The sequence below is a fragment of the Sorex araneus genome, chromosome 1 (genome assembly GCF_027595985.1).
Source record: "Sorex araneus isolate mSorAra2 chromosome 1, mSorAra2.pri, whole genome shotgun sequence".
NCBI classification, from domain to species: domain Eukaryota; kingdom Metazoa; phylum Chordata; class Mammalia; order Eulipotyphla; family Soricidae; genus Sorex; species Sorex araneus.
In genome coordinates, this window is record NC_073302.1 from 415040963 (window position 1) to 415113051 (window position 72089).

The following is a 72089-nucleotide window of genomic DNA, read 5'->3' on the forward strand; positions in this document are numbered from 1 at the left end:
GATACTGGCATAGGTTTTCTTGTTGCCAGTTCATTTGGAGAAATGACCAACCTCATAATAAATCAGGAGTTTAGCTTTTTTTTTTTTGGTGTTCTTTATAGTTTTGAAGAACTTTAAGTTTTTCTTCACAATAGTTATATGTGTGTCATTGATTTATTGATGAGATTCTTGAAAAACTTTGGAAATGGAATGAGGAGAACTGTGGATCTGGATTCATTTCTGCAGTGCCATTTGGTGGCGGGCAGCAAAGGGGGTGGGGGTGGAGGGAGGGGCACATCAGGCTGTACTCAGAGGTTTGGATCACTCCAGGTAAGCTCAGGGAACCATCTGGGGTGCCAGGGATCGAACCCAGGTCAGCCACATGCTACCCACTATATTATATCTCTAGCCCCCTTAAGCAGTGCCATTTTTGAAGCACTGTCAAATCCTCCCCTTATTTCTTTTTTCCTTTTTTCTTTTTGGGTCACACCCAACGTTGCTCAGAAGTTACTCCTGGCTCTGCACTCAGGAATTTCTCCTGGAGGTGCTTGGGGGACCATATGGGATGCCAGGGATTGGACCCAAGTTCAATGTGCAAGGCAAACGCCCTACCCTCTGTGCTATCACTCCGGCCCCAAATCCTCCCCTTATTTCACCTCTGCCTCTGATGTTTCATTGGCTTTAATCTTTAATGAAAGAATTGTGCTAAAGAATCTGGAACTTCCCATCTCATTCTCTTCTGTGAAGTCGAGAGTCTAAGGACTTGGTTGTATATCTACAAATCATTCTTGTGGTTAAGCCCAAGCATTTTTTTTTCTTTTCAGTGAAGCAAAATAGTTTTTATTGAAAGAAATTAACTTAGAAAGGTGTAAGAGTAGGGAAGAAATATAAATGCAAGAGATAACACAGGCTTCTCCAGAGTGGAAAAAAACAAGTTCAAGAATTTTTTTCTTTTTTGCTTTTTTGGGTTACACCTGGTGATGCACAGGGGTCATTCCTGGCTTTGCACTCAGGGATTATTCCTGGTGATGCTCAGGGAACCATATGGGATGCTGGGAATAAAACCTGGGTTGGCCGAGTGCAAGGCAAATGCCCTACCTGCTGTGCTATCGCTCTAGCCCCTCAAGAATTTTTTAAGTCATGAATTTTCTATCGATTAGAGGACTGCTGTTCTAGAAACACAGTGATTTAATGCATTCACTTTCACTCTTAAGTGAATGATCCCTTTGCCACCTTCGGTGATTGCCACCTACAGCCTTCTTTTAAGTGTCTCTGCTGCAGTTGGGTGTCTGGCTCTCTCGTGGCCTCTAACAGGAACATACTTCCCTCACAACATTTCTACACACTCATCCCAAAACTACACATATCAAATATTGTGCCAACCTCTCTTAGCAGTTAGCTCGTGGTCAGACCAAGCCTGATAATTAACTGCATTATATTGCTAGTCAGGTATCTGAGAACTAAAAACTTAACTTGTATCTGGCTTTCTGAAATTCTGAAATGGTGCCCAGCATTTTAAATTCAATCAATATCTTCTGAATGAATGATTAAACAAATGATTAATGAAATCTTGGGATGACTGTAGAGTGTAGTGGGAGACGTATTTAGACTTTATAATTTTCTTTGTTGAGCAGAGGGATTTGAAATACATTGATTTTCATCAAATTTTTCTCTTCACTGGATTCTCACACACAAATAATTTAGTTGGGAAGATTTAAATGTATGTAAAGCATATCAAGTACATGTTTTCCTTTGGGGTGAAACTTATCTGTATTCTCAATACTCTTACAAAACAATTCCCCATTTTGATCTTTATAATACTGACACCTTGGTATTTTTTTAAATAGCATTTTAAAAGAGTCCCAATACATTGTTTCCTTTGAATCCTAGGATAACATTAAATAGCATAGTAGAGAAATTGAATAAATAACTCCATTTCTTTAGCTTGCAACATGGTCGTTTTAGATTGTTTAAAACAGCATGAGTTTAATAATTTTTTGAGATGACACTTCTTTTTAAAGTAGATACAGTTTCAAAGAGAAATCATGGAAACTAATGTAATTTATCCAGATCAGGATTTAATATATTTTATTCAAGATATGTGTGTGTGTATTGTAACAGAATTGAAGGAGGGAGAAGACAGGAGTAAAAATAATTTGACCTTCCATAATCAAATCATTTCAGTGGCATCCTATTCTATTTAAAAATAAGTTTATGCCCACTGTTCAGCTCCTTTCTTTGGATAATATCTGAAATGCCACCAGTAAAACCTTACAATTTGATATTTAAGTGAAAAATACTCTAGGGGTAACATATCAGTCAATTAGCATTCACCTAATACTCCAATCTGGACAGAAGCTGAGAAGGGCAAACGGAAACTAAGTGAGAGAACCCAAGCATAAATCTCTTAAGCTAAGTCCCATATTAATTAAAATGTGTCACCAAAGTGGAAGTCAGGATAAAAAGAAGCTGCAATGACACCATCTTTACCCTTCACAACTTTACTTTTGGAAATGTAACCCAAGCCCCTAGAGAAGGAAGCAATGGCAAGGGTGGTTGGGAAGGGTAGCGGGCAATTTAAGTCAACCAAAGACTTTTCTTTTTTTCATAAAGACTTCAAAGTTTCTTGTACCTTATTAAATTAAAAAGCCCTTGGGGCTGGAGTGCTAGTCCAGTAGGTGGAGTGCTGCTTTGCATGAGTCTAACTCGGGTTCGATCCCCAGCATCCCATACAGGCCCAAGCACCCCTAGGAGTCATCTCTGAGCTCAGAGCCAGGAGTAAGCCCTGAGCACTGCTGGATGTGGCCCCAACCCCCACCTTTCTCACGCCCTTCCCTCCCCCCCCCCCACACACAGAGAAAATAGAAAAATCCCTGGAAGAGATCAATATGCCCCAAAGACCAAGCAGAAGAGCATATGTAAAAATAAAAACTTAGCTACAGTTTGTGACATCTGTGTCTTCCACCTTGCTTCACTGTTGCAATGCATCTGAGGCAAAGAAAGAAGACCAGGCAGCAGAGAAATCGGAGGACACCTCTCCAATCACTCCCAAAATAGGCCAGACACCTATCTGTCTGCACTCAGATGTGTTAGGTCACTCAGCCTGGCTGGGCAGCTGGAGAAGTCGTTTTGCCTTTATAGGAAAAGGTAGGGGTGGAGAGTGATGAGAAAAGGAAGCGACATGACTCAGAGTGGGAAACAGCACGTAACCAAGGGCAAATATTTCACCCAGATATAAATGGAGCAGGAAGAGATGGGAGCAACAGGTCATCTCTGGAGCATTCTTTCCTTACCCTGCCTCCGAAATGCTTGTCATCGAGCACCTGCCCGTAACAAAAGGGGAGAGAAGGGCAGTCAGCAGGACTTGCTTCTCTAGTGGAAAGGGACACCATTCCTAGCCAACTGCTGTCTCAGCTAACTGGGGCAGTGAAACAAGGAGTCTTTTTGGAAATCGATGGGGATAAACATACCACTTCCAAATGAGGCAAACTGCTTTCACTGGGGAAGAAACTGGACAAGTTTCTGCATTGTTTCAGTGGGAGAATTCTGCTCTTTAAAAACAACAGTAACACTGACATTTGTTGAGTATTTATTACCTGTGGGACACTTATTTTATCTGCCCAATAACCCGACAATGGGATCCTGTTATTATTTCCATTTTCAGAGGAGGAAACTGATGCCCTGCAAGGAAGAATTTTCCCAGGATCACACTAGGAGTCCAAACTTGAGTTAAGAGAATCTGCCATTTTGGGGCTGGAGCGATAGCACAGCGGGTAGGGTGTTTGCCTTGCACGTGGCCTACCCAGGTTCAATTCCCAGCATCCCATATGGTTCGCCAGGAGTAATTCCTAAGGGCATGAGCCAGGAGTAACCCCTGTGCATCACCGGGTGTGACCTGAAAGGTGAGATAGAGAGAGAGAGAGAGAGGGAGAGAGAGAGGGAGAGAGAGGGAGAGAGAGGAGAGAGAGAGGAGAGAGCGGGGAGAGAGAGAGAGGAGAAAGAGAGAGAGAGAGTGTGTGAGAGAGCGAGAGAGAAACAGACATTTAGCCCAGGCTCTTGATCACCCTAGAGATTATCCTCTACTTCTAGAACTTTTGATGGCTATTGTATTGACTTGTTCTATCTTGATGACAGACCTTTTTTTGAGTCATTTCTTATTCAGATATATTCCCCTTTCCACTGCTGTATACTTTCTCTGCTCTCCCATTCATGGAATCTGTTTCAAGTTCTCAGTGGTACGTGTTCCCAGGAAGCTGCATTCCACACTGCCTCTTATTTCAGATTCCCAGCTCCCCAAAATGCCCCCTCATCCAACACTACACCCCACTTCACTGGACACACAAGTTCCTTCTTTTCACAATCTGTTCTCTACACTCCAGTTTTCCTCTAAATATATTTCTCAAAGACCATTATTCCCATCTTTGATATATTTTGTGAAATTTCACTATATTTAAAAATATTTCCTCAATGTGAATTGAGGATTTAATGATGATATTTCTCTTTAGATAATACAGATTATGAAAATAAGCTTATAATTTATAGAAAATAATAATGAAAGTAATAATTTCTGTAGAGATTAATCATATTTTTAGGTACAGCCATATTTTGTATTTTATTTCCATTTACTTGGAAATTTGTTCCTTTATATATCATTTGCATATTCTCCAATCTGGCTGCCTTTTATTTTATCTTATAATTCCAGGGCAAGCTATATAAAATTTATTTCTTCTGGTAGAATAATTTGTTCTTAGTAAGTTTTCAAAGGAAGAAAAACTTACCTATACAATTATACCAGTAGCTTAGTTGTAGATTATCATACTGCTTTTCAATGAGTTTGTACAATCTATCATTACAAGAGACATATATGATCATTTCTCTACAAATTATAAGCATTTGCATATATGTTATTTTATTAAGGTGGTATTATGCAATCATTACAATACTACATTTTTCAGATATAAAAAATTTATTATGCATTAAAGGTTTATACATTGTGTTTTCCATGCTCATTTTTTTTCTGATTATTCATACATAGTGTAGTATAGTAATGCTATGCTTTGCAGAATTTGTATGCTGACCCAAAAGCACAGGAGACAGTTCCTTACTCTATTCCCTAGTATTGCCAATGACTCGAAGAGTCTTCTTTTCACTAGCACTCACTATTCTTTCTTTTGTCTTTGCCTCCTCCTTCATCCAGCCCCGTGAACTGAATATTTTAGATGACAAGGCAAGGAAAAGGTCTGCCAGGCCCTGTTATGAGACAAAGAAAACCTCAGTAGATAAAACAATGTGATCTTGATTTATTTAGAATGGTACTGAATGATCTCGTAAAATTTAATGTTCTTTTTGACTACTACAATGAACTAAAACAAAGTTATCAAATGACAATTTTTACAATTGAAAATATGTTTATATATCTTCTCACAAAGTGATGACAGTAAGCTAGTAAACTCAATATTATCAAAGTAGGTAGCATGTTGAAAATTAAAAGTCATAACAGGGGCCGAAGTGATAGTACAGTGGGTAAAGCATTTGTCTTACAGGCGGCCGACCAGGGTTTGAGTCTTGACATCCGGTATAGTTTTCCAAGCATAGCATGAGTTATTCCTGAGCATCACTGGGTGTGACCCAGAAAAAAGTAGCGCTTTCGTCCCATCGTTCATCAGTTTGCTTGAGTGGGCACCAGTAATATCTCCATTGTGAGATTTGTTACTGTTTCTGGCATATCAAATACACCACAGGTAGCTTGCCAGGCTCTGCCATGCGGGCGGGATACTCTCGGTAGCTTGCCGGGCTCTCCAAAAAAGAAAAAAAAAGTCATAACATAAGAATATGTTTTTAACAGCATGTTTTCAAAATGCCCTTTTTCTTTCCTTTCAGCTTAAATATTACCTTGATGAGACAAGTCTCGCATACATTCAGGGTTAGCTAATATCTAACACTTAGAAAGTCTCCCCAGAGTGTGTAGCATCTTCAATCAATTTTGGGGGCTCTATGCGAAAGAGTAGTGTGGGGAGGAATGAAGTGGGAGAGGGACATGATCAAATCACTGGAAATAAAACACCAATATGTCATTTGTTATGTGGGAGAAAGAAGTGAGCAATCAATTGAAATTGTTTATGTGTTTTACATTTAGCTTATGATGATTAAATATTTGAACACAGACCCTTGAAGAGTCAGATATGTGGGTTTGTATTCTAGAGGTGATAGTATATAATGAAATATGAAAAATACTGTAGAGAGAAGAATTCTATAAAGGCCATTTTGTTGTTATGTTAAGAGAAATTCTACGGGGCTGGAGAGATAGCACATCGGGTAGGGCGTCTGCTTTGCACGTGGCCAACCCGAGTTCAATTCCCAGCATCCCATATTGTCCCCCAAGCACCACCAGGACTAATTCTTGAGTGCATGAGCCAGGAGTAACCCCTGTGCATTGCTGTGTGTGATGTAAATAAATAAATAAATAAATAAGAAATTCTAAGTAGAATATTTTTCTGGGTACAGTGGGATAAATTTGGAGCCATGCCAGGTAGTGATCAGTGGTTATACCTGGTGGTGCCCCCTGGGATTGACAGCATTCAAGGCAAATGCCTTATCCCCTGTACTAGCTCTCTGGCCCCCATAAATGGAATCTCTAAAGTGACCATTTCATTACAATAGGCTCATGCAAGAAGAACAGTGATCACTAATATGCTCAAACTAGAGAATTGGCAGAAAGATTACAAAGTAATTTTCCTGATGAACTCTGGGAATGATGAACACTCATCAAAGCAGATACAGCAGACTCCATACTGTGGTATGAGTTAGGAATTTATGGGAAAACATCTATGATTTTATATTCCTAGAATTGAAGAACTATTGAGAGTTGTAAAGAAAAATATCACACACACACACACACACACTGATACACATACACACACATGTGCACATGTGCACACACGCACACATACACACAAGAACATAGGCCACACATGTGTGCCAGCCCTAAAAAGAATGCAGTGAAATCTGCCCACCATGACACACTTCATAACACAAAATAAGTCCTAGCTACTTTGGCTGAGTAAACTAAGAATCTGTTCTGTCTTGAAAGTTAAATGGCTGGTGATGCCTCATCTCCTACTGCTGGCCAATACCTGTTAGGCGTGGCTAAAGGAAGAGTTTAATATAGCTCAGTTTCTTTTGTATCAGAAAGGGAAAAACCTGTTGGCAGCTGTCCAGACTGTGATTCTTGATCTCACATTCCAAGAAGCCTTCAGTTTATAGAAATGAGAAGAACTGCCAGTTCCCTGGAAGCAACTTGGCTGAAGTAGCTTGTAGGGTTCCCTGCTTCAAAGATGCTTCCTTCAATTTGCTTACAAATATTTTATAGTATGCTACTTCCTCCTGTGAGGTTGGGATTCCCTGTAAGTCATGCAGCCTGCAGATGTGCTGCTCTTTGCATAATGCAAAGGCTCTTTCATACCTTTACTGGGAAGAATAAAAGGGTCCTTGTTCACAGAGAAATGGCGAATGGTAATTTTTGGTACATGTATTTGCTGGCCTAACTTCTGCCTTCTAAAATGCTTTCAGAAAGAGTAGATTTCCAAATGTCCTAGATTGCTGTGTCTCAAAAGGTCAAACAATGTGCATCTCAAAATATAATGTAATGTGGAGATCTTAAAATGCAGATTCAGATTCAGTCCATCTGAACGTGGGCCTATGTCTGCTTCAACACACACACACACACACACACACACACACACACATATATATATACACATATACATATATATATATATATATATATGCACATTTTCTCTGCAGTAAGCCGAACTGACTGGAAGCAAAGCAGTGTGGAATGAAACCCACACCCTAGTTCAAACAAAAGTTGATGTGACAAGCACTCATTTTCTCTGGAATTATTGAAAAAGCAAATGATTATTACAAAGTAAAGCTCACTATAAAGATGAGGTCAGTTAATGAAGTCAATATGAATATATATATGCTTTAAAAGTAAAATAATTTATGATTAAACATCACACATCACTCTTCACAAGGAATAACCTAGAAATTAATTTCCTTCAGGTAAAAGCAATTCCTGGTAAAAACGTTTATTTACTAGGGAAAGGGCCAAAAGGAAAAGGAGTTTCCTTTGTTAAATAATAGAGCTCTGACTTAAAGCCAGCTGGGATGGTTATTAAGGGATTTTATGGATGACTCCTCCCAAATATTTGCATAACATAAGGAAGATAAAGAAGTTCTTTGCCTCTTTTTAATTTCATTGTATTATATTGTATTGTATATACTACATGGGCCAAAGTAATTTTATTATCATTCATCATCATTTAAAATGGAAATTTTAATAATGTTAAAAATTAAATATATGATGTCCTAATATGATACAAAATGCCCTACTAATATAATGTAGTAGAAAATACTATATATGCAGGCATAGAATGCTACTTAATACCATAACAAGTCACATACTATGCAATATTTAATTATGGTTTTTTACAATGTGCTATATTATATCATTTTTTTGTGTTGTCCTATGAGAGTGTCATACCTTGGATTAGGTTTACAATGCTCCCATATTTCGAAAAAGTGCATAATTCTGTTTTGCTTGAATAGGAGGAAATTCAGTTATTGTCTCTACATATCTAACAATTCTATTTATCCTAGCTACATGTTATACAACAATCTTTTTTATCATTTACTCCCATATTTTCCTGAAAATTGCTATGCCTAAGAAAATATTAAGTATTTCCTCTCCGATTAGGTAGAACTGATTTTATTGTTAATATAAATCTACTTACATGAAAGAATGAACCAAATACTTGTTTAACTCATTTCTTCTATTCTCACTCCATTATCCCCTTATTACATTTAAGTTTGGATTACTAAAACCTCCTTAGAGAATGCTGTAACAATGACTTTGGTAGGATTCATGATCCAGCTACTGAAAATATCTAGATACGTACATCATCAATTTGAGTTTGAATATCTGTGATTAGTAATACAATTTTTTTCTACATTTCAAAGAAAATCACAAGTTTCATTGGATTAGGTCCTAAATCTAGAACAGTAATGATGATAACAATAACAAGATGATGGCCTGTTTTCTTAAAAGATAAAATGTCAACTATCCTGAAAACCACATTCTGCATTAAGGCAAAGAATGCATTTTGTGACCTTTCTGAAACCTATTTTCCTACATTCACTAGCAAGCTTTAGATCTGAGAAACTTCATGTACTTCTTTACAATTCATTTAAGATGGAGAACTTTTTGTCATCACCTGTTTAACCAACTAGTAAGAATTTTTTTAGATTTAAATTTGTCTATTTTTATTTTTTTTTATTTTTTTTGAAGAATAAATAACTTTTATTAAGGTAATTATAAACAAAAAAAATATTAGAAGGATTTATATTTAATTAATTTGTAGCGTCCACCATTGCATCATTTTCACATATACTCAATGTCACAATTAAGCAAAATCATGTTTTCTTTTGTTATTGTTTTTAGTCCTCTTTTCTTTCTTCCAGTTTTTTTTTAAATTTATTTATTTTTAATTAGAGAATCACCGTGAGGGTACAGTTACAGATTTATACACTATTTGTGCTTATACTTCCCTCATACAAAGTTTGGGAACCCATCCCTTCACCAGTGCCCATTCTCCACCACCCGTAAACCCAGCGTCCCTCCCACCCTCCCCAATCCCATCTCCCCTCCACCCCACCCTGCCACTGTGGCAAGGCATTCCCTTCTGTTCTCTCTCTCTAATTAGCTGTTGTGGTTTGCAATAAAGGTGTTGAGTGGCCGCTGTGCTCAGTCTCTAGCCCTCATTCAGCCCGCAACTCCCTTCCCCCACATGGCCTTCGACTACGATGTAGTTGGTGATCGCTTCTCTGAGTTGACCTTTCCACGGTTGAACTCTACAAGAAGAAAACATCCAACCCCATCAAAAAATGGGGCGAAGAAATGAACAGAAACTTTACCAAGGAAGAAATACGAATGGCCAAAAGGCACATGAAAAAGTGCTCTGCATCACTAATCATCAGAGAGATGCAGATCAAAACAACCATGAGATACCACCTCACACCACAGAGACTAGCACACATCCAAAAGAACAAAAGCAACCGCTGTTGGAGAGGATGTGGGGAGAAAGGGACCCTTCTTCACTGCTGGTGGGAATGCCGACTGGTTCAGCCCTTCTGGAAAACAATTTGGACGACTCTCAAAAAATTAGATATTGAATTCCCATTTGACCCAGCAATACCACTGCTGGGAATATATCCCAGAGAGGCAAAAAAGTACAATCGAAACAACATCTGCACATGTATGTTCATCGCAGCACTGTTTACAATAGCCAGAATCTGGAAAAAACCCGAATGCCCCAGAACGGATGACTGGTTGAGGAAACTTTGGTACATCTATACAATGGAATACTATGCAGCTGTTAGAAAAAAGGAGGTCAAGAATTTTGTAGTTAAGTGGATGGGCATGAAAAGTTTCATGCTGAGTGAAATGAGTCAGAAAGAGAGAGACAGACATAGAAAGATTGCACTCATCTATGGTATATAGAATAACAGAGTGGGAGACTAACACCCAAGAACTGTAGAAATAAGTACCAGGAGGTTGACTCCATGGCTTCGAGGCTGGCCTTAAATTTGTCTATTTTTAGCACAGGGGCTGAAGCAATAAATAGCACAGCAGTTGGGCTTTTGCCTTTCACGCAGACGACCGGAGTTCAATTCCTCCGCCCCTGTCGGAAAACCGGGCAAGCTACCGAGAGTATGGAGCCCGCGCAGCAGAGCCTGGCAAGCTACCCGTGCATATTGGGTATGCCAAAAACAGTAACAATAAGTCTCAAAGAGACGTTACTGGTGCCCGCTCGAGCAAATCGATGAGCAACGGGATTTTTAAAATGTTGTTCATGATAATTTATTACATTCAATATGTCAACACTAATTGCACCACTATTTCACCTTCCCACCACCATGGTTTCCAATTTTTTAGTGGGAAGATATTTTTAAGCTGAGAATGAAATAAAATATGGCAAAAATAAACCCTAGAAATTAGATTAAAACTTGGAAAACTGAAGCCAAAATCAGTCTGCAGTGGCCACACAAAATTATGACTTTGGGCTCTTCACACCTCCCTGCATTATCGCCATTGCCAAGATCACTCCTTTGATATCATTCACTCCCCCATCCTAGACTTTGGATAGCTCATATGACTTGCGTTGGCGGACAGGACAAAAGTGACAGCTTGACATTTCAATCCTGAACTTTTAGAAGCCTTGCATAGATAGAGATAGAGATAGAGATAGAGATAGAGATAGATAGATCTATAGTTTCTTATTATTTCTGCTACAGCTTGAAGCATAAGAATATGTTTTATGGGGCAGGCATGATAGTTCAGTGGGTCTAACCCAGATTTTATCCCTGGTACCCTATATGTTTGACTATGTTCTAATCACCACTAAGAGGGATCCCTGAGTGCAGAGCCAGGAGTAAGCCCTGAGCACTGTGGAACACCCAAAACAAAGCAAACAAATGAGAATCTCTTCCAACTAGCTTGCTGTCCCAAGGAAAATGAGAAACATATCTTAAATCAGCAGAGCCCAAGAAAATAAAACTGTAGCCTATGAGAATTAGTGCTTATTCTTTGGAGCTACTAAACTTTGTGTGCACAGTAATTTGTGCCAAATTACATTAGCAATACTTAATATGCCCTACCAGTTTTAAATAAATGGTGGATATAATGGCACAAAAACTGTGCTGGTTTGCCTCAATTTTCACCTTTTCCCTCTTTTGAAAAGAAAAATGACATTACATAATAGCACTATCTGTGTCAAGTGTGCATCACTGAAAATAACATGGGCCATCTTTTAGGTTTTTGTATGGTGACGGCATCCAGTGGTATTCAGGGCCACCAAAGTCACATCAGGCTGGAATTGGGGGAAGAATATATTGCCAAGAATTGAGTTCAGGGTCGGTCTCACACATGCTACAGTTTGAACCAATAACTGGAATTTTAAGTTTTCACTCTCAATGAGTTGTTATGACATTACTCTGACAAAACTATAATATTTGTACTCTGTCTTTACCAAAATTTTAGTTAGAATACAAAAAAGAATCACACTATTTTCAAATAGAATTTGCAACTTACAATTTTTTACAAAAATTAACCTTGTTTCATTGATATTAAACAACCAGTGTGATTGACATTGGCAACAAAGTTTTATTTGGTGTGTGTGAGGGAAGAGGAAGGGGAGAGGGTCAACTGATGGTCACCTAAAGAGTTTTCTCCGGGTCTGTGCTCAGGGATCATTCCTGTAGGTGCTCAGGGGAAATAGTGCTGAGAATTGAACCCTGAACCACTGCATTCAAGACAAGCCTGTCAAACACTGTATTATCTCTCCATTCTCAGCAGCAGAATTGTAAGCTGACATGGTGAACGATTAAGACCAGACATATCATTTCCATTATCAAAATTATTGATTAAAAACTTTTACACAAGCATGTCCACTGGTAACTCACCCTTGAATATGGTTAAATTAACACATTTTGTGGTGCCAGCCAGTGTCAACATGTTAATTAGAATGATACAAGTCTTAATTTAAAACTACTAATGAAAAATAAATATTGATAAAAGTCCTAAAATTATATGTTTGAATTTGAGTTTGAAACTTGGTTATAATTCAGAAATGCCAGACGAACTGTAAGCTGTGTTGGCAAAATCTTGGTGGAATTTGAAGGGAAATAAGAAAATGAGTGAATGATGATCCTTTTGGAATAGATTTTGAAGTTCTTTTCTAGGTGGCCCTGGCAATCTTCCTACACTTTACTCAGCCCATGCCTAGGAAAGTATTGTTGCCATGGAAATACGTCTTTCCTTCATTTCAAAAGTCTGATCCTGGGGGAATTTAGGACACAAAACTTGTTGCATGATTTAAGAGCAAAAGCTTTCTACACAACGGAAAGGAAATTGGGAAATAGCAAAGTAATTTTTGACACGTGTGGTGTGCCTTAATTGTAGGCTCAAATTAAGGAGTGCTAAGAGCTGAGATACTTATGCTTCCTGTTTCCTGGTAGGACCCCTGGAGTTTGCAACTCCTTGGAGTTTCTCTGCTCCATACTAAATATTTCTAACTCTACACATACACCCACCACTGGAACCTCCATGAGGGCTCATGGGGGCTGCCCACCCAGGTTTATAAAATTTGTACAGAATCCAAGAAAAGATTAGAAGTAATAAGAATGTGTCTCTTGGGGGCTGGAGCAATAGCACAGCGGGTAGGGCGTTTGCCTTGCACACGCCCAACCCAGGTTTGAATCCCAGCATCCCATATGGTCCCCTGAGCACCACCAAGGGTAATTCCTGAGTGCAGAGCCAGGAGTAACCCCTGTGTATTGCCAGGTGTGACCCAAAGAGAAAAAAAATGTGTCTCTGGCCCTAAAGATTATATTCAATGAGCCTGAAAGGCTTGGCTCCATGGCTTGGAAGCCAGCCTCACATGCTGGGGGAAAAGGCAGTTCAGATAGAGAAGGGAACACCAAGTAAAATGTGGTTAGAGGACCTGCTCAGAAAGGGAGATGGGTGCTGAAAGTAGACTATAGATTGAACACAATGGCCACTCAGTACCCCTATTTTGAACCACAACACCCAAAAGGAGAGAGAGAACAAAAGGGAATACCCTGCCATAGAGGTGGGGTGGGGTGGGGGGGATGGGATTGGGGGGTGGGAGGGATACTGGGTCCATTGGTGGTGGAGAATGGAAACTGGTGGAGGGATGGGTGCTCAACATTGTATGAAGGAAACACAAGCACGAAAATGTGTAAATCTGTAACTTTACCCTCACGGTGATTTACTAATTAAAAAATAAATAAATTTTAATAATAAATAAATAAATTAATTTAAAAAAATGTCCTGAGGGAATGATTCATTGAGAACAGACTGGAAGAAATACCTATCCACAGGCCCACGGTGCAGAGCAAAGAAAGAGATGTCCCTCCATGAACAACTTTGACTTTCCTATCTAAATTATGGATCAGATTAGATCCAATTCAAACACAATGGAAGAATCTAGAAATCAATCGGGATAAAGGTTTGACAATCTGAAGGAATGAGGATTCATAAAATAAATTAATTCAGAAATTAGAAAAGAAAGTTTTATCTTATAGGCAATGTCAATGCTACGTATGCTTTCCACTTAAAAGAATATGAAGCACATACGGTAGGCTATGTCATTTGATCAAACTTGATTTTATTAAACCCACATTTTATAGTAAAAATACTTCAGATGAATACATCCCAATCCAGAAACTGTAGATTGAAAATTTCCCCCCATAACCCTTGCATCCCATGTGATTTACGAAGTGCTGAGCGCTGTAAATGCATCACCTCATGAAATATACACAGCATCTTTCTGTGGATTCCATTTTACAGGTAAGGGAAGAAAAGATAATTTAAAGAAGGATCAGAAAAGAGTATGTACTCAACCACTGAGTTCAGAAAGGGGTTTTAATATGTGCAAACAGATCAAGTCCTTTGGGGCTGGAGAGATTATAGCATGGGGTGAGTAAATCTTTGCCTTCAGGAGGCACAAGTCACATACATGGTTTCTACCCTCCCTTAACACAAGATGGGCGTGCCCCACCTAGCACCCACCCCAAAGCCAAGCAAATCATTTGAAAATACTCCATATGTGGAATAACCCCAACAATGTTCACAGGGAATCAGAACTAGAGAGCTGTTGGCTGTGCACCCAGGAATGCCAAATGTGTCATGGGCAACACCCTCTAACTTCATAGGGGACCTTGGGAACATGTGTAAGAGTAGCACAGTGAACACCAGGGACCTCTCAGTGTCACAACCTTTATTCTAAAGAAATCCTATGTCCAAGATCTTGGCATTCACCCCACACCACCATAAAACCCGCTCTCCCTGCGTTCTATGGAAGCTGGAGAGGCGAGGGGCAGCAGAGTGGCAAAAGCCATGGAGGCTGCCAAGGCAACCCAAAGCAGGAGTAAAAGGGAGCAACTGTGGTAAAGACAAAGGTGTAGCTCTCTCCCTTTTATGCCCAGAAAAAGCCCTGAGCCCACTTACATAGGTTATCCACCCTTCTCCTGCTGCTTTCATATTGGTTGCACATGCCATAAGGGAGGAAGGAGATGAGCCTCGATGGAGAGCATAAAGGACCAACAGGAGATGTCCGTGATCTGTACCCTCCTTATTTGCTCTGAAACACAAAGATTGGTGTGGTTCTCCAAGCCGAAGGAGGAAAAGGATAGGATCAAGGGAGGAGACAAGTCTTCATCTAGAAAACTCTTGCTTTCCATTAGCTAAGAGGGAGGGTGTAGACAATCTGGTAGTTATGGAAAGGAACGGCAATGGAACTTGCAGGATGAAAATGATAAGAGCAGGTGTAAGAGGTGGTTATAGTGAAAATCAGGCCATTCAGTTGAACGCACAGAGTATAGATATATCTAAACTTACGGACTCAACATGTATGTGGTCCTTGTTCTGAGTTTATGCCCCACATCACTGACTTTCCAAATATCCCTGCTTTTAAAACCTTGACATCATTGTATGTGCCTGAATTTTAGTTTCCTAGTACTAAAGTGGTATTGGATGAAGCCATCTGAGAGTATCAGAAAGACCTGAGGTGGAGAGATTAGGAAGAAAGTGTATTGGGGAAGGGTGGAGAGCAGGAGATTTGAGAAGACAACAAGCATTTAACTTAACATTCCTGACAAAGAGCAAACCACCACTAGAATCCCATTTCCTACAGGCTAACAGGTACTGTAATTTTTCATCAACTTTAAAATGCTATTAACCCCCAAACTCCTTAGTCAATTCTATCTTTTAAACTTTAGTTCTTCAAAGAAGTTTGGTTTACATGAATGCTCTAATTTAGCTCTATGTTTTCAATATCATAAATCATATATACTCTAACCTTTAAGGTTGCTTCTTTAAAAAATAATGAAGGATAAATAAGTTGCCAGTTGCTTGCTTCCCCACCCCCCACCTCCCTATCTCTCTATCTCTCTCTCTCAGTCAATGATTTGGAGAAAGTTTTTGACTTCCCTCCAAGCTTAATATTATCTGTGTGGGTATCAAAGAGAAAAAAAGTATGTGTGTTTTTATTAATATCATCCAGTTTTAAAATCTGGTCCTATGCTAACAATGTTCTTTATCTTTTCTTTATTTCTCATAAAGTTGGAGCCAATTTTCCAAGTCAGCTATTATAAACAGAGTAAGATCTGTTTGTCCTTGGTGCCAGCTTCTTGTTGAGGCAAGTTAATGAAGAGTTTGTGGGTTTTCCTCTCATTAGGAATTCATTTTGGCATTGACAACGCTTCACTGATCATTACGATTTCGTGTGCTGTTGACTCAACTTCAAATTCAGTGAACACTTTCCCAGAGCTGTTGCTTCCCCTCCTATGAATGTTAGTTAAGCATTCACTCTGAGGCCTCCCCAGAAAATCCATTCCTTGCTGGAATGCAGGACAAGCTGTCTCCCTGTTCCTGTTGACTTTTTTCACAGTCAAGATTACTCATCACAGCTAAAGACTGAATAACAATAGATGGGAAATGGTTTCCACATTTTTCCATAGAACATTACCCCCAAGGCTTTGTGGCCAACATTTATGAAGAATTAGAGGAACAGTAATTTTTTAGCCATCATTAGAGGTTGACTAGCTCTATAGCACACATTGAATCTGACCCAGCACATCATATTTGTTAACATGCTTAAATGCTTAAAGAATTTATGGAAGAAACTGGACAAAAAATAAAATTAAGAAGAACCAACTTTTGGAATATCTTTTGAATTTTAATAATGATTAGGCTGTATAATTATAGTCATTTCAACATTTGGGACATTGTTTCTGCCATAGTCTAGCTGTTTTTTTTTTTTTCTCCAAAGTTGTTCCACTTCTTTGCTATCAAACATAGTCTGTCCTTCATAGCTTTCTTTTTCTGTTTTATGGGTTTTTTTTCCCCAATATAAAGCTTTTTTATTTTTTATATATTTTTTTGCTTTTTGGGTCACACCCGGCGATGCACAGGGGTTACTCTGAAGAGCACAGGCTCTTCTTCACTCAGGAATTACTCCTGGCCGTGCTCGGGGGACCATATGAGATGCTGGGAACCAAACTCCGGTTGGCCCGGTGCAAGGCAAACACCCTACCCGCTGTGCTATCGCTCCAGCCCCTAGAAAGCTGTGTTTAAGGGTTGCCTACTCTATTTCCCCTTCTCCTCCTTTTATGTTCACACACAACCCTCTTTTAGAATTCCAGAATTTTTAATTTAACATCCACCTCTCCAGGAATATTCCCAGCTTTAACTTTCTAATCGCAATTTGACTTTTGATTGCATGTGGGATCTTAGGTAAAATGTGCCAATCTTATTTTTAAACAGGGCATTTTTCCTAACTTATGTCCCCAAAGTAAAAAGATTAGTTATTAATTCATCTTCTGGTGCTTTAAAATAACGTAAAGAGAGACAGCTGATGTTTAAGAAGAGATAAAATAATTTTATTTCTAACACAAAAGTTAAATTCTAATGCTAAATGGAACAGCCAATACTCCTCTTCTTACAGTGAATGCATTTAATAATAATATCAATAATAATAAATCTTTCTGGTAAATTTGAAAGTCCAATGAATATTTCTACAGTTATAAATATTTTATGCATTTTTAACTAATGCATTTTTAATCTGTAGGCATAAGTCCCCTTTGTTCCAGAAAAGATCAGTAATAAAATTATAAAACTATTTACACAACATTTACATTTTTTTAATTTCAATGTGTTCAGGAGACATTTCAGAAGTGGCTAAGAAACACAAACTTCTGCGGGCTGATTTTTCTAAGTTTCTGTCCACACCAACGAGACAGAAAGGAGATTCTCTATAAGCACATCACAATCATTCACCCACCCACACAGATTCCTGCCCTGTGTGTCGTTATGAAACACACCTAAAACGTCCAGGCTGTTTGTGGAGAAGGGTGTTTTCTGAATCCCTTGCGCCCCCTCTCCACTCCGACCCCTCCTTGTCCAACACGAAGGTAGCGCTGTGTCTTAGAGACAGCGAGGGGACGCAGGCGAGGAGAACCAAAGTAGAACAGAGCAGAATTCTTTCTGCAGCCAGGGTGCCCTTATTGGGCATCTCTGCAAGGCGCCTGGGCTCCACTCCCCACCCCTGGCCGGGATGATGCACTGCAAAAACATTCGCTCTGCCCAGGACGCCTCGCGGTGGTTGGTAGCTGGGAAAATATCGCCCCGGGTTCCAAACCTCTGCCCCAGCCGCCTCGCGCTAGTGAAACGCTTTCTCACCGCTGTGCGCGGCCTGCGGGCTCTCCCCGCCCTCTGCTGCCAGAACCTTGGGGATGTGCCTAGACCCGGCGCCGCGCACGTCCCGGCCAACAGCGAGCAGCAGAACAAACCTTTGGCAGGCGGCCAGGAAGCTCCCTCGCAGCCACCGCCCCCCGCCAGCGCCTCCCCCCCCCCCCCCCATACAATACAAGATCTTCCTTCCTCGGTTCCCTTAAATCACAGCCCAGGGAAATCTCCTCGGAGCCCTCCTCCAGCCACTGGCCAGCATGTCTGGGGGCAAATACGTAGACTCGGAGGTAGGCTTGGGTGGCCGCGTGCCCGTGCGCCCTTCTGCCGGCTCGCGCCGCAAGTACCCCCGGGTGCGCTCCTGCTCGGTCCTCGCCCCACTTCGGGGCACTCATCTCGCGCCGGCACCGCGGAGGAATGGGCCTGGGCGGGGAGGTGAAGAGCCGGCAGGAATGTTTGATGGTTTTTTTTTTTGGGGGGGGGGGAATGGAAGGGGACGGGGCGGGCTAGAGAGGTGGGCGCTAAATTACAAGCGCGTGGGACAGGGAGGTTCAGGTCCCCGCGTCGGGTCTAATCGGACGGGGGGGATGCTGTTCTGGATGGGCCAGGGGAACCTTGGAAGCTGGGAGGCTCGTGTGCAGGGCAAAGCTCAGGGTGGGAGGTCATGCCCCCTACACCAACCCCCGGCAATAATCCCGGGGACCGTCCCCGCCTCTCCCCGCCAGGCACCCGGACCAGTCGGCCCGGGCGGTGGCGCGCGCCTTGTTTGCACTTTCCAAAGCTCTCAGGTCCCGCTCAAGAACCCTTCCAGCGTCTCGGCGCCCGGCAGGAGGGGGGCGAGCGGGGCGGATCTCCCCTCCCCGCAATTACCGCCACACGTTCCCACCGCCTCCCGGGGCTCGGGCACGGCCAGGAATGGGGGGGTGGGGGCGTGGGGGGTACAGCCGCTTTATTTACCAAACGCCGCCGCGGTTGGGCCGGCAGCCTGGGAGGGGCGACGGGGCAGGCTGGGGAGTCCTGCAGGTGCGGGGCCCTTCTAGGGAGTGGCGGGGGGGGGGAGGGCTACAGGTGGGGTCTGTCACCTGTTTGGACCCAGAGAGGGGAGCGTGCGGGACTTGCAGTCGCGCACGGAGCCGGGGAGCGTTGCAGCGGGACCGTCGGGGAGCGAGAAACGGGCAGGGGGCGCCGGCAGGTGCGCGGGAGCTGCGGCAGCCTGGCTCGGTGCAACCAGGGTTCAAGTTGGACCTTGAGGATGGAGGCGGAAGGCATTCCGGGGGCTGGGGTGGGGGTGGGGGTGGGGGTGCAGGGCCGGGGCAGGGGAGCGGGGGGATGGGGCGGGAGAAACCCGGGGGAGACTATCGCCGAGAGAGGAAGCCCGAGGTGGGGCGCGGAGGGGGGAGCCCGGGCGGCGGGGGGTCTCGGCGGGGCGTGCGCAGGGCGGGGGCTGCTGCGGCTCTCGGCGTGGCGGGGTGACCCCTGGCGGCGGGCGGGCGAGGCCGGCGCTCCCTGCCTGGCACCGAGGGGTGTGGTGTCCTCCTCCCAGCCCGTTAAAAAGCTCGCGGCGCCGGGGAGGTGGCTGTGCGCGGCGCCTCTGCTGCTCCAGCCGAGCTTGCCGGGTGGGTCAGAGCCGCCAGGTCGCGCCCCCCGCAACGCCCCGCTAACTGGCCATCGCGCTTGTGTTTCCTCTCGACCTCGCCCACCCGCCGCCCGTGCCACCCACCCTCCCTTTGCCTGGTCCGCCTGCCCTCCGCAGGGACATCTCTACACGGTTCCCGTCCGGGAACAGGGCAACATCTACAAGCCCAACAACAAGGCCATGGCAGACGAGATGAACGAGAAGCAAGTGTACGACGCGCACACCAAGGAAATCGACCTGGTCAACCGCGACCCCAAGCATCTCAACGACGACGTGGTCAAGGTAAGGGCCGGGCGGCCGGCGAGAAAAGGAAACCCCCACCCCCACCCCACCCCGCGGGGGACGCTGTCACAGCCTGGAATCCCCGTCGGGCAAGCAGCAGCCCGTATAGCCCTGACTTGGCCACACACCGTTGCGGGGATGGAGGCGGGTGGGCGTTGATGGCTGGACAAGCCCTAGCGCTTATCTGATCGATCACATCGCTGTTCTCTCGTTATTAGGTTTTGTTTGTTTGTGTTTGGGGCTTGGAGCCACACCCTAGTGATGCTCAGGGCTTATTCCTAGTTCTGCACTCAAGGATGGTTGGTGGGGTTCTCGGCAGATCTGCATGCAAGACAAGCACTTAACCTTTGTCTCCTGGCCGGCCCCTAACTTGGGTCTTGCAGTCCTCCTAGAAACTGCAGTTCTCTACTAGATGGGACACCTTTTGGAGTTTCAGTAGGAAACAGCCCCACGTTCTTTGGGCTGTTCGTCTTGTAAGATGTGGTGTCCTCCAGCACACTGGGATGAAAGCATTCAGTGGGTTTCGTCAGGTCTGACGCTGGGCGGGGGCATGAGAGTCAAAGACAAGTCCCCCCCCCCTGGATAGAAAATTCCCCCACCGGATAGAAATATTCTGTCTAAAGATAAAGGTTTTTTTCTTTTTATGTATTATGCAACATATATCGGTATTTATAATCCGCATATACACTTTTGTATATATGTTACATATAAAATATATTTTAATTCGTCGAATATGAAGTTGTGTATAATTAAGTTTACAGAGTCAGAAAGAATGTGCACATCTAGACTTCTCCCATAGGTACCTCTAGGTAGGTTTGGGAAGTTGCTTGTTAATCACTGCTGGGGTGAGACTTCCCTGAGCTAAAAAGACAGGTTGGAGTTCTTTTTAACAATTTTGGGAGGTGTTTGGTGAGATTGAAAAAAAATAATTGAATGGGTTACTTGCCAAACAGTTCTGACTTTGTGGTTTTTAATTGTCATTATGTTATTCAACTTTAACCTTCTTAGCAAATCAAGTCAGAAGGATTTATTGTCTGAACCCATCGGGATTGGGCAATCATGGGCCTACGCCATCTTTGGCAGAGGGTTTTATTGGAGGGACTGGAAAGCCAAGGAAAGTGGAGGCCTCAAAATTAGAGTGTGAAACCCCAATTCTGTTCAACCCGAGAGCAGCGATGAGGCGGAGGAACAATTGCCACCCTCCTAGTCTCCTGTCTATTGGATGCACTGCTCTAGAGTGCAGCCCGTATTCGCACTTATGAATAATATATTTCAAAAAGGGGAACATTTTAATCTGTAACTGGAAGGAACATGTAACAGTCTGAATGGACTTTCTTGGCTTGCTGGTAGAGGAAAACGGAAAATTGGAGCATTCGCAGATTCTTCAACTAAGCCAGATTATGGAATATTTAGAAGCAACAGCAACAATAAACACGGCTTACAAACTGGAAGTTAGGCGGGTTTGAAACTGTGGACTGAAGACATGACTTTAAGGGGGGGGGAAGAGGCACTTTGGCTTTGGTCTCTTCTGTCTTTTGGGACAAAAAGGAGAGGCGCCAGGGAAAAGCAGCTGGTTTCAGAAAGAGCTGGTTTCACTGGCACCTCCCTGCTCGTCCACTGCCCTGTGAGCGGGATTCCCGGAGCAGGAGAAGCTCCCGGGATGAGTCAGAGAGACCAGATGAGTGGATGTGGGTCTCCACACACAGCATGACTAAACAGGGAGAGAGGATGGTCCCAGTGGGAAAAGAGACTTCAACACAGATGGGGAGGTGGGGGGGAGGGGATGAGGGAGGCGGAGAATGGCATCACAGGCTTAGAGGCAACAACAGTTTACCAAGTAGCATTACAGAGAGCTAGTGTGAAGCTCCTGACAGTAAAGAAGCTAAACTAAGGAAGAGTTGGAGCCAGCGCCTGCAGTCCTGGGGAAAACAAACTCTGCCCAGTTGCTACCGGGAGCTAAAGGAGACAGAAAACAAGCACCTTCTGAAGAATGTGGTAGACCCACTCGCTCAGCTGGGCTGCTTGTAGAGGAGTTCAGAGAACACCGTACAAGGATAGACCCTATGACTGGCACAAACTCTGCCCCGGAAGTATCACCTGCCAGTGTTGCAGGGAAAGGAGGTCTAGATCCTCTGGTGTAGGTAAGGAAAAGGAAGGCAAAGTTCTGAATGTCTTCATCTAAACATAATCACAGAAACAGAGACGATCCTTTGCATAATAACCATGATGGTACATAACAAATTTCCCTAAACTTGTCTTTTGACCACATTACTTCAAGTAACAAAAGCACCCAAAGCTGCAGTTAACATGTATCGGCTTAAAATGTCACCCAATGATAAAGGAAGGTGATCAAGTGAATTTGCTATACACTGTACCCAATCCAATAAGAAATTGTCTGTTCACGCTGCTTGTTTAAATTTCAAGCCACGAATTTCAAACTAAAGTTTAGTTTCTCGGTCACACTAGCCACATTTCAAGTTCTCCACACATGAGGAAAGCTATTGGCAACCATAGGAGAGCAGAGAGAGAGAAAGACTGTTCCCAGCATCACAGAATTTGTCACTGGACAGTAGCAGACCAGAGATTCCCTAAATGTGAAAGCTCTCTATGCCACGTTTAGAAAAACTTGCTCCTGATGGAGGAGTGAAACTCCAGCGTACAATTTGAGAAACAACACCATGCCCTTTTAGTCCCATAAAACAGCCCTTTGGGGCAGAAAAAAAAACTCGGAAACTGGTATGCCACGAATTTAGACTTCAGGAAGGCAGCACATTTTCAGTTATTCCACTAGTGATAATGACATAAATTAAACTTACACAATTTAGGGTTTGGTGTGATAGTACAGTGGTTAGAGCACTTACCTTGTCCTTGGCCGGCCTGGGTTCAATTCCCCAGCACCATCTCATATCGTCACCCAAACTCACCAGGAGTGATTTCTGAGTGCAGAATCAGGAGACGCCTCTGAGCACTGCTGGGTGTGCCCACAACACATAAAAAAATAAAAAATAAATAGACTATACAATGTAGTTCTAATAAAATTGATTTATCATCATACTTGAGTTAATTGCAACATATCTTTGTATCCACATTTATCCAAAAAAGAATTTTTTTTAAATCTCCACGAATCAGAGATCAGAGAAAGTATAGGGATTAAGTCGCTTGCCGTGCACATGGTTAATAGTCGTTCTGTCCCTGCCACCACAAATGGTTTTCTGAGCCTGGACAGGAGTAATCTCTGAGTCAGGGATAAACCTTGAGACATCTTGCCCCCCCCAAGTTTTTAATAAAAATGATCACAACTTCTGGCCCTCATTCTCCTTCCGATATTTTGATGTCTTCTTACATTTGTCTTTTCATTGAGATGTTCATTATGCACTAACTTGGATTTTATAGATAAAGTAGTTTCAAATTTGACTACAATATCAGCCATTGGTCAAATAATTTATTAAACTTATATTTGCTAGATGGCATGCCACATACTAACAGAGGGAAATTCTATTTTTTTTTTTAACAAAAATTGTCTTTGTTTTTTGGCTACATCCGACAGTGCTCAGGACTGACTCATGGCTTTGCACTTAGAGACAATTCCTAGTGAGGCTCAGAGGACTATAGTGGGGTAGCACTGATTGAATCTGGGTTGGCTACATGTACACAAGTGCCCTATCTACTGTATATCTCCCGGCCTCCACAAAGGGGAATTATTAAATAAGTACTAGCAATTGCAAAGATTAGTGTTAATGAAACAAGATGCATAAAAATATAAATTTCAAATCACTGTCAATAGTGACTAGTCTCTTTTTTGCTTTGACTCTCAGGGAACATAGCTAGATATTAAGTGTCCTTAACCCATGTGATTTCATCATAATTTTGAAATCGAATATATGTAACAACTCAAAAGTGAGTAGTATTGAATATTCTTGCATAATCAAAAGTAGTTTAGGTATCAGAGAAATAGCTCAAAGAACAAAAAATCACATTTTCCTTAGGGAGACCAAGTTCAGTCCCTGCAATGTGTGGTCGCCTGCGCACTATCAGAACTGACCCTCAGGCACAGTGCCAGGAGCAGTTTGAGCACTCCTGGGTGTGGTCCCCAAACAAATGAACAATAAATGGGCTTTAAAAACTGGGTGCTATAGTTATCTTGAATTGATAATCATTCTATATGTCAAATCATTGCACTGTACAATTTATACATAATTATATTTATTCTTATAATTTATTCTTTTTTCTTATATTTATTTATTTTTTGTTTTTGCTTTTTGTGTCACACCGGCAAATGCACAGGGGTTACCTCCTGGCTTTGCACTCAGGAATTATTCCTGGCAGTGCTCACTGGACCATATGGGATGCTGGGAATCGAACTCGGGTTGGCTGAGTACAAGGCAAATGCCTTACCCACTGTGCTATTGCTCCAGCCCCTATAGTTTATTCTTTTTTTTTTTTTTTTTTGCTTTTTGGGTCACACCTGGCGATGCACAGGGGTCACTTCTGGCTTTGCACTCAGGAATTACCCCTGGCGGTGCTCAGGGGACCATATGGGATGCTGGGAATCGAACCCGGGTCAGCCGCGTGCAAGGCAAATGCCCTACCCGCTATGCTATCACTCCAGCCCCTATAGTTTATTCTTAATAAAGATTCTTAATAAAGTTTTGAAGAGTAAATGGTAGCACTATTAAACATGAAGGAGACCCAACTAGACATAGGGCAGCTGGTGAGAGGAGAAAGATGCTTTGCAGTTGAATGGAAAAGAGCATAAGGGAGATAGAATCGCAGCTGAGTCATCAACCAGTGGACTTCAAATCGCTGACAAAAGCACAGCGTGGATTTTATATGAGCTAGACTAGAAATGGGAATTTCTCTCACAGAGTATGAGGCCGGAGATTTCATAGGCTGTTTCAACTGGAATTCCAGAATTCTGAGTGGGTCTAAGGATGAAAAGACTGATGGGGGCCAGGTAATAGAGGGAGGCCTGTGTCAATAGCTCCTAAATTTAGATTTCATCATGTCAGCAAGGAAGCAAGGAAGACTTCAAACATGAGGATGGCATGATAAGGTTGTGCTTTCTGGAAGATGACTTGACCTGTTCAGGTTCCGGATTTGATGAAGGGCAGCTGGTATAAATGAGAGAATACTGAAAACACATAGTGATTCAGACATGAAATGAGAAATTGAGTGTAGAGTGATCCTGGGGCTAGCACAAAATGACAAGTTTAGAATAAAGTGTACAAGATGACAAGTTTAGAGTTCTAAGAGAACATAATGATGACCAGGTTAACTTCCTGTTCCTCTTATTAACATTAGGAGACATTTCAGGGTTAAATAAATTAACCAATGTATCCATGTTTCCCACATGTTTGTGGTCCAAATAGTTATTTTAAATAGATGGGATTAGACAAGATTAGGTGAGTCTCATGGACTACAGTCATGAGGGAAGAAATCAATTGAGATGACTCTAAGATTAGCTCTAACACAAATTAGATCATCTCGGAGGAGGTGCTGGAAAATTGAATTATGCATATAAAACTTTCTATTCTAAAACTTAAGTGCAACTTCTTAAATATATACAGGTAAAACATTTTCTTAAGCCACCAAGTAAAGGTATACATGTGGCAATAACATCAATTTGGGTTTCAAAATAAAGGTCTAATCTGTCTTATCCTTATCAACTAGAAAGCATGCTAGAACATTGGTGATGAATATCAATATGATGGTGATCTCTAACCTGATATTTATTTGATATGCCCATAACTAGACAATACAATTTTAAAGCTCAGAATGTCCTAGAGCACTCAGTCTTGCTAATTTGTTTCACAAGATGATGATCTATACTTATGTGTCATGCAAGGAATTTAGAATCCAAAGTTTGTAAAAGAGTTATGGTTGCATTTGCTGAGAAATTATTCTCACATTCCTGAACAAAGAGGAATACTAAAATGGGGGATACTGTTTGTTCTTAAGTATCTGAAACAAATTCAAGTTTAACCAACAGTGAAATATCTTTCATGTTTATTGAAACAAAAGATTTTCCCCTCCATCTCCTGTCATCAAGAACACTAATAAAGTTGCCCAACTTTGGTTGTTATTGAATATGATTTTATATTATTTATTAAAATGTAAAATAAGACATACCAAATATGCCTGAAATTGGGAAAAAGTTCATAATGTAAGTTACTCTCTGATTAACAACATCATTGACTAGATTTTGAAATAGATTAAAGTAAAAACAGCTGAAATAGTAAGCAGCACCTGTAAAGTTTGTTCACTGTCACTGTCACTGTGACTGTCACTGTCAACTGTTGCTCATCGATTTGTTCGAGCAGGCACCAGTAACGTCTCCATTGTGAGATTTGTTCTTACTGTTTTTGGCACATCGACTACACCACGGGTAGTTTGCCAGGCTCTGCCATGGGATCGAGATACTCTCAGTAGCTTGCCAGGCTCTCCGAGAGGAGTGGAGGAATCGAACCCAGGTCGGCCGAGTGCAAGGCAAACGCCCTCCCCGCTGTGCTATTGCTCCAGCCTGTAAAGTTTGGTACTTCAAAAAAACAAAAACAAAACAAAACAAAAACAAAAAACCCACTTATACACTCGTTATGCACTCTAGTTAAAAAATATAACTGACACTTTCATATTCCAAGTTAAACTGCTTTTTAGTTTACCCTATGTGTCAATGTAGGCTCTCTAAGAAATGCCCAGAGAAATATCTTGATCCATAGGAAAACGGAACTGTATGCATTGATCTGTGAGTCTCTGGGCCCTTTTATATATTCCTAGCTGGTTTTGCAGTAAGGAAGGGGCAGGGATGCTATTTTCACACTAAGGTAATTTAAGGTGATTTATGTCAAGAAACACATTCATTTGTCTTCCATGCTCATGTGTGTGTGTGTGTGTGTGTGTGTGTGTGTAAAACCTTATTATGCTATAGACCCAGGAGAAAAATATTTGTTATTATATTTCTGTTCTAAGAGTCCCCTGAAAAGAAGCCCTCAGCCCATAAAATTTAACATGTTAGGTGCTGAGAGGTGCCCAAGTAGAGTAGAAAGAGTATTGTGCTAAGTTAAGAAAAGATATTTTTCAAACTTATAACTTTATTCTCTAAAATCCCTAAATATGCACAGACACAATATTTTGTTTCACTTTACAGGCAAAGAAGGGCATGCAGATATACAGTAGCCAGATCAGTTTTCATGAAACATGATGGCCCTAATGCTTTTGAGATCTCTTTCAGGGCAATAGGTTTTTCTTCCTCTGATGTTTCTGAGGCTCAAAGAAAGCAAACTTTCCTGGCTAATAAACATTAAATAAATTTCCTCAGATGTTTCTGAGGCATATGGAGAGCAAAGTTGTCTGGGTAATGAATTTTAAATAAACACCAGCCCTAAAAATATATTCTTGGTGATCTACTTTGCGTGCCTATACTTTAATTTCTTTTCTTTGGGGATGGTCGCACGTTGGGCAGTGCTCAGGGCTTACTCCTGGTTCTGTGCTCAGGGATCACTCCTGACAGGTCTCAGGACTTGCGGGGTACCAGGTTGGCCAAATGCAAGGCAAGTGCCATACCTACTCCATGTCTCCAGCCCTGCTTTAATTTAACTTTTTTTTTTTTTTTTAGAATGAGTGTCAGGGCTGGAGCAATAGCACAGCAGGTAGAGCGCTTTGCACGCGGCTGACCTGGGTTCGATTCCCAGCATCCCATATGGTCCTCTGAGCACCGCCAGAAGTAATTTCTGAGTGCATGAGCCAGGAGTAACCCCTGTGCATTGCCCGGTATGACCCAAAAAGCAAAAAAAAAGTGTCATTTTTATATGATAACTCTCCCCTACAAAAGTAATTCACCTTGTGGGGCTACAGTGATAGTACAGTAGGTAAGGCACTTGTCTTGCAGGTGGCTGACCCAGGTTTGTCGTCAGCACCATATACTGATTATCCCCAGAGCCCTGCCAGGAGGGAACCCCTGAAGGCAAAGGCAGGAAAACACCCTGAGAACTGTTGAGTATGACCCAAAAGCAAACAAAGAAAAAAACATAATCCACCTTTCAGTAAATGATTAGAATGCCTCTACTATTAAGTCCCTGAGGTTATAAACTATAAAAGTCCTATCGTGAGCATTGCACACAGAGTTTGTAGCTATCTCTTTGCTTCTTTTGCAGTTACCTTCACAAACTTGTAATTATCTTACCAAATTTTTCTGTAATTTTTCAGGGTTTAATTTAATATAACTCATGAGGAAAAAAAAGCCCTTGAATTTAATATTGTATCACTGTATCACTGTTATCCCATTGTTCATCAATTTTCTCGAATGGGTGCCAGTAACATCTCCATTCATCCTAGCCCTGAAATTTTAGGCTCTCTTTACTCGTCCTTCCCAACAGTGCCACACTGGAGGCTTTTTCAGGGTCAGGGGAATGAGACCCATCATGGTTACTGTTTTTGCCATGTCGAATATGCCAGGGGAACTTGCCAGGCATGCTGTGAGGGCAGGGTACTCTGGTTAGCTTGCCGGGTTCTCAAGAGGGAGAACTAGACAATAAGAGGTCACTTTAATATTGTAAACATATAGTAAATCCACATTTAAAAAAAACTAATTGATTCCTTCAAGTGGAAAAAATAGAAAAGAAGAACAAAAAGCACACAGCACCGCATCTATAATGTCTCAAATTATTCCTGAGTCAGTAAACAAGGCTTCAAAAAACTAAGAAACATTTTTTAAACAATCTACTCCTGTTTTGGTCCTTATAAAATGTGATTAAATTATGGTAAATACTTCAATTTTCCAATATTCCCTTTCCATATTGAATATTAACTTCTAAGTTTCCTAGTGAATATTTAAAATGTTTAGTCTTTCTTAAATCTTTATCGCCTCGTTAAAAAACCAAAAGAGCTCTCCCAGTTAAGTAACTGCAGTTAACTTAACATCAAAGTAACCGAAGGAAGTTTTAAAATATAGAAACCTGGGCCCATCCCATATCTATTCAATTAGAATATCCAGTGGTGGTGGTCTCAGGATTTTTTCTTTTTAAGGCTCCCCTTCCTATATGATTATACTGTGAAGTCAGGTTTAGAAATAATTGCATATAAAGTAAACTTAAGGGCATCTACCTGGTTGGTTCCACCTAAGAGAACAGATGACTCTGACTATATATATATATATAATATATATAACTTATATTATATAATATATAACTGTATATATATATATATATATACACAGTTCTAGATTTTTTTCTCCACACTAGAAGAGTACTTGAGTATTGGGGCCAGTTAAACCCTGACTGAGTGTTTCAAAATACCGTGGAGGACTCCCAAATCAAACTTGCTCAATAGTCATTCATTCTTTGAGGCCACTTGGGCTCAGAGCCAACTGCAAGCTTACAGCCTCAAGGTGACCTAGGATTGGCATGGCCTTTATGTTCTAGGGTTGACTCATATAAGCCATCCAGTAGTGGTTTGCCCTGATGCCCTAACTATTCTTTATACTGGTTAGAAGTGTCCTTGTTAGGGGCTGGAGCGATAGCACAGCGGGTAGGGCGTTTGCCTTGCACGCGGCCGACCCAGGTTCAAATCCCAGCATCCCATATGGTCCCCTGAGCACGGCCAGGGGTAATTCCTGAGTGCAGAGCCAGGAGTAACCCCTGTGCATGGCCAGGTGTGACCCAAAAAGAAAAAAAAAAAAAGAAGTGTCCTTGTTAGAAAGAAAAAATTAAATGGTCACAAATAAGCTGGCAATGACCTGCTGTTGTTTTCTATACTTGGAGTAGACTACAGCTTCCCATTTACATTACTTTTTTTTTACCAGAATGGGCAATATTTTTATAATCCAAGTATGTCCTACCTTTATTTCCTTAACTCTCAGTGTTACCCTTCTCCTTCTCATTATCAGTACCATCAAACTGGACCAGAAATTGGAAAAGGAGCACTTAGATACTCATCTATTCTATAATCAGTTTCTTTCCCTGAAACACAGAGTTAATGAAAAAGACATCCATCCATCACATATTTTGCCAGTTACACAGTCAAAGATTAAAATGTCTAAAATAGTTTTTATTCTTTAGTTGGTCCAGGAAACCTAAAATGGCATGCTTTCACACAAGCCATTGTTTAGGGTGGGAAGTATTTTCAATTTTGAGGAAATCTGCATGACCCATATACTGTGTAAGTATCAAGGGAATTAATAGAATAGATTTATACCTGCAGAGGATATATACTTCTTACCTCTGCTGGGAACTGTTGATGTTTCAGGTATAAAATACATTATGCTTTTGTTATCATGAAAACATGTCTTGAAAACATGTCTCTTTGCTGGCTATTATTTTATAGCACGGGAAGTACATACTATTCCCAAAGACACAAATGAACTTCCCCTTGGCCTGCTAGCTGCTTAAATACTTAAGAGTTAGGTATTTTTTAGTTTGAGGCAGTTTCAATGCTTTTTGATGGTGTGTGTTTCTGTTTAATATGGCATCGCATAACAAATTAAGAGAAAAATTTTGAAAAGCTGCATTCAATATATAAACCTTGCCTAAGTCCAACAGGACAAATGCATATAGTGCAAATGGACATTACTAGATTCTCTGTAAAAAGCGTAAATTGTGTTCAAAGATTTCACCAGATTATCTCATGTTTGTTGCAGGGACCAGCCACACTTTTATTATCTCATTTACAATAAATAGTGGAATAGGTGCTGATTTCTTGTCCCAAGACATAGGTAGAAAATTGGAAGGAAATTCAGCAGAGAAAAAGAAAGAGCCATGAGGCATCTTGTCCCTAGCTCTGAGCTGGATGGGGATTTGCAGAGGTCAACTCCAAGGTCTCCTCATCCACGTCTTTGCACAATGCAACTGTGTCCAATGTCATCATTGGTCTGAGGCATTGACTGGGTATTCATTAACTTGCTGCTTTCATATGGAAGGGGTTTTGAGTTTAAAAGAATGCATACGTGTAAACAAGCATGCGTGGGATCATGGAATTAGAAAGATCACAGTCCAGAACAGAGCAGAGACTCTCAGCAGACAGTTCCTAAAGCAGCACAGGTGTTCAGCATGAGCAAGGAAAGAGTTCCAGGGGATCCCTGCACCCCCAGAGCCAACACTCAGAGATCTGAGGGTGTTTGTCATATTCTGAGCATGAGAGACAGAGCCAGGGACATCCAGGAGTCTGATCAGAGGTACCCTGAGCTCTGCCATGCATTTGCCCCTTTGTTGGCCTGGTGACCCTTCGGTGCTTTTAGTCCAGAAAGGGCTATCGATGCGGTATAAACTCTACTAGTAGGACAGCAAAATTCTGGTCAAAAAATTGACTTGACCAGTAGAACACATGCCTTACATGTCATGGGTGAGATCCTGAGGCCCTGGGTCCCTGAGTTCAATCCTGCCTGACTTTCTGAGCTAGTTTCAGTGCAGTGGGACCAAGCGCAGGGTACCACATATGCAGGTGAGAGTGAAATAAAGGTCTGTCCTTCAGCCTGTCCTTCCTCCAGCTGACAAAATGGTGCAGGTGATTTGAGGAGTGTGCTATAATTAGCATTTGATCCCTTTACGATTATTGTCATGTTAGTGATCCATTTGCAGATAAGGAAACTGGCTTAGCCATAGGGAGGAAGTGGTATAATCAGAGTTTGAACCCAGACAGTGAGGCCCCAGAACCCAGGTTCTTCACCATTAGTGCTCCAGTGCTTTGGCCAAAATCCAGGCAGGCAGACAGGTTTTGGGGAAGAAGGAGGAAGAACTAGTGTACAGATAGATGGCCAACCCCAGACTTTAAGAAATGTGACACATCTCCCAGCAGCACCCGGAGGGTTAAGTCCCAAAGACTACAAGTGGGGAGTGTGTCCCCTGTGAGTCAAAACAGAGCTGCTTGTTGAATCACTTGAATCTTTGAAGCATCGATTGCCCACATTGGCTAAAGCCCTGGGGTGTGGCTGATTCTGCCTAGATTTGAGGGTAGGGTTGGGGTGAGAGAGCAGGTTCCGACAGGCACTTTGCATTTAATAACTTTATTTCAGGCTCTCATTTGCCGGTTCAATGGCTGTCTGCAACATGTATGCCAATACCTTGTGAAAGAAACAGAAAACACTGAGAAAACCTTTCTCCTGCTCCTGGGAGAACGCCTGCCTAATTGTGAAAGTAATTTCTCAGAGACTTCCTCCCTAGTAATTATATATTTGTTCTCAAAAAACAAATGCCAGAAGTAAGGAACAGACTTAATAGGGCATTTTACAAGGCACCATTCATTACACAAGAAGAACAATTAAAGTATTCTGTCAATCATGGCTTTGCTGTTTGCCTTTTCTGTGGGGTGAGTAGGAAGGATAGCATTTCTGGATACGAGCATTCCCAGGGGTGTTAAGGAAATGGAACTGCACGCATTGGGATTTTTTTGCCAGTTATGTGAGTTATGTCAAAAGATCTTTCTTCTTCACTTCATCCTCAGCATCACACCTTTTAGCAGGGAGTTAAACAGTCCCCAGCAGTGAACAACCATCAACTCACCGAACTATTAGGCTCAGGTTCTCTATCCATCTAGTTCAAAGGACAGTTGTGAGAGCCATTCTCAGTCTCCGCTCCATGGAAAGGTCACTGGACAAAGGTTACAGAAGCATCTTCTCTGTGCCACACAGGGGCATGTCTGAAGTCAGTCAGCCTGGCAGAACTGGAGCAATCCATGCTAGGCCTTGCTCAGAAATCAAGGGATCTGGCAGCCTTCTCTGAACAAGTTCAGTATAAGGGGCTGTTGCTTCCCTTCGCTCTGTCTGCATTTTGTCTTTGTCTTTATTGTAGAGCACATGAGACCTTCTAATTGCCCCCTTCTCTACCCTTTTGTCTCTCTATCTTCTCCCTTTCATGTACTTTCAGAGCAAAACCATCCCCCCCCATAGCCCTGCACTTTATCTGCCATCAGAAAACAGGTGCCAAATCAAAATTGACAAAAAGAAAATGAAACTCTTTTTAGTAATTGAGTGTCTTCCGTTGCCCCTTTCCTACATAGTAGCACTATAGCACTCTTGTCCTGTTGTTCATCGATTTGCTCGAGTGTAAAATGCTACTAGAAAAAGCATATCCAAATAATGAATAATGAAATAAAAAAAAATAGACCCTCTTGTACTAAGATAAAGAGCCAATACTCTAGAGTAGGTAGATTTTGCTCATTTTGAAGACATTTTTTTTATTCTAATCTTCAGTTTGAAGACACAAATGTCTCCTGAGTCTTCAATTCTGCAGTTTGTGCCACCTGAGTAATGTCCTGGGGCCTAGAGGATAAGGCTAATCTAAGCATCAGGCAGGCGGGGCAGACAGATTCCCAGCAGGCCAAGAGATGTGAGCACTGCTCCTTGGCATTGCCCTCTGGGGCCAAAAGCATGAAGGCTGAGGTAGATATCAGGCCACATGATAACTCCCCTGTCAAGTGATGAAGGACTCCACTCAAATCCTCCCCCCCCCACACACACACATACACTTCATCTACTTCTGGATAATAGCAAACATTAGCGGTGATAATAGATTAGGACAGAGCCATGAAGAAGAATCCAGAACCTCCCTTACCAAAGTGAGACAGCATCTCTGACCTCTCCAGGTTCTTCATCCTTCTCTTTCATTTCATTACATCTAGATGTTCAAGTACAGCAAGTTCTGACATTCGCTTGCTGGTAAGTAATGACCTGTAAATCCATATTCTAAAAACATAGAAGTTTCTTTGTACTTCAGAGGTGGTCTCTTATAGATCTCAGATAAATTCTTATTAAAAATTCACAGACAAAACATTTCAGTGTCTCTAAGACTCAGACATCATTCATTTCATTATCGTCATCTGTGCCAAATGAAATATGGTAGCTCATTTCCAGAGAGCACTCATCTTCTGTGACAGGAAGTGGATTTCCCCTGATGTATATATAATAGAGACTTGCCATTTCACCAGATTTTCTCTGTCAAGAAGCTAAGATTGGGATCAACAAGCCTAGATCAGTATCATTCAGGGTTCAGTCTAGGGAAGATGATGAAGCAGCTATCTAAGAAGGAAAGGATGCTGAATGTGAATTTTAGATGTGACTAGTATGTAGCAGAGATCACAATCTTAGAACATTTAATATTTTATCACGGGCTGGAATGAACAAGAGGGCTCTCACCTGACAAATGGCATCTATTAAATGACTTTGTTCATATCTCTAATAATAGTATAATAATTTTTACAAATTAAAAATGACCCATAAAAATAAGATCAACACTGTGGGATGGTGGAGCAATAGTACAACAGGTAGGGCATTGGCCTTGCACATAACTGGCCCGCGTTTGACCCTCAACATCCCAGATGATCCCCTGAGCACCACCAGGAGTAACTCCTGAGTGTAGAACCAGGAGTAACTCCTGAGCACTTCTGAGTATGGCCCCCAAACAGACACCAAAAATAAAATAATCAACAATACATACTGATTTTATGTTAAATGCTATAAATTAAACAGATGTTAAGTTAAAAATAAAAAGATACAGATGAAAAATAAAAAGCTATCAATAGAGAGGTAGAGAGTGACTCCTTTTGGGGGAGTCTTCAGTGTAGAAAACCAAGATTCTTGGTGAATATAATGGATATAGAAACCACTTCTAATAGTTTCACAGTCTACAAGAGACCAAATTCTCCAGGGTGAGAAGCAATTATATTAAACATACCCTTAAATTAAGCCACCATGCCTCAGACCCATGAGGCATGGTGGCACCCTGCTTTGATCTTCTGAGGGAAGTAAAGATGGTAGAGAGACACCTAGGACAGAGCAAAGGAAAGGATTAAGGGGTGAAGAGAACTCACTCCTCACCTCAGCATGATTAGTAGAGATTTGCCTTGTCGGAATGATTTGTGAGAAGACTTAGCAATAAACAAGAGGAGAGTCCAAGGCATGTGTCTGACCCAATTCAATGCCGAGGACTATACGGCCTCAGAGAACTGTTAGGTGTAGCCCTGGAGGCCCAAGGCATAGCTAGAGTGACCTTGGTGTTCCTGGCATCGTAGGGCCCAAGTAACATCACAGCTACAGATCCTAGTATTGAACCACTTCCTGGTTTAGTGGAGAATGCAGTATCTCTGGGAGTTCCCTCAAAGCAAAAACAAAAAATACCAAAGAAAACCTTGGGGTGGGGAGGAGGTGCATGGAGAAAAAGGTGGGGAAAAAAAAAGAGAAAAAAAGAAAAGGAAGAAAACAAAACACCAAAGTGTTAGAAGGGAATGTGAGATGACAGGCGTCTTCCTGTATTGCCTGGCTACTATGAAACAAAAGGAAAACGTTGCTCAGACACAATCTTCATCTAGAATCAGGGAAAAGGAGGAAGTGATTTATGTAGTTTTAGAAACAAGTATTAAGTTACATGATAGAAGAACTTCCAAAGCATTATAGTTGGTACCTCATGAAGGTTGTTTTGCAATTGTGTGTTAAGTTCCTTCTCTATGTGATTCTCAACTTTTTTCAGCTCTGCAATCACAATTTGGTGGACTGAACCTTGTAGATACAGCCTCCTAATTAAACAGAAGGCATAAGTATGACCACTCTCCTCTAGTCCAGCAAGATACCAGTTTGTTGGGGAAAAAATCAGAGCTGATGTGACCTTTTTAAACAGTGGTTGTAAATACAAGTGGCAAATATCTGAAAGCAGAGCACTGCAAAATGCATGCATTGTATGTACTGAAAGGTCACTATGAAACATTATCTTTATGGCAGGCCTGCCCATCCACTGCCTCCTACACGTTGCATAGTCACACAATTCTGCGGCTCCTAGAAACCCTTATTGTGATGCAAACTCATGAGAGAGCATGACTCTGTAAAGAGTGGCTTTAGACCAGAGATTTTAGTCTGGCTACAAACCATCTGGGGAATGTTTAAAAATATTATTGTGCACCCTAGCCCTTGAAGTTCTTACTGAATTGGTTTCTGATTGGCCCAGGCTGACATTTTTAAGACTCAGCAGGTGAGGCTAAGCTGTAGTTGGAATTGTGTCTAGTTTAAGTTCTCAGTTACAATTTCCTATGCATAAAATTATGTATCATGATAAAACTTTCAGTGTCATAAATGCCACAGCAGGAAAATTAATCCCCTAGCTTTTTTTTTATTATTACAATATAGCATTTGTCACTCGAATTCCCATCACAATAAATGTTTTCTGGAACTCTTCTGTAAAACTGTGTAAGAGGCTTTATATGAGAGGGAAAGTGCATATCATTTGTAAAGCCTAATTCTCTTTTCCCGTTTCTTGGTCATTTCTTTATTCTCCCCAAGAGGAAGTTCGGTTGGTTTAAGACCTGCTGATGTCATATTTTTACTACTATCCCCAATTTCCCCTCTGGGTTCATGGCTCAGGCATACTAGACATGGATTTGATGAAGAGGCCTTGTTTTCCTTCTGGACAAAGGATCAGGGAAATGTCATTTATTTCTCCAGAGCCTCCTTCAAAGAAGAGAACTCAAGTCATGGAGAAGTATTTTACTGATACCAATCACTCCTCAGAGAAAATGGGGAAACTGACCTCAAGAAATCTGAATTTCATCCCTTTCTTGGATACTGACTCTCACTGTTACCTTTGGGCTTTGGAAGACCCCATCATAACCTCAGGACAGTAGCTTCTTCATCTACAATAAACATGTAGTTGAACTCAAAGTAGCAGTCATTTCTAAAAATTCTAATCCAGTTCGTCAATATTGATAAGAGACTGGAAGCTTATAAGAGTCCATGTAGAGGTTCTTGTGGGATCGTATAGGAGATAAGGCAGTTTCCTTCTGTGCAGCCAACTCTGGCTCTAACCATGGCATCGCGTATGGTCTCCCAAGCATTGTCGGGAATGATCCTTGAGCACAGAGCCAAGAATAAACCCTGAACACAACTGATTTTGGCACCAAAACTTAAAAAAAATAGTCTAGGAGTTGGAGAGATAGTACAGTACTACTTCTCTTGCATGCAGTCAACCTGTGTCTGGCCACCAGCATTCTATATGGTCCCCTGAACACCATCAGGACTGATTGCTGAGTAACCTCTGACTACCACTGGGTGTTGCTCAAAAACAACAAACAAAACAAACAAAAAAGTCCATGTGGAGAGAATGGGCCTCTCACAACAATAGTTTTATTGTCTTCTTCATAAATTTTAACTTTCATCATTTTCGCTGACCATTCATCCTATAGACAAACAATCTTTGATACACTGAGCTAGCAACAGGTGGTATGCTGAATGCAGACATATAACAAATAAGCTTTTGGTATTGAACAACATCAAGAGCTGGTATTCATTTCCCCTGCTGATCTAGCTCAGAACTCTGTGGTCTTCCATTTTATTTCTCTTGACTGCAAATTAGCTCTTTTTTGTTCCAAGATGGATGGGAAAATAAGTTCCAAGTTTAGCTACAGACTTTCTGTCATGTTTTGTAATTAGCAATTTACCTTAATTCACATGACAGAGACATGCATATTATTGTTTTGTTTTGTTTTGTTTTGTTTTGTTCTGGGCCACACACAGAGATGCTCAGGGCTCACTCCTGGCTCTGAGCTCAGGGATCACTCCTGGAGATTCTCAGGGGGCCATATATGGTGCCAAGGACCAGTTTCGTGAAAGACATGCACCTTACCTGCTGCACTATATTTCTGAGAAGTGCATATTTTACATGCAACTTTTGTTAGAGCAATGGTCTTGGGAAAGTCTAGCTAACTAAAAAATGCTGAGACTTTAGAAGTGCTGACAGTTGTCATATCCACCTAGTTTGTGTGCCCATCTTTCTGAAGTTCTTTTAACAGACCATCTGTGAGCAATAGGATAGGATGACTAAGAGCCACAGGGCAGCTCTATTATTTTGAGTCAGAGTTTCCCATTACCCGGCCATGAAGTTCATTTTTTTCTGACCCGTATAAAGTTCAGCATTCAAGGCCATGTATTAACTTAATCCCATCCCTTAGCACTTTGCTGTATTAACTTGTGGATAAACATACAATTGTTTGAGTTATGGACCATCTGAATATTTTTAGGGAAACTGTCCACTCCCTAAACAAAGTTACATCAAAATTTGTGGGTTTGAACCCAGATTTTGTGATAAGTAAAAACTGAATGGACTTGTCTTCCTTGTCATTTGTTACCTTTTCTTCATTCTCTAAAGGAAATTATAGTGACTGGGATAAAATAAATGAATGCAATCAAAGAATGCAATATTTAAGCCTTGAGACATATGCCTTGCTTGCTTTTTATTTTTTCTTCTTTTGGCCACACCCAGCAGTTTCTTGGGTTTACTCTTGGTTCTGCTGTTCCCCCAGAAGATTTATTTTGGGGGCTGGAGAAGAGTCCAGCAGGTAGGAAGTTTGCCTTCCATGTGGCCAACCCAGGTTCAATCCCCAGCATTACATATGGTTCCCCAGCACTATTGGCAGTGATTCCTGAGTATAGAGCCAGGAGTAACCCCTCAGTATTGCGGGGTGTAGGCCAAAAACAAAAAACCAAGAGATTTATTTTATCAGGGTGATGTACTTGTAAATACAAAAATAAATAAATATAGCTTACAAATGACAGTATTTATTCAACAAATACTATAGTACCTACTAAGTTTCAGGGAACATACTCTAACAGATAATCACACACAATTGCAATATTAAATAAGCTTTTCATAGGATGACTGAAAAAAGGTTCAGGTGGGGAAAGGAAGACCCAAAGGAAATTTTTGAAGAAAAAACAATAATAATAATAATAAAAGTTGTCACTAATTAAGACTGGTGAAAAGTAATTGAAAAAGTGTTCCTAACAAAACCACAGAAGATAGGAAGCCCAGGTGCAAGAAAGGTTTGGGCCTTTTTCTGAGAGAAGCTATTCAGGATTCACGTCTGAGTTAAAGGGGTTTGGGGAGGTTCCTCTATTACCTCAGTAAACGATATTGCCCCTCCTGGGTAATTATTCCTGGGTGAGCCTGAGCAACTGAGGCCATCTGTCTAAATTCTATTCACACTGTCCCATTTTCAGTCAATTCTTTGTTGCCCTCTGGGCTTGGGTTTGGTTTTGTCTTGTTTTCGCATTTTATGTTTGCCAGCCTCAAAAAGTGTATGCTTCACAAATATTAAAATGAGTGAATGGTTTACGAGGTCCTGAGACTGCAAATCAAAACTACCTACAATAGATAAGCATTCGATATTCTAAACATTTCTTTATTTCTGTTTCTGTTTTATCCTATTACATTCTGATTTTGTAAAGCAATAGTTTTCATCTAGAGATAATTTTCCCTGGCCTCACCTGGCACTGAAGATCTTTTTAATCATTATAATTTAGGGTGTGACTGGTTTCTGAGTGTGTATTGGATGGGATGCTGGCAGTAATCCTTCAGCACTAAGGACAGAACTCCCACCCTGACCCCAACAACTAAGAGTTATCATGTCTAAAATGCCAGTAGCACAGACCTGAGGGTCAAGCCAGGGAGCTGTGTGTTTCATTGTCTCGTATTGGGCTGTGATTATCGTTGGTGAGACTTTATAGGAACCCTTGTATATATCTTTTTCCTTCCTTGCCAAGCAATGTTCCAACCTGCAGAGATTTATTTCATTCATTTTTTTATTTGTTTAATAAACAAATCGAAGCACTAGAGGGAAAAATATTTCAGCGGTGAGGTAAGATGAAAGCTCTTCATAACCCAAGTTTGACTTAGCTGAATGGTAGGAAGCAAGCTCTTCCATCAGGAAGTGAGCAGTGGAAACAGAAATGAACTTGAAGTTAACAATATTTAAAAAGCTCTTGTCCAAACAAATATATATTGGACCAATGAATAGTCTGAAAAAAATGTGAAGATATTTTCATTTCTGGTATCTTTGTTAGAAGGAAAAAAGGTTTGCTTCTTCTTTTTTTTTTAGTGAAACAGGAGATTTTATTGATTAAAACTCACTTAGAAAGGATGTGAGGAAAGAGAAAGAGGGGAAGTACGTGTTCAAGAGAGAACACAGCTTTCTCCAGAATGAAAAAGAGTAAACAAAGAAACAGAGACAAACAAGCAAGATACGTATTCAAGAGAGAACATGGGCTTGAAAAGTAAGCCTATTTTCTTTAGTGTGGTAACCATTCATACTTGACCCATGACACACCCAAAGTCTAAAGAATAACAAACTCCCAAGGGTAAACAGAGAATTTCATGAGCGAGTGATGCCTCTGCATGAATCTATATAATTGCATGTTTGGACATAATAAGGTTTCCATGCATTAAATAATGTAGAACTTTTCTCTTTGGGAAGATAACTGTCAACAGTTAGAAAAGCTGCAGTTCTTTTCCCTCCAGGATGGTAAACACAAGTGTCTTCCCGCCCAGCTCAAGTTCAACACTCCAGTCTCAAAGCTCCTAGCACTGGCCCTCAAGTGTCCTGTTTTTACACTGTTCACTCTCTCAGGTCACTTGTTTGGGAACATTGAGCATCCAACGAGTGCCACTAAATCAATACCAGAAATCTGAAATTTTTGAAAAATAATTGAAAGATATACCACCTGCTTTGTACCTAGCCATGAATAGAAGGTGCCTCTTACGATAATAAAAAGGTAAGGCCTTCTTTCATATGGTTTCTGGCTCTTCAAAGAGGGCAAAGTGCACCAAATGTGGTTTTGAGTTCCCATTTGAGATCCCATAAGAAAGGAGATAGAGCTTAATTAAGGTGGTATGAAGATGCTCTAGAGCCCTCCAAATTAACTAATCATTGATTTAGTGATTTCAAAGGGATGTGTATTTATTTATTTGGGCTGTTTGCAATACTTTAAAAAAAAAAGCATACTGGATAGTTTCAGGCAACAGAAACAGTCCGATGGTACAGTAGACGATGCATTCAAAATCAACATGATAGCAGGCTGTGCTCATTCTGAAACCCATAAGTAAACTCTTCCTTTTGTCCTTTGAGTTTCTGGTGGGTCGTTTACTTTCGGTAGCTTATAGCTACTTAATTCCAATTATTTGACCTTTGCCCCATGAATCTTTACATTGTCATCTTTTTTCCAAATGTGTCCACCATATTGGATGAAGGGCTCACCATAGTCCATTATGTCCTCATCCTCGTTACCCCTGAAAGACTCTCCTCTCTCTAGATAAGGTGACATCCTGAGGCACAGGGCTTCAGACTTTAAGATCTCTTTTAGGGGGGCACAATTTAAATTCATAGCAGGATACAAACATTATATGTCTATCTTTGTTACCAAAACAGAGAAGTTTTTTATTTTTCAAAATGTAACATGAACCCCAGGGTCAGTCATACTCCCTCCTAAGAAGACAAAAGATAGAATTTATGGTTGCCTTAAATGAAAGGAAAGAAAGAGTAAGGCAAGAAGCATTTCATCTAAAGCAAAAAACTTTATGGGTCTTAGTGTTCCTGACACACCCATGTTCTCAGTCAGATGTACATCTTTTCCCCAAAGACATATTTCATATTTTACTATGAAAAAGTACTCATAATCACTTCAATTCACTCTAAGTACACATAACAGTCATCAGCTGTCTAGCAGAGTTCCGATCAATGGCAGCATGTTAGTGGGTGGATCCTAAATTTCTATTGCCTGGTGACATCAAAGCTGGGGTCATATCATACTATTGTGTCCTGTGTTGGCAACCACATCTACATTTCATGTTTACTGTGTTTCTTGATAACATCATTTCCCTTTGTACTTAACTTAATCCTGTGTAGCTTGGTTCATCATATCCCAAACATGTACAAAATCTGCTTCTATTGTTGTCGTAAAAGACCACATCAAGTGTCTGCCCTGGAAACAATGAAAAGACATAAACAACAAAGAAAGTGCCATATCAGTGATGGTTATTTTTCTCCAGTGAGCATGCGCCATTCCATCACAGCTACAAGACTGTCACTGTCACTGTCATCCCATTGCTCATCAATTTGCTCGAGCAGGCACCAGTAAAGTCTCCATTGTGAGACTTGTTGTTACTGTTTTTGGCATATCTAATATGATACAGGTAGCTGGCCAGGCTCTGCCATGTGGGCGAGATACTCTTGGTAGCTTGCCGGGCTCTCCAAGAGGGGTGAAGGAATCGAACCTGGGTGGGCTGCGTGCAAGGCAAATGCCCTACACCTACCGGCTGTGCTATCACTCCATCCCAGCTACAAGAGTGTGGAATAAAAACAAAGTAACAGAATCTGTTAAAGAATTCTTTAATTCTCTGAATTCTGCTTCTCTGAAAGCAAGAAGACAAAACTATCTTCAAGAAGGGTCTAAAGCAGAAATGGAGAGATTTCTAATAAACTCTATTAAAAAACAGACACCAAAGTGTATCTCCCTCTGTACCATGGTGATAATAACCAAAGCAAAAGTTTATCTGTTCTAATATTTGTGTGATGTCAAAATTGCTCAAAGTCACTTTTCTCAGAATTTTTCTCCTTCATTTAACTGAGACATAATTGTAGGCTATATTCCTAGGCTTTCTTTCCTACATTGGACACAAACACACACACACACACACACACACACACACACATATACACAAGAGTAAAGGGTAAAGGCATGGAGGAACAAACTGTCCCTGTTCCATCCTGAGTGTTGGGCCCCCACGGCAGAGCCTGAAAAGCTATCCGTGGCATATTGGATATGCCCAAAACAGTAACAAGTCTCTCAATGAGAGACTTTACTGGTGCCCGCTCAAACAAATCGTTGAGCAATGGGCTGACAGTGACAGTGATAATATATTATATTATATATCAGATATTATATAATGCATAATTATAATATGTGATATAATATATGATATATTGTATATAATATATAATAATAAATATATCAACTATTTAAAATGTACTTGCTAATTACTGTTTGCATTGAACTGGGCGTTGTGGAGGATGATACCAAGACAAACAGAATACTAGGTATTGTGGAGGACTCCAAGATGTGTACAACTGATAGATGTGTCCTAAGTCAAGATTTGGTCATTTCTTTTTTGTTTGTTTGTTTGGGTTTTTTTTTTGCTTTTTGGGTCACACCCGGAAGATTTGGTCATTTCTTAGCTACAACACATTTCCTTAGTGGGGAAAGAAAGACCATTTTCCATTCTTCCTATGAAGAAACTTGGGAAGAGAAGCGGATGAGCATCCTATTTGAAGGCTCCGTAAAGGCCTTTCCAGAGCAGCAGCAAGAGGGAGAGAGAGAGAGCCAGAGGCTCCAGCCCGCTGTAAGGCGCCCCTCCCCCAGCCCGGCCCTCTTCTCTTACTCACAGAGGCCCGTGACTCGCACCCTCTTCCAGCTTGAGACTGATTAGCCACAGCCCTCACCCACCCCCCTCACCAAGCGGCACCCCTACGTCCTACCAGATCACGTAGCCCACCACCTCCCACCCACGGCAGTTGAAAAGCACATCAATGTTCTCCCTGAGGTTTCTATTTCCCCCCCCCCCCTCCCAGGCAGTGGGCGGATTCTCTGGAAATCCTAGTAATCGCGGGCATTAACATAATCCAGGCCTCCTGTTTTCAGCTGGGGTTGCCCTTTCTAGCAGCAACAGTGCCAGTGTGTCCCAGTAAACATGTGGGTATTTGTCCTTACCCCTGAGAGTACACATGGGCATCACAGCTGAGTTCCTGTGTTCTGGTAACGTTTCACTGTGCTAGTTCTCAACGGGCTCTCCACCCACGCACGCATGCACAGCACTGCGTTCATGGACTTCAAAAGGCGCCCCAACATGTTGAAAAGATGTGTGAGAACAGTAAAGGGAGTTTGAAATGAGTCTAAAGTCTCTTTCTGTACCATAGTTCAGTTCATCCGTTGGCTCCAAGAAGTGTGTTAAAACACATATTTGTTAATGCTGACTATAGAATCATGAAAAAAAAAATCAGGATTACCAAGGCCAGTTTGTGTTTTTCATAACAACGGTCATTTATCCTTCTCCAACAATGCATATTTATAGGTTTAAACTATAGAAAGCTTACCAAAGAGAATTTTCGGTCATTATGCACCAACTTCCAGATGTCATCCAGTACATGAGGAATTTCCAGAAAGAAGCAGGGAGGGCACAGGATTTTGAAGCCTGGAAGTATCACTGAATCCAAGGAGATGTGATACTTGGAAATACTAGTGCATTCTTATATGAGTAAAGAGGAGTATTCTGAAAAGTACACATCCCTTAGACGCCCATCTCTGAGTCTGATCGAGGACCAAAGGAGGCTTGAGCATCTACTACATTATTATTTAAGTCTGATTTCTTTTATTTTTTTGTTTGTTTGTTTTGGTTGTTCATCACTGGCTTTCAGTCATATAATGTTCCAGCACCAGTTCTTCCACCAGTGTACATTTCCCTCCACCAATGTGGCCAGTTTTCCTCCTGCCCAACCGCCACCCCTGCCTGCCTGCTTCCAGTTGGGGCATTATTGTTTGCAATACAGATACTTAAAGGTTATCATATATCTCCCTCTACCTACTTCCAACACTCACTTCCTGTCCAGAGTGATCCTTTCTAACTGTTAGTGTCATACTGGCCCCTTCTCTGTCTTAACTGCCCTTCACCCCACACACACTGTGACAAGCTTCCAGCTGTGGACCACATGGAAAGCACCTACATTTTTTAAAACCCCTTTCACTTCAAGTGGTTTTGGTTGTTTGCTTGTTTGTTGTTGTTTTATTTTGCCACACTGTTGCCTACTGAGAATGCTTAGAAAGTGAGAATCCCTGCAAAGTGTTCTGTGCACTCAAGGGTACTATGTGTAGGCATACAAATTTGGTGATGAGTCTCCTACATGGACCTTGTTCTTGCTCTTTGACTCATGTCTGGGTATAAATTCAAGTTACTTTAGGTATATGGCTGATAGCACTACCTACAGTCAGGACTTTCCCAATACTCTGATTGATGTAAATTGTTAAGAAAGTTAGAAATGCTTTATTTCTCATAGATTTTCAGACTTTACCCTAGTCCATATCTCAGAGTAATTATAGACATTAATTGCACACATTTTTTTTTCTGTCACTGTAAGATTAAATTGGTGGTTGAGTATGTGCACTAGTGAAGGGATGGGTGTTTGAGCATTATATAACTGAGACTTAAGCCTGAAAGCTTTGTAACTTTCCACATGGTGATTCAATAAAAAAAATTTAAAAAATAAATTAATGAGTTAGAAAAACACAATAAAATAAAAAAGTGATAATCAAAATAAAGTTCATTTATCCTGGAGCAGTATTATCTATAGCTGCATAACAAATCCCCCCTCCAAAATTCTGTGACTTAAAATAGCAAATATTCATCATCTTTTGTGTATCAAAAATTTAAATGTGATTTAGTTGAATGGTTCAGGCTCAGAGGCCCTTCAAGTTATCTCAGGGTCCAAGGTCCCTGGGAAGCATTGAGGTGCAAATTTGATTCAATTCCCATCAAACTGTTGTATTAGGACTTCAACTGTTGACTCGATGACCTCTCAATTCTTTTCACACAGTTCTGTTCACAAGCTGACTTCCAGAAAAGCAATCAAGCATCCCCCCAACCCACCGCAAAAAAAAAAAAACAGACATATGCCATAACCCTTAATAACTTAATCTTAAAGGCACCACCTCTCATTGTTTTATCATCTAGAATCTAATCACAAAGTTCAGTCTATACTCATTAGGAGGATATTACACAAAAATATAAATGTCAGCAAGTGGAAAGGGAGAGGATTCTTAGCTCCTCCCTCTCATGAAATGCATTACTTTGACTTGATTTTGTCAATTTATCATCCTATTCATGCTTTGCAAAATCTAAGTGGTAATGTAATATTAATATTTTCTAATACCAGCTCAGCTATGGTTTCAAGGTTTCAAAATTGTGTGTGTGCATGTGTGTGTGTGTGGCAGTTGTGGGGATGGGGGAGAGAAAGAGAGAAACAAACAGACAGACATCAGAGCAGTCTAGATGCAGAGTTGTTTCAATAGCTTTATAATGGCAAAAGCATCATCTTCTATTCTCTGGCATTTTTTTAGGTATAATGTCTTACAATAGTACTAATGTTTATGCTTAAGGCATCAATGTTACTATATCACACCCTCCACTGGTTTGTCAATGTCACCTCCTGGTCAAAGGCTGACTTTTCTAATGAAGGAAAAACATTGTAATTTAAGCAGGATGAAAGTGTCTAAGAACCCCAATACACAACTGTCTCTTTCATAACCAAATCAGAAGTGCATGGAATGACCACCATCCGACTTAAACTTAGGTCCCATTGGCAAGAACTATGTCACGTGTCTACCATAAACCAGTCTCTCACCAGGTAGACCAATATAAGCAAGTCTAATCTAACCATAGCTGATTTCTGATGTCAAATGATTGTTGCTAGGATGCAGATGTCTCAGTGAAGTAGAACACCTGCCTGGCTAACAGATAGCCAAAAATTTGAACACAAGTGCTGCCTGTTTGTGCCACAAAAATCTAAGATCCAAACATTGCCACTATCTGTGATCCCTGGAACCAGGGTTGGGGAGAGGGGTTATTGTTATGAATTCATCAGATTCTGTTGACAGAACATGGGGCAGTGAATGTTGAACACACAACACACAGGTTTCTGTGAACATCTTGTATTGTCATTTATGTGTTCTACATATCCAGTACAGTCAGAACTTCTACTAATGTTCTAAGAGTTTCCCATAGAAACTAAATAAACAAGTATCATTGTTTATGAAACCCTAAAATGAATGAAGAGTTTCCTTCTTAAAGTACTGTTACCCAGGAAAAAAAGTCCAGATTTCTAGACCAAAAAATGACCATGTTTTTAAAATCCTGTATACATATGGTATGCTTTTAAAATATTGTCTTCAGATATGTTTAACAAGATGAAATTTTCTGAGATTTATTGCATTTACCAAGTATTATCAAAACACAACAAGACAGATGGCTTTCCTTGACGTGCGTGACCAGATTTTTATTAGCTTATTTCTGAAATAGTAGCATCATAAGCCAATGTTGCACAAAGGCATTTAGTGTCATTTATAAAAATTCTCTGAATATAAACTGTCAATTTCTTATAAAGCATCTGTTAGGACACAGAAATATCACTGAAGAGCATTTAAGCCTCTGATCTTAAGACCCACACTATAATTCTTGTCAGAAGGGCAATTTGTATGATAGATGACAGAACAGAAAATTCTAGAAAGTTCTAGAGGAAACTTGACCTCATTTGAAGCATCTCATTCGAAGAAACTAAATGGCACCTGTACTTCTTGACTTTTGGTTTTGTTGAATCTCTAATTCCTACTGTACTTTAAATCTCAGTGAACAGATAAAGTTCTGCTGTAGGGAAGACCTGACTATAAACAGAGTGAGTCTCTCAGGAAATAGGACTTCTGAAAGTCCCATTTCAGAAGTTTTGTTTTGTATTTTTTATATCCCCCTCCTCTTTTCATTAGCATCAGAAACGTTACCATTCATATTGTGAAAGCACACAAACTTCTCCCAAATGCACACAGACATAGCTTTCGAGTCAATGCCCTAAGAACTAATGAGACACTTACTGGAGACCCAGAGATAGGAACGGAGAATGGCAGAAGGGATGAGGAAGGGGTAAGTGCACTGAAATGATCTGGTCTGGAGTGCAGGACTGGGCCTTAGAATCAGGAAGTTAGAGTTCTAATTTAAGCTTTCCTACTAATTCTCTAGGGACCTTGTGAATGCCTAGCCCATTTTGATCATTTTGTGCCTTGATTTCCTCATCTGCCATTTAGAGAGTCCTTGGCTATTTAGAGAGCCCTAGGATTGTGAGAACATACTGTACAAGATCACAAAAATACAACGAGTACCTTCAAAGAAAACTCAAAATTTCCTAGTTACAGAGATATCCCAACTTAAAATGGAAACACTAGCAAATCTAATTCCTTTATAGTTTTGTTTATTTGGTTGGTTTATGGGGTGGTAGGATGGTGGTAGGGATTAGGCCACACCTGCCAATGCTAAAGGGCTAATCTCGATCTGTACTTGGGGATTATTCTGGGCGGTGCTTTGAGGACCACGTGTGGTATAGAGGATCAAACAAGGGTCTACAAGGAAAGCACTGTATGCGCCCTGTACTCAGTAATTCCTTTAATAATCTGAGTGTAAACAGTTGAGTAAACATATCTAGTTGAATAAACATAACTATCTGGGTGAAAAAATTAAGACTGTTGGAGAGGATACAAAAGTGAAAAGATCAAATTTGAAGTAAGCAGTTCTGGCTATGCATTTAACCTGTGTATCCTCATGCAGTTTCTTAACCTCCTGCAGAATTCATATCTATAAGATGACAATGATAAGCTTTTCAGAGGGTTGACACAAAAAGAGTTTCAGATGGAAATCAGTTCTTTTGAGCCATTAGTGGGGTTGGAACTCACAGCTAGCATGCACTTTGCAGCTATTTTAATGGTTGTAATGCACTTTCTTTCATTAAAATCATCTATTAAAAACTACCTATCTAGAGCAATTTTTTTTTTGGGTCACACCCGGCAATACACATGGGTCATTACTGGCTCATGCACTCAGGAATTACCCCTGGCGGTGCTCAGGGGACCATATGGGATGCTGGGATTCGAACCCGGGTCGTCCAGGTGCAAGGCAAACGCCCTACCCGCTGTGCTATCACTTCAGCCCCTCTAGAGCAATTTTTAATGGTTCTGTTTATTGATCATTTACTATATTATAGAGCTCAAACCCCTATGCTAAGCACTTTATATATACTGTTTTATGTTCTACTCTTCACAAACATTTTTCTATATAACTGTAAAGAGGTAGAGAGAAATTAAGCTCTTTCACTGACTTATCAGGTTTCCTTTACCTGCTTCACATTCTATTTCTCTACTACATCTGCTTTTGTGTTTTTTGTTTTGTCTTGATTTTTGGACAATACCCAGTGATACTCCCATCTTACTCCTGGCTGTGCACTCTGTGATCCCTCCTGGCAGTGCTTAGGGGACACCTTATAGAGTGCTGGGATTTGAACATGGGTTAGCCACGTGCAAGGGAAGCACTCTGCCCGCCTACCCTCTCTCCAGCCCCTTTTAATTATTTTTAAATCACTTAAATTATTACAACTAAAGCAAAAACATGATATTTTTGTCCTGGTGCTCTCTGTCCCTGGAGATCTGATCTAAATTCACTTGGATATTTGAGGATAAATCATGGTAACTGGCAGTTTCTGGAAAGCACTGAAAAAGCAGTCACCCGGAAAAGTTTCTTAAGCAACTTGAAAAAAATTAACTGGGATGAGGAACTGTGCTGTAGATACAGTACAGTGGGCAGGACACTTGCCTTGCATGCACCCAACCTAGGTTTGATCCATGGCACCCCATATAGTTCCCTAAACACCACCCCTGAGTACAGAGCCAGAAATAAGCCCTAGCACTGCTAGGTGTAGCCCCCCAAACAAAAGCAGACAAATACACATAAGAAGACTAAGCAGCGACAAGGAGCACTGGGCTCATACTTCACAGGCGGGAGGCCTGGATTCTCTCTCCAACACTCTTAGCACTGCCAAGAGTCAACCCCCAGCATAGAACTGGGAGTAGCCCTTGAACACTTTCCATGTGTCCCCTAAACAACAACAGAGAGGTGAAGAATCTTTAATATGTTTGGCAAAACAACTTGTGTTAAGAAAACTAGTTACGACCTTGAGATATTTGACACATTGAACCGTGTTCATATATTTTTCACTGGGACCAAGTGTTTATGACACATTTGATGTCATATGTATCATGTTGTCCTCAGAAATCATGCTGTGATGCTGTGTGAGTCTTATAGCAACAAGAAGGGTTAAATTTAGCCTTTTATTTTTTTGGTTTGGTTAATAATCCTCTTGAGCCAACCTACCTGCGGCATATTCGATACGCCAAAAACAGTAACAAGTCTCACAATGGAGACGTTGCTGGTTCCTGCTTGAGCAAATCAGTGGACAATGGGATGACAGTGCTACAGTGCTACAATAATCCTCTTAATAGTAGAAGAATGTTATGATGGTGAAATACTATCAAGAAAAATTTCAGTGCAGGGAGGGGGGAGGTAGAGGGAGATGCTGCTGAGAAAATTGTCACGTTTGCATGCTGGCCCCACATTGCTAGGGTTTTTACCTTAACAACTCACCTTTGTCCTAAACCTCTTCTTCCCTGGTAAAATGACAACCACCAACTTTGGTTTGGATTCCCCAAATTACATGGAGATTGATGCAGGTAGAAGCAATTGCTAACTAAAAAGTGCTATGTGAATGCAAATTTATTTGATGACTTGCTTTTTGTTTGTTTAGTTTTTTGGCTGCACCCTCCTGTGCTCAGGACTGACTTCTCCCTCAGGGGTCATTCCTGGTGTGCTTGGGGGCCCCTCTGACAGGCCAGGAATTGAACTTGGATTGGCTCTTTGTAAGCCAAGGACACTACCTGCTATATCGATCTAACCCATTTGGTGATAGGATTTGTAGAGTGTGGACCACTGATTTTTGCATCTTAGCTTATTCAAAATATTACTGTTTCATTTTTTAAATGAAGGAGCCTCTTATTTTTAAAAGCTTAATATTTTCTGGTTTTATTGTTGTTATCATCACTTCTCTCTTAGCTTGTAAATCAGAATCTCATCTCAAAGCTATTTCTAGACTTCTCTGTATCCCTGTCCTCAAAGTAACTCAATCCTGTAAATTCCTTCTTTCCAGTCCCTGAAATTAATTCTTTTCTTTTCCTAGCCAGTATTCAATTTGGGCCCTACCATGTTTAACTTGGGATGCAGCAAAGGTCTACTGCTCCTGAATTTTCTCTTTTCTCTCTCCTGTATACTGCTGTCAAACTGATCTTGATAAATGATTGTATTGACTGTGGCTTCATTGTCTCAGACCAACATCTTCAATAGACATCCTCCTCCCTCAGCCACTGTATGTTAAGTAAAATTGAGTCTAGCCTCAATCTGTCTTCCCAGCTATGGTCACTGAGGATTGTTACCTGTGAAACTCACTGTACCACCCTTCCTTGTTCCTGGGAATTTTTTTGTGATTTTCATTGTTCCTGGTCCCTTCCTTTCCAAATTGTGACCCTTTTTCCAAGTCCTGCTCAAGTCTCATTCCCCCCATGAAAAAATGCCTCAAGTTCTTCTATCTCAAAAGAATATAATTCCCTGCAGTAATTTATGAAGTGTGTGAAAAGTCAGTAATCAGTGATGAACTCACCATCACTGATCATCATAAATTAACAATCCCTTATCTTTATGCATGTGATGTTACAGTGTAACTTAGGACATGTCATTATCCATTTATTACATGGTTTGTATCTTTATCCATGTTGTTCGATTTTACCTGAAAGCAGAAAGGAATTTTAGCATCCATTTGGTTTCCCCTGGAATGTCAATTCTTTCTGTTCAGTTTTGTTGTCACACCCAGCAGTGCTCAGGGCTTACTCCTGGCTCTGTGTTCGAGGATCACTCCTGGTGGGCTTGGGGGACCATATGGGGTGTTGGAAACTGAGTTTAGCTACTTGCATAGCAAATGCCCTACCCACTGGGCCCAAGGTTCTAGCCCCTGAGAACATTGATTCTAATTTTCTATAGAGTAAACAAATTTCAGGATAACATGGAAATGCTTCCTGGATCCCACCTCTGGAAATGCATTAAAGCTGGGGGGCATCCCAAGATGTACATTTCCAGCAAGCTCTAAATTCTACCCGTCTCTGCTGGGTGCCTCTGTGCACTGTACACAGAACCTGAGCATAAAAGCAAATATATGTTTGTGGATAGTCAGGGGTGGTCTTTTAAAAAAAATTTTCTTGGGGCTGGAGCAATAGCACAGCCTACCTGGCATTTGCCTTGCACGCGGCGGACCCGGGTTCGATTCCCAGCATCCCATATGATCCCCTGAGCACCACCAGGAGTAATTCCTGAGTGCAGAGCCAGGAGTAGCCCCTGTGCATCGCCAGGTGTGACCCAAAAAAAGTAAAAAAAAAAATTTCTTTGCTTTCAAACTCATAGTCTTTCATTTCTTTCTTGTAGATTGATTTTGAAGATGTGATCGCTGAACCAGAAGGAACACACAGTTTTGATGGCATCTGGAAGGCCAGCTTCACCACCTTCACTGTGACGAAATATTGGTTTTACCGCTTGCTGTCTACCCTCTTTGGCATCCCAATGGCACTCATCTGGGGCCTTTACTTTGCCGTTCTCTCTTTCCTGCACATCTGGGCAGTCGTACCATGTATTAAGAGTTTCCTGATTGAGATTCAGTGCATCAGCCGTGTCTATTCCATCTACATCCACACCTTCTGTGACCCACTCTTTGAGGCTATTGGCAAAATATTCAGCAATATCCACATCAACATGCAGAAAGAAATATAAAGGACATTTCAAGCATAGAAGCATACCTGATTCTTTTGTTTTTTTCCTTTTAATTCTCTTGGTGCCAATTTCAAGTTTCAGTTGCTAGGATAGCAACGGTATAAGAATGAATTTTGTTTAGTTGAGAACAAAGAAATCGCTTCGTTTCCATAAATATTGTCTTTTCTGAGCTAGTTCATCTGGGGTGGGGGGGGGGCGGGTGTTTTGATTTTTTTAATTCATTAAAAATGTTTTCCTTATATTTTTATTTGCATGTGGATACTTTGGGGTTTTTTTGCTGAGATGTGAAAATATTATTAAAAGATAATTGAGAGAAATATTAAGAACTGAGGAGGGGGATAGAAAGAGCCAACAACTTCAACTACCTACTTTAAAATGTTGATCATTTTATAGTAAGGGAAGAATCCTAGGCTGTAGCCATTGAGTGTACAGGCATATAGGCTGATTTTAAGCAAGTTCCCTCCCCATTATCTGAAGATTTATATAAAATCACTGCCATTTACTTTAATGATCTAACAGATCTAGTATTTCTGATCAAATTAGAAAGCTATTGTCTGCATTCACGTGATCTGACTAATGCCTTACCCTTCCTGAAATTTTTAACTTGTGATACTTTCTGTGCCTGAATATTTGTTATATAGATCATGAGACCTAAGTGCCTTCCTGTGGCTTATGTTTTCTTTTCAAAGAGGGTCCAATTCATGATGTCAGCTTCCTCCTCTGCTAAGTCCAGACGTGGAGATCTATTCATGAGCTAGTTGTCCATGCTGATATCTGACTCTGAGACCCAGAGTCAAATGACGTTTATGTACGCACTGGACCACGCAGCGTTTTCATTTATATTGAGAATGGTCACCATCAGCTCCATGAAACAAATTAAGGTGACCGGGCTAGCAGGAGTGCCAGTCAGCGGAACTGCCTCTCATCAGCTGGATGACGTCAGCATGTCTATTCAGCTTCGTTTGTTTTCAAGAGTGATCACGCTTTCCTGATTCCAAGCTAATCCATCACTGGGGTGGTTTAGAGGCTGAACATTGTGTCCCCTTTTCAGCTAGCCAGTAGGCCTCCAGGAAAGGGCTGATGAAATGGAGGCCATTGTGTGAGTCTGTCAGAATTGTGGCAAATGTGACCCCTTCAAAAGGAGAGCACTTGCAACCCTCTGTTCCGCTGTGACACCTCGCCCCCTCCCCTCGCCAGGAGCTTTGGACCTAAGGCAAGCATCATTTTGCTAGAAAGAAGGTGGGGGAAGAGGCAATAATAAAAGATTGAGGTAATTTTGCTGGAACCAGTTCAAATTGAACACAAACTGAGGAATTTTAACTGTAAACCTGAGTCATAGAGAAAGCTGCCTGGTACATACAAAAGCTTTTTATTCCTCCTGCTCATATAAAGATTCTGCCATTAAGGATTTCTTTTTTTTTTTTACCTTTGTTATGCTAATCTATTTTCATATGCTTATTGGAACGCCTTTTGTTTTATAGCCTCTCTTCCACTTTTCCTGAAGCTTTGATTATCAACTTGTTTTTACTTAAAACAGACACTGGCATGGACATAGTTTGACTCTTAAACTGTGTGCATAACTGAACATGTACTATACTACATATTTTTAAGTGTAAAGATATTTTTATCTTTATCGGAAGAAAATCACTTGGGAAATTGCTTAGAGAATCAGTCTGTAAACTGTGTATCTCAAGACATGTCTGTTCTTCGTAGATGCTTAGTCCCTCCCCTTGTGCAAATAAACTGTCCAAAAGATTGCTGAAATTTTATATGCTTACTGATATATTTTACACCTTTTTTTATCCTGCATGTCCTATAACCGTTACAAGTCTACACAATAAAAATGTTTAACAGTCTATCAGTTAGTTTTATTTTTATTTTCTCCAAAGTAGTATATATGTATCTGTGTGTGTGTGTGTGAGCACGTACATTGTATGTCTGTGAGTGGTATGTATGTCTGTATATGTGATGAGTTCATACATTGTGTGTATGTAATTATAGTGGGTTTGGTGGGGGAAGTTTGCTTCACTAATTTTTATTATTATAATTGATTTAGGTGGGATCTTTTCTTCAAGGCCAACACCACTCATGATTTCATATAAAATTTAATGAAGACCAGAGAGACAAAGTGATGGTTATGGTACTTACTTTGCTTGCAGCTGACTGGAATTTGATGCTCAACACTGTGTATGGTCCCCTAGTGCTGCCAGGAGTGATCTCTAAGTTCATAGCCATGAGTAAGCTCTTGACACAGTGAGCTGTGACCCCAAACAACAACAAAAAGTAGAGTAAAAGTTATTTTATAAAGGCTAGGGATGTAGCTCAGCAGTAAAGGCATTTGCCTTCCATGTATGAGACCTTGAGTTTGATCCCTGGCATGACATTAAAAAAAAAATAGTTAATAAGAAAGTTAATAATTTACTTTTCATGAATGAGTTAGTTCAAATAAAAATAAGTAAGGAAGTTAATAGTTAACTTTATTCACTTTTAAAATAATTAACATCTGTGAAACTTGATTCGCTTCATATAGAAAAAGAAAAATTTGCTTAGCAGATAGCAGCTAATAACATCCTATGCTTTATTAGATATTATCCAACTTTAGACTCCAACAACCTGTGGAATGGGTATTAATATTCTCATCTGCAAACGACACCTTCAGGAAATGGTATCTTAAGGTTTGTCATTTTTCTTGAGAAGGCATATTTTATTACAGTTTATTTAAGGCCTTAGTGAAGCTTACTGTCATTGCTTCTATATTTAAGGTTCCCAGAGCAAAATTTATATATGTGTTTATATTACATTCATATGTATTATAATATATAGGGCTGGAGCGATAGCACAGTGAGTAAGGCTTTTGCCTTGCATGCAGCCGACCCTCGATTCCTCTGTCCCTCTCAGAGAGCCCAGCAAACTACCGAGAGTATCTTGCCCACATGGCAGAGCCTGACAAGCTACCCGTGGCGTACTCGATATGCTAAAAACAATAACAACAAGTCTCACAATGGAGACATTACTGGTGCCCGCTCAAGCAAATCGAGGAGCAACCAGATGACAGCGACATAACATTTATAAAAAAATGTGTATAATATTTACATATAAAAGAATTTTCATGAAATTGCAGAGAGTTTGTACAAAGTCACGCAAGTGTGTCCTGAACCTCATTCCTTTTTGTTTTTTCATGATCTTTTCTGCTTAGTTATCCTTTCTCAGTTCTTTACCATCAGTCCCTTCGCTACCAACTTGTATTCTGGATTGTTCTGGTCAGCCAACAGACATCACCTCTATTATTTTCACACATACAAAAACATCCCTCCCTTGACCTCAGATCAGCCTCCCATCATTGACTATCTTTTCTTTCCTTTATAGCCAAACCTCTTTAAATGATTACCTACACACATCAAATGCTATCAGGTTACCCTAGCTATCATTGTATTTTCAAGACAAATCATTTTTAAAACTAATTATTTACCTCAGGTGGCCAGATGCAGACCGCAGCATAGTCATAGATCTGTCATCATTGGTCTGCCATGGTACTCTTCATTTCTTTTTATTTATTTTGCTATTTAACCATCATTAATTAGCACCTGTGAATTCAACACCTAATCCAAGGACTAAATCAGCAACAAAAACTCCTAACGGTCCTTTCTTTTCCTCGTTCACCTGTCCCTTTAGTGCATATGAGGCCTTCATTCTCCAAAACTTTTTAATTATCACTGTCCTACCTTCAAAAATATTATCTAAGTACATAAAATCTTCCAATCATAAAACTACTTAATTTCAGATATGTTGGTGTGTCTTCCAATTTCTCCAAGTTTCTAAAATTAAATTCAGTCATGATTTCTCTCCCTCCACCTTATCTCCCTCCTCTCTCTCTTCCTTCTTCTCAGTCAACCTAAATTAATATACACTGAATTCTTTATTGTTTTTGTCTATCAATTCTGGGCTGGATCAATAGCACAGTGGTTGGGCTTTCACCTTTCACGAGGCCAACCCCTGTTCTATTCCTCCGGCCCTCTCGGAGATCCCAGCAAGCTACCGAGAGTATGGAGCCCACACAGCAGAGCCTGGCACGCTACCCATGCATATTGGATATGCCAAAAACAGTAACAATAAGTCTCTCAAAAAGAGATGTTACTGGTGCCCGCTCGAACAAATTGATGAGCAACAGGATGACAGTGACAGTGATCAATTTTATATTACTATGTAGCACATATAGGTGAAATTATTTGATACTCCCTTTCCTCCTGACTTATTTTGTTTCTCATAATTCCCTCCAACTTTTTCCATTTTGTTCCAAAAAAAAACTCTCTTGCTCTCTTTTTAAAATTTTTGTTTTTGAACTATACCTAGCTATTCTCAGGGCTTACTCCTGGAGATGCTTGGGGAATGTATTCAATAGCAGTTTGGGGGATTGACCCAGGGTCAGCAGAGTGCAAGACAAGAGCTTTAACCCCTGTAGTCTCTCTCCAGGTCCGGAAAATTTGCATCATTTTATTGCTAAATGGTATTCCATTTTTTGTTATATTTTTATTTTATTTTATTGAATCACCATGTGGAAAATTACAATGCTTTCAGGTTTAAGTCTCAGTTATACAATGCTGAAACAACCATCCCTTCACCAGTGGCCATACTCCACCACCAAAAAAGGAAAAAAAAAAACACCAAAAACCCAGTATACCTCCCATCCCGCCCTGCCCCCACCCCCACCTGAACTGATAAATTTCACTTTCTCTTTACCTTGGTTACATTCAATATTTCAACAAAAACCTCACTATTATTGTTCGGAGTTCCCCACTAGAGTCAGACCTGTTGTGAAGAGATATAAGGTCGCTCGGCCGCTATCGCGGCCACGAGGTTTTGGAATTCTGTATTTTCGCAACTAAGTCCAGGGAAATTTCTTCCAGATATTGGATCATTGCAAGCTTGTAACTCTCATCTGTGGATGTCATAATATGGCGGTCGCCACGCCCTTCATCCCCGGCAAGGAAAAAGGTGAGAGAGAAATACCTTTCCCCTCCTGGGCAGGCATGGGGCCACGGCTTAGTTATCAGTCTGGAGACATTCTGCAAGGAGCTGCCCATACCAAAAGTAGTTTAGCTGACCTCTGGAGTCATGCTCGTGCAGCTGCGGAGAGGCCGCACACATGTGGCCCCCGGGATCACATCTCAGCAGCGACTGTTTTATTTTTTTTAAAGGGAAGGAAATCACATAGAATGGAGTAGTTTGACACTTGATTATTTTCACTTAACAGTATTTAACATTCATTCATATTAGGAATATAGTCCTAGTTCATTCACTTCATTGCTGTGGATTAGTTCATTGTGTGAATATACCACTTTCGTTCAGTTACCTCTTTATGATCCCTGAGGTTACAATGGTGCTTCATAAATACAACTTAAACATTTCTCCTGAGACTCTGTCTTCCAAACATTGGTTCTTTAAGGAATTATCATTAAGATTGACTTATTTTGGGTGGAGCAATAATACAGAAGGTAGGGCACTTGCCTTGCACACAACTGACCAGGGTTTGATCCCCAGCACACTATATGGTCACACAAGTCCTGCCAGGAGTGATCCCTGAGCACAGAGCCAAGAGTAAATCCTGAGCACAGCCAGGTGTGGTTCCTCCACCCCACATAAAAAGAAATTTACTTATTTTGTCATGGCATAGCACAAACTTTTCTAAACAGCAGCAAATAGCTCTTCTCAAATGATATCAATTTATATTCCAAACAGCAATTGAGGCTAGCATATTTCTTAAAATATGTTCTAATGGTACAAGATACTATCTTAGCTTAGTCTTGATTTGTAGGCTTATTACGAAGTCGAGTATTTCTTTTGTATGCTTATTACTAAATGTGAGTTTCCTCTCCTGTAAAATGACTTCCTGTGTCATTTAACACTTTTTCCCTTGATGTGGCTTCTCTGCTGTCACTAATAGGTAGGACTCTATTCTCTCCGCTATGCACATCACTGTCCTAGCTCTACTGTCACTACTTCAGTGAAAGCAGCCATAACTTAAACCGTCCACTATCCTGGCTGCTCTTTGTCTACTCTTTTGTTAACTCACTTGGTCATTTTGAAATTCTGCAGCAAATGTTATAGGATGAGAGAGACAGACAGATAGACAGACACGGAGACACAGAGACAAAGACAAAGAGAACTATCCATCTCTTCCAGGTCAGATGAATAAAACTATCCCTATTCATCTCTCCCAGGTCTCATCCCACAATCTTCTCACTGTTTTCTAGCCACAGGGATCTTTTCAGTCCCCAGAACATTCTACCTTGTTTAGGAATTTGCATGTTTGTTTGGTTTCAGATAGAGAGACAGGAGTAATAGGTATTGAGAAGGAAACATTGTCTGAAACCTAAACCTACCCAAAGGCATGAAAGCCTCTGAGAGACAGGACCCTTGTGAGATGCTCAGAAACCTTTGAGATGCCAGAACAAGGCCACATTATGGGATCAGCGAAGACTGCCAACAGCTCCAAGCTCTCTTGGTAGGTTGGGGAAATTGTGAAAAAAACTAGGCAGAGGCAAAGTCATGCTGGAAAAGTGACCTGTATCTCTGCCTGAGAGTAAGATACTTTCTTACTTTATGACACATATTTTGTCTTGGGAATTCACTCAGCTCCTCTTGTGTTGTGTTGTTGATGTTTTCTCCACTGGAAAGAAGCTTTGCTTTTTTTTTTTGCATTCCCTCTTGAGCTCAAAATTCTCACTCTCTCCTCGTTTCCCAAATAAACTTCTCTTACTTCCTTATCTCTGCCCTGAAATTCTTTTCTGTGAGGGAAAGCTATGCTACCGGAAAATCTGGGTGGAAATTAGGACCAACTTTCTTTTTTTTATTTTATTGAATCACGGTGAGATAGTTACAAGCTTTCATGTTTGGGTTAAAATCTCACAATGACCAAACATCCATCCCTCCACCAGTGCACATTCCCCACCACCAATATCCCGGGTATAAACCCCCTTTCCCACCCTCATCCTGTCTCCATGGCAGACAATATTCCCCATACTCTCTCTATACTTTTGGGCATAATGGCTTGCAACACAGACACTGAGAGGTCATCATGTTTGGTCCATTATCTACTTTCGGCATGCATCTCCCATCCCAACTGGTTCCTCCAGTCATCATTTTCTTAGTGATCCTTTCTCTATTCCATCTGCCTTCTCCCCTCCACTCATGAAGCAGTCTTCCAGCTATGGGGCAATCCTCCTGGTCCTTGTATCTACTGTCCTTGGGTGTCAGCCTTATGTCATGTTATTCTATACGCCACAAATGAATGCAGTCCCTCTATGTCTGTCCCTCTCTTTCTGACTCATTTCACTTAGCTTGATACTCACCAAGGACCAATTTTCCTGCAAAGAATAATTACTCACTCCAGCCTGGGTTCCAAAGCTCCCCAAGAAATTTGAGTGGAAAAGTACATTTCCCACATGGTGTAGAACAAGTCAAATGTAGTTGGGGTTTGACAACTGGCAGGTGGAACTGGTGAGACATCAGGTCTGTGTCTTGCAGATGTTCAGAGTGGATTCTAGTCAGTCCTAAAATTCCCCAGGCACTTTCCCAGGTAACCTGAAGGTAAATAAATGAGGTAACCTCCGTCCTCAAGAATGTCACCTCTCCACCCTACCTCACTCGAGTAACCTGAAATAGCTCCATCTGACTAGAATATTCCTACACATTCCTCTCATTTTGCAGCCTCTTACTCATCCTTTAGGTCTCCGCTTTACTGACTCCTTAGGGAGAGATTTTCTGTGTCTTCCTTATCCGAAACAATTCATCCTTTCTTTGTGTTAGCCAGCCTCTTGCCTATTCCCTTCCCAGCACTGTAGCACTAGAGCACTATCATCCAAGTCGTTCATCAATTTGCTCAAGCGGGCACCAGTAACATCTCCATTATGAGACTTGTGTTACTGTTTTTGGCATATCAAATACACCACAGGTAGCTTTCCACGCACTGAAGTGTAGGCGGGATATTCTCGGTACCTTGCCGGCTTCTCCTAGAGGGACAGAGGAATTGAACCCCAGCACATAGTGGATTATTTTGTTTGTATGCTTACAATTTTTATACTTGATCCCCTTTAAGATGCAAATCTATTATGATAAAAACATCTCCCCATAGAACATAGATTTTATCATAATAGACGCTGCATTAATATTTGTTGAATGGATTTAATGATTATACCATCCTGCAGATTAAGAATTTTAGCTTCACCATTTTAGTGCCATGAAGACATCTCATCCATCCTGAAGTAAATGACAGCATTATCCACAATTTATTTCACAGTTGTCTGTGTTTTTCTACTACTTTGTGTTTATTCATGCTTTTACCCCCATAAAATGTTCTCTACTGTACCCATTTGAGCACTTTGATATGTTCGTGAGATTCTCCAATGAAAATTAACAAAAACTATGAGGAATCGTTGATATACTTCTTTTCTTCCTTGAATCATAGAAAACACACGTTGATATGGCTATTAAGGAAAAGATGACTTTCTAGCAGCTGTTGATTCCATCAGCTCTACTGTGTGATGACTCACTCCATCACAAACTCCCACAGGGCAAAGTTACAAGGAAGGGAAAGGGGTGTCTTTCTGTGGCCATGAGAGAGGTGTGGGAAAAATCAGACATTGGGAAAGAAAAAAAAAAACTTCAACTGGAATGAGGGATCTGATTGTATAGTATGTCATGTAATTTACTCTCCACCTACTTAGTGCTTTAACATGAGAAAACTGGCGTAAAGGGTGGGGCTTTGCAAAAGGAAGAAAGCAGTTCATTTTTTAAGGCAACAGCTGCAGACTGAGCTCCTGTGTGAGTAGGCAAGAAAGAAACCTGCTCCTCTCCTTCATTTTTATTAATACGATGCCAACAGTTAATGAGATCATAATTATCCTAAGCATTAGTCAAATTTATTTTTGAGAGAATAGGTATTTTTTAATCCCTTCATCACATTGTACAATCTCTTGGGAAAGGGAAGATGTAGTTACCTGTTAATTCTAAGACAAGGGTCGGTTAGTTCTGCAATAGAAGTAAATGCCCTCTGTGAAATGCATGGCACAGCATTTGCCTTGGTGGATATCATTTGGTTGACATTGACTTTGCATATCCATGGTGATTTTATTCTTTGTTTCGCTGCCTTTTCATGACCCTCAAAATAAAAATAGTTTTCATGAATTGAGTCTATACCATATGCCAAGCAAACTGCTCAACATTTTGCAAATATTGCTTCATGAACAGTCATGTGTTGAGTCCATTCATGGGTTATTATCTAGAGCAAGTGAACACCATTGCTTTGCATTTGAAATCAGAAAACAGAAGCTCAAATCAGGTTAAAGAACTTGTGGGATGTCCCCAGCAAGTTTAACATCCAGGACTAAGTGACCAAATCTCTTTATGAAGAAACAACGGTCTTAAGAGAAAAAGCAAAAGTGAGTCACTATTAGGCAGTATTATATACACTGCCTGTCCTGGGGGCTGGGCATGGGGTGAGAGTGGTGAAGGGAGACCACATATACTTAAAAAACATGTAGATGATGTGTTCTCTAATTAAAAGATCTGTAAGCCACACAATTATGGAACCAGACATTTATGGAACAACCATTTGGTGTATAGAAAAGTGGTAAAGATATAGGGCATTGACAAGTAAGAAAAATGTGGGTCAGGGAAAACCTTTGTCTCCAAGAATGCTTAGTGAAGCACTGAAAAAGGCAACTCTAAGATGAAAACAATATTTTTCTGCTGAGATAATAGCTTCTTATCAAAAAACAATACTGACAATAGATTTTCTGGTTTAATACAGGTGCTTTAAAAGAGTATTTTGAGTCAGAGAAATTTTATAGCAGGTAGGTTTCTTGCCTTGATTGTGACTGAGTTGGGTTAAATCCCTAGCACCCCAGATGCTTTCCCAAGCACCAGGAGTGACCCTGAGTACTGAATCAGGAGTAAATCCCAAGCACCCCTGGGTATGACCCAAATACTAAAAACAATTTTTAATTAAAAAGATAAAAGTGCACTTGATAGTAATATTTTCCAGTTGGGGTCCAGGATATTCTAAGAAGGCCACATATGTAAAGAGCATAAATTAGAACTGCAGTATGAGACTGGGGACCAATTAGAAGAGGCCAGGCTAAAAGAATGAAATTAAATCAGATAGGGCCATGGTCCATAAGAGGTTGAGACACAATATTCTAGAGAATCCAGAAATATTGACTAGGTAGGTCCCCCAGGTTAGAGATGAGTGGAAGAGTATATACTACTTTCCTACAAATATTCAAGTTCCAATTTAATTTCTTTATATTAGTCTTCTGTGTAATATTTTAGCTAAAAAGTTCCATCATTAAGAAAACTGAAATCAGGGCTGGAGCAATAGCACAGAGGGTAGGGCGTTTGCCTTGCACGTGGACAACCCGGATTCGATTCTCAGCATCCCATATGGTCCCCTGAGCACTCTCAAGGGTAATTCCTGAGTGAATGAGCCAGGAGTAACCCCTGTGCATCACCAGGTGTGACCCAAAAAGGAAAAAAAAAGAAAACTGAAATCCATCAATGGACTTATAACCATGGATTTAAAGTTGGAAAGATAGTACAGGGGTTCAGGAACTTGTCTTAAATGCCTACTTTAGTTAAATAACTTAAATAACTACTTTAGTTCGTTCCCTGGCCCTACATATAGGCCCCTGAGCACTGCCAGGAGTGACCCCTGAATACAGAGCAAGCACTGAGTGAGCACTGAGTGAGCACTGAGCACTTCGCACTTCTGGAAATAGCACCAAGATCATCATCATCATCATCATCATCATCATCATCATCATCATCATCATCATCATCGTCATCATCATCATCATCCCGTTAATCGTCTAATTTCTCAAGCAGTCTCAGCAACCTCTCCATTCATCTTATCCCTGAGATTTTAGAAGCCTCTCTCTACTCAGCCTTCCCAACGATGCCACATTGGAAGCTCTTTCAGGGTCAGGGGAATGAGGCCCAGCTTGTTGCTGGCTTTGGCATATGAATACACCATGGGAAGCTTGCGAGGCTGTCCCATATGGGCAGAAAACTCTCAGTAGCTTGCCAGTTTCTCCCAGACGGAGAAGTAGGTTATAAGATATCTGCTCGGGGTGGGGATGGAAGCTGTAGCCCATACCCTCCAAGAGGCCCTGGGGAAGACAGCCAGGTGCTCAGGCAAGAGACTCTCTGCATTGCTCTCTTCCGGGAGCTTGCTTTTAAGTCTCTGGATGTTGGCCATTGATGGGATTACACACACCTGCTTTCCTCTGCTAGTACCTTCATGCGTGAGGCTTGTCCGAACGTTGGAGAGGGAACTTGAGCATGGCTGGGGCTAGGTTCCGAAGGTCTTCGGCTGCCAGGAGCTCTGCTCAGGGTGGGGAGGGAAACTGGAGCCCATCCCCTCTGAGGGGCCCCGGGCAGCACCAAGATAAAACAAACAAAAACATAGAAAGAAAGATGGTTTAGTTGTTTTGTTTGGGGGGAGTCGGTTGTTGGGATACACCCAATAGTACTCAGGAGCCACTCCTGGCTTTGTTCAGAAATCACACTTGTTAGTACTCGGGACCATACGCCATGGTAAGGATCAAACCAGGGTTGGCTTTGTGCAAGGCAAATGCCTCAAGCCCCGCAATATCTCTCCAACCAAAACTAAATGCTTTTATCGGGGGTGGGGGGGCAGAGGCTTATTCCTGGGTCTACACTCAAGGGACCATATGGGGTTCCAGGGATCAAAACAGGTCAGCAGTTTTCAGTTGTTCAGTGTTCAGTATTCACGGACAATGCTGCTCTATCTTTTCAGTCCCCAGTGTTTAATAGCAATTTAGGTATTAAATAAAATGTTGATGCTTCCCTTAGTGATTATCGTCCAAGTATGTTCAAACAATATTTTTGAACATACAGAATCAACTGAGAAGATAACTAAAATTTAAAAATACCTATCAAAGCATAGTAAATACCAATTAAACTATATGACAGGCTTGCAAACTCTCACACTCTAATTACAACAGAAATGAGATATAATTTTAGTGAAATGGATTTTTTAAAAAGTAGTAGCATCATTTATATTCATGAGAAAATTAATTTTCAGAAGTTTTTTGACCTTAAATGTTGTCAAATGATATTCAGGAAATTTGCAAATTATCAGCCTATAACATCTATATTAAACAGGAACAATCTCTTTAGTTATTATTTACTTGTATCCTTGAATGCTAATTAAAGCAAATAATAAGTCATCCTGAATGAGAATAACACTTTGACTTTAGAAGCAGGAACCTGTAATCAGCTCCTCAATCAACCTCCAAACTGGCTATGTGATCTTGAATAAATCATATAACTGACAACTGAATTGGTTGTCTTAAAGAGGCTGTAATAATGCCTTCTATCTCTTCAGATTGTGGGACAATAGAAATTTGAAATTCCTAAGAACTAAAAAAAATTTAAGGCAACTCCTTTTTTTTTGGGGGGGGGGGGTCTGCTTTTTTGTTGTTGTTGCTTTGGGCACACCCAGTAATGCTCACGGCTTACTCCTGCCTCTGCATCCAGGAATTACTACTGGCATCACTCAGGGGGGCCACATGGGATGCCTGGGATCTAACTCAGGTCAGTCACTGCATGGCCAGTGCCCTACACACTGTACAATCCCTCTCCAGCTCCTAAGGTCGTTCCCTTCTCTCTCACCCCGTCTGCTTTTTCTGGTGTCTCACTTGCCTGCCTCTCTTAACACATCCGTGCCATTTTCTTGCCTCTTTCCATAGATCAAATTTCTTTTTCTACTTATCAATATGAACTGAGACGAAAATACCAAAATCGATCTGACCCCAAGGATCCAACATTGACTTCCATTTCTGTGTCTATGTTTTCATAGACTGTTCAAGGGAGACCTTCAACAGAGACAGACTTGATTATAAATTGACTTCTCAGACATCTGCTATTTCTACTGGCCTATTTAGTAGAAGCTGATTGAACAGTCACCTGGTGTGAAGAAAGATCCTTTCATTCAAGGATTTGTGAAAAGAAGACTCTAATTGCATATAGGGATGTGTTCATGAAACTAAAAAAAATAATAATTTCTATTTCAATTGAAATATACTTTTCCACATCTGTGGTATTCCAATCTATGGTATTCCAAAGAGAGAGGAATTCCCCGGGGCACCAAAACACACACAGCAGAAACACCATCTGCACTTCTATGTTCATTGCAGCACTACTCACAATGCCAGAATCTGGAAACAACCCAAGTACCCAAGAACAGAGGACTAGATAAAGAAACTATGGGACATGTACACAGTGGAATACTATGTGGCCACCAGGACAAATGAAGTCATGAAATTTGCTTACAAACAGATGGACATAGAGACTAACATACTGAGTGAAATGAGTCGGAGGGAGAGGGAACAAAATAGAATAATTTCACTGATTTGTGGTATATAAAAGTATAGTATATACTTTTATATATAGTATATATATATATATAAAACATAGTATAAGACTCCATCCAAGGACAGTAGAAACAAGGGCCAAGAGATCTGGTGCAGTAGAAACAAGGGCCAAGAGATCTGGTGCATGGTTGGAAGCTGGCCACACATGGGGGTGGGGAGAGGGAGGGCAGTTAGGATAGAGAAAGGACCATTATGACAATTATAATTGGAAATGATCACTCTGGAAAAGAACTGAGTGCTGAAAGGAAGTAAAGGGATAGACATGATCATCTTTCAGAGCCTGGATTGGAAATGCAAAGCATAATGCCCAAAAGGAAAGAGAGAGAGAGAGAGAGAGAGAGAGAGAGAGAGAGACAGAGACAGAGACAGAGACAGAGAGACAGAGACAGAGCAGAGGGAGAGAGAGAGAAAGAGAGAGAGAAACCAAAAGAAGCAAACTGCCTGCCATAAATGTAAGCTATGGGTGGAGGGGTGACAGGAGGGAAACTTTGGACATTGGCTTTGGGAAGTTTGCATTGGTAAAGGGATAAAAGTTGGAACATTAGATGACTGAAACCCAATCATAAACAACGATTTTGTAACTGTAAATCACAGAGTGATTCAATTTTTAAAAAATGATATTGAATCTAACAACAACAAAAGAGATAGGAATTCCAAAAATAGAAAACTCACTAAAGTAACCTATTTTAGGGTTTGGGAGATTGAAGGCCTGAGGCCAAATGATTTACCTAGAATGTACTAATAAATAACTAGTAAAGCAAGAAATAAATACAGATTCCCTGAAAGCTTAGGCTACCTGGTCTCCTGGTCTCTAACAATTACAATCACAATGACCTCAAAACTTAAACCAAGTATTACAGAAATATGCATCAGCATCAATTGCACAGGCGGAAATAAAAATAGATAGAAGAAGGAAATATCCAGGGTTCCTAAAATGAAAGAATAAATCAGCTTAAAATAGACATTTGAGTCAACAGCTTCATGCTTTCACTCCTAGGAAGCTTCCTGTCTATAAACTAATGTTAATGCCAGTCAGGAAAGAAATTGAGAGCTTATTCCTTGGCACCAGACCTAGGTGGCAATGGAGAACTTCCCTTCCTCAACGTCCCTCCAAATATGGCAATACAGTCGATGAATAGATGTCTCTCTGATGCATCTCAGAAAACACGGTTCATATCCATCTCTACCCTATGAATTAAAATGAGGAATTATCTTACTGTACAGGATATAAGTCTTCAATTATTTGGTAATTTATAACAAATAGAGAAGATGCACAAAAGAGATGTTGCCACAAGTTTTAATAAAATTGTACTATGCTTCTTAGAACTGAGAGAACCTCCCTCCTGGCCCTTCTTCCTAACAAGGGGGCAGGCACTGCAGTACTGTGGGAAGGGCATTTACCTTGCACATGGCCAACCACCGGTTTGATCACCATAATCCCATATATTCCCCTGAGCATCTCCAAGAGTCATTTCTGAGCACAGAGATAAGAGTGACCCCCGAGCTTTACCGGATGTGCCCCCCCTCAAAAAAATCACCGAAAGTTGCTGTTAGAATTGTGCGACCAGTTTTTGTTTTGATTTAGTTCTAGGTCTCAACAAGTGATGCTCAGGAATTAATCCTGGTGGTGGTCAGGGACCATATAGGATGCTAGTGATTGAAGCTGGGTCAGCACATATAAGACAAGTACCTTACCCACTTTACTATCTACCCAGCCCCAAATATGTGACCATTTTAAGACACAAATGTTTCCTGCACCTGCCCCCTGGTTAGGAAGAAGGGCCAGGAGGGAGGTTCTCTCAGTTCTAAGCAGTGTAGTAAAATGGGAAGCGTCCTTAAAAGGTCTAATTGCCTGCTTTATGAATAATGTTGCCAAGCCAATTTAGGAGTTGTCACAGTTCCCACCCTATGTTCCAGGCTCATTTGTAAAATAGAGCAAAGGGAGGCCAGTGCCTTGAGAATGTCAATGCAAAATTCTAATAATTGCTTCTTACATAATACAGTCATTAAGATGTTTTTCTGTGTTGCTCAAGAAAAAGGCATGAATAAAGGAGGTAAAAGAAATGGTTTTAATTGCATTTCCCTCCCATAATCTTCTCAAGCAGAGAAAGTTGCACTGGTTTTCAGGACTGTTTGTTTTGGATCACATCTGGCCGTATTCAGGGGCTACTCCCAGCTCTGTGCTCAGGGGGTCACTTCCAATGGTGCTCAGAACACCATGTGGTGCTGGGAATTGAACCCAAGTCTCCTGCTTGTAAAGCATGTGCTCAGACCATTGAATTCTTCTGGCCCTTGTTCTCAGGGTCTTGAAGGATTTTATTCATATCTTCACTGAGCTGTAAGCTACTGGAAGGCAGATACCATTTTTTTTTATCCATCATTGTTTCCACAATGCTTAACATAGTGATTAGCACAATAAGTATCTGATAATTTAGATTGATACTCTGAAAATACTAAATACTCTGTTAAAATATTTGCCATGATGTCACAATGGAGATGTTACTGGTGACCGCTTGAGCAAATCGATGAGCAACGGAATGACAGTGATACAGTGATCCTGTTATACTGTATATATAAAATAATTATGAGTTCTTAGAAAGAGTACACCAAAACTGATCTGATTTATCTATAGTACTAAGGACAGTCCTCTCCAATAACTTTCTATGATCATGGAAATGCTCTATTTCCATTATATTAAGTGAAAAGTTCTTGAACTTTTGAGTTTAACAGCTGAGTATGGGCCCCAAATGAAAAATCAACAACAAAAACAAAAAGGAAAGTATGTAATGCTAAGCATATAGTTTTTCAATATGTGTTACTTGTATGGAATTGGATATTTTAATTATTGATTATCACAGCAATAAAATGCATTAGTAGAAAATAATGGAGGATACATTTAATTGCACAGTAATACAGATGTTCTCACCCAAAAGATCAGATTTTCCTTTTTAAGTCAGTTTCCAGTCTTTTCTCTACCACTTCATAGCTCATTAAATAACATCTTGCACATTGTGTAGCTTCGAGTGACACATTTTTTGTTTGTTTTTGCGCCACCCCCAGCTATGCTTAGGTCTTACTCCTGGGTCTGTGCTCAGGCATCATTCATGCTGGAGCTTGGGTGACCATCAGGGTGCTGGGGATTGAACCCAGGTCAGCAGTATGCCAAGTAAGTGCTTTACCCACTGTACTATGGCTCCAGTCCATTCCGGTGACAATTTTACAGCTATTCCTCTCACCACTCTCTTGACATTGTTGGATGTGCTTGACAGTGAGACACAGTTATGCTGTATGATCTCTGTTTGCAGGAAAACACTAATATTTGCATATTCCGTTTGCCATCTCTCTTCTAAGAAGGAGATTTCCCACTGTGTTTCTAAATGTCCCTTGAAGCATGATTATATAAAATCCTCTGAGAAATAAAAGCAATGGAATAAGGAAGACCAGAAGATAATCCAAAGCAGGATTCAGCAAAGTATGTGGATTCTAAAATCACTGAACACCTCTCTGCTCCGATGCCCTGCAGGACCCATGATGCAACAGGACACAGAAGGGAACAGCCTCCTAGCATCCCTGAGTCTCTCTGGGCACTGAGCATTCAGCCTAGGCAGAGACCCCACGGCCTCAGGAAAGTCTCCATCCTTGAGGAAGCATATGAATATTGATGACATTCATTATGACGTTTGCGGACCCAAGCCAAGACACCCAGGGTGCATTCACAAGGCACCAAGAAGAACCCTATCATAACAGAATTTGACCTTTCGCAGGCAGACTGAATTTAGTGAGAGGAAAGCAATGTAATATTACTCACATCCTGTGGTTTTTTTTTTCACATCCTGTGTTTTGAAGAAAAATAATACTGCTCTCCACTTCACGACTGGGCCCCAGCACAGGGCTGCTTCCACTCCACATACAGGGTGACTTTTTGACTCACCCTTTGTCACAGCTCCACTTTGAAGATTGATTTCAACACAAGTCCTGTCACACGCTCTTAGCTATGTGCAAAAACCACTGTCTCTCTTCAAACCATTTTCTCTGAAGAAACGTGTGTTCCTCGATAACTGACTTCAGCAAATTTAGCTTCTCTTGAGTCTTAGGCTGTCAGAGATCAGTCACCTCCAATAGCTATGAAAGAAAGAAAGGGTAAGGATGATCACTCCCCTCCCCCACCACCAAATGACCAAGTGTTGAAGGGAAAGCGCATTTCAGACTAAGGAAGGTTCATGTTTGCACACTCAACCTGCAGGTCCAGAAAACGACAAGCTAACCTGTCAACATGCACGTGGAGCCCCCAGCACCATCATGTATACAAAGATCCAAGAGCGGGGCATTCTGGGGAAGAATTGATCGAAACCTGAGATCAGAAGCCAAGTATCAGCCGGGTACCAAGCCAGAAGGAAGCATAAACCTAGTTCTGGTCTGAGAGGACCCCTTGAAGGGTGTAGGCGGCAGAACTTTCTCTAGTTTCTCATTCACTGCTGCTACCGAGCCTGCAAGGGATTTCCAGCTCAGCTACATAACGTCATCACCATTCATTTCACCAATGAGAAGTGATTCTAGTCTCTCTGAGGTCAGCAGGTCTTCTTTTGTTACACTAGCTTTGCTGCTTCTGGTCTTCCTAATGCTCCTTGGATATCCCTCTTGGATATCCCTGGAGTGTGACTGCTTTAGCCCTATCCTTGGAATGTTAACTATCCCTCACCTTAAGCCTGCTCTATATTCTCACACATTTATCCTTGTTTCGCTAAAGAGTAGCAATTTGCAAAGAATACAATAGAACCACTGTCCTTCAAATTGCACTGTTGAAAGGCTGAGAGGCTGAAGACTCTTCCCCATTGAAGGGTTTCACCTTGGAGCTCAGTGTTTCGCTTGGTCTTCTCTCTTCCGACTCTCCCACACAAATAATTTCGCTGAATTCACAGAGCTGATCCTAAGTAACTGCATGTACAGCAGCCCAGTGACCACACAGGTGAATGAAGCTGTTTCTGGCTTTACCAGCCAGCCAAGATGCTCCAGCTGTTTTTAAAGTAAAATACAAGCCCAGGGGCCCTATCTCCCACCTTCAGGAACCTTCCAATTTCCAGGCATCTGTTTGTTCCATTTGACCATACAACGTTTCTTTTCACTGAGTTGGAAACATATAAAAATATTCCCAGGAATCTGTACCTGTAAAGTCTTGACTTCTTTTTCCCCTTTAGGAACAAAGTATATTAATACATCATTGGTTCCAACAACTAAGGTTACTGCTTAGCTCTTCTGAGGGACAGCTAATAGTAGATTACCAATTTCCTCTTTTGAAAATTATTTCCTTCATTTTGTTGGTCGCTGTTTTGAAATAAGTGAATTCTTCACCTAATAGTTCTCAAGTTGTGAGTGTAAATTGATTTAACGGGCAACAGACTTCATTTTTAATTAAAATAAATAAAACAGAATAAGGTAAAATATAAATATCATAGTAAGTTATGGGATAGCAAAAGCAACAGGAGGAGTTTAAGAAAGATCTTTTCCAGGCTGGAGTGATAGTATAGCATATAGTTGTATCGCAATAAGCCCTGAGCATCACCAGTGTGGCCCCAAAAGCTAAAATCAAAAACAAAAACAAAAATCTGTTTAATATTTATTTGTATATATGTATAAAGATAATACTAGAAATTTTAAATCACTGGTGAAAACAAATTCACTGGTGAATTTGGAGATACATTTTGATTTAAAGAACTGCAATTTACAAAGATTACAATAGAACCGCTTCCCTTCAAGTTGCTCTACTGAAGGACTGAGAGGCTGAAGTCTTTTCCCAACTGAAGGGTTTCACCTTGGAGCTAAGATTTTTCCAAATGAAACAAAAGGAAGAACTAATAAGGTATGAGTAATAGTACAGAGGTAGGGTGTTTGCCTTGCATGTAACCAAACTGGGTTCGATCCCTGGCACCCCAAATGGTTGCCTAGGCACTTTCAGGAGTGGTCCCTGAGCACAGAACCATGAGTAAGCCTTGAGCAATGTTGGGTGTGATCCAAAAGCAAACAAACCAAAAAATAAAATACACTAAAGAAAGTCCTTATAGAAAATTTCCATTTGTTTATCAAGATTAACTGTGGAGTAAGGTTGGAAGTAAAGCTCTAAGAGGATCTAAATCAAATCTATCTATCTGGGAGAAATAGATTTTTTT

At 40.9% G+C, this 72089-nt stretch overlaps 1 protein-coding gene across 4 annotated transcripts; it reads left to right on the forward strand.

Annotated features, from left to right (window-relative positions):
- The first annotated feature begins 18266 nt into the window (after positions 1–18266).
- On the forward strand, positions 18267–54327 carry CAV1 (caveolin 1). 4 transcript variants are annotated; one of them, XM_004602076.2, is made up of 3 exons: positions 18267–18597; positions 20061–20225; positions 52130–54327. In XM_004602076.2, exons 1-3 carry the CDS (start codon positions 18568–18570, stop codon positions 52469–52471), a joined length of 537 nt encoding a protein of 178 aa, XP_004602133.1. In that variant the 5' UTR covers positions 18267–18567; the 3' UTR covers positions 52472–54327. The 4 variants fall into 4 exon arrangements, with proteins under 4 accessions (XP_004602133.1, XP_054991074.1, XP_054991084.1 ...); XM_055135099.1 differs by lacking the exon at positions 18267–18597 and adding an exon at positions 19022–19095; XM_055135109.1 differs by lacking the exon at positions 18267–18597 and adding an exon at positions 19238–19330.
- The last annotated feature ends 17762 nt before the right edge of the window (positions 54328–72089 follow it).

Coding starts and splice junctions, on each gene's coding strand:
- CAV1 (XM_004602076.2), top strand. CDS start 18,568: ATGTCTGGGGGCAAATACGTAGACTCGGAG. Junction 18,598..20,060: donor GCAAATACGTAGACTCGGAG/GTAGGCTTGGGT, acceptor TGCCCTCCGCAG/GGACATCTCTACACGGTTCC. Junction 20,226..52,129: donor TCAACGACGACGTGGTCAAG/GTAAGGGCCGGG, acceptor TCTTTCTTGTAG/ATTGATTTTGAAGATGTGAT.